This window comes from Triticum aestivum, chromosome 6B (assembly GCF_018294505.1).
Source record: "Triticum aestivum cultivar Chinese Spring chromosome 6B, IWGSC CS RefSeq v2.1, whole genome shotgun sequence".
In the NCBI taxonomy this organism is placed as follows: Eukaryota; Viridiplantae; Streptophyta; class Magnoliopsida; order Poales; family Poaceae; genus Triticum; species Triticum aestivum.
The window spans coordinates 556,844,998-556,917,086 of NC_057810.1; positions in this window are offsets into that span (position 1 = coordinate 556,844,998).

Consider the following 72,089-nt stretch of genomic DNA (forward strand, 5'->3'; position numbering starts at 1 on the left):
AGAGGGTGGTATTTCTCCCTCATTTTGTCCACGGGCTAGGGTTTCCCCTCCACCCATTTGTTCACGGCGTCATGTACTATTACGGGAGTGATTTCCATGATCTATCCCCAAATTCCTTTCTCAACATCTTGACATTCATAGTCGCGTGCGAGGCCTTTCTCCGCGTTCCGCCGCACTTCGGCTTATGGCTGAAGGTTTTTAATGTAAAGCCCAAGGTAGTGAGCGGCGAGCATGCCGAATGCGGAGGCGCCATGGTGAGCAAGATGCCCAATGTCACATGGCCGACAGGGACTTTCAATGATTCTGTCGAGGAGTGGCAGCAGCAGTGGTTCTACATCACCGAGCCGCATGGCAAGGAGTGGACCGCCATTCCGGAGTTTTGATCCGGTGCCCCCCTGCGACTTACGCCATGGCACGAGAAGGGCCTGAGTTGGGCTTCGTCTGACGAGCTATCAGAGCTTTAGACTCGCGTCCAAGACATGGAAGACAAGAGCGTCAAGCTCGTCAATGTAGTCCAGGTGATGTTGGTTCGCCCGATTCTTCCATGTCAACACCGAGCTTGCAGTCTATGGGAGTTCGATCCGGCCAAGCACCGGACCCTGTCAGAGCTCTTTGGCTATACACACAAGGACATCTGGAAGGTGCTTTTCAAGTCTAGCAAACCGTGGTCGGACTTCGCCGAGGAGCGCGGATACCAGCTGTCCCGCCCCGCAAGTTCGGTAAGCAACTAAATGTTTGATAATTCATGCATTCTGTCCGTACATACTCAGGGAGACACTTAACGTATTTCCCATCATTTTTCCTAGGGCTGGGCGAAGAAGGCGGGGCGGATCTACTGTCCTACCCCTCTGCCAGAAGAACCGGCCGGCCCACTCCTGACAAAGATGCTGGTCCCGGCGCCATATAAGGCGCCGAAGAAAAAGATCGAGAAAGCGGCCAAGAAGACCAAGGGCGGCCTTCGTCGCCGTGGTACCACGGACACAAAATCCGAAGACTCTAATGCCCATTCTTCCTCCGAAGAGGACAGGGAGGAGGACGACGAATCCCCCGTAGGGGGAAAGAAGAAAAGAACGGCCTCCAGCTCCTTGGAGGCCAATTCACCTAAGAGGGAAAAAACTCTTCTTCAAGAGGAGTCGACCGGCGCCACCGATAGCAGCCCAAAGTGGGATCCCAGGGCCGAGCCCCTGGTGAAGTCGTAAGCATAACCGAAAACACACATGCGTCCGGACTTGTCATGGCACCACATTCTAATCTAAGCCACGCTTTTCTTTTTCAGTCCAGCGAAGCCCCGCGCCGAGCAATCCTCGTCAGAGGATCTGCTGGGTTTGGACGCTATGGGGAGTGGGACACCCCTGAAGGCCTCTTCTTCCAAACGCAGGAACGAAATCGAGGTTTCGTCCCAGAAGGACCCAGGCGATGAAGGGGGGGAGAAGGTCGCGAAAGCGGCACCAGGAGGCCATACTTCTGGGGCCGGTTACACGGGAGAGAAAAATCCCATGGGTGTCGACGACGGAGGTCATCTTGAATCCGGACCCAAGCCGGACATGAATCTAGAGACCCATAAGGTCCACGAGTCCCATCCATCGGCCGCCTCTGTTCAACCAGGGGCGCCGGGTACTTTATTGGCGGCGCTGAAGGGTGCCTCCATCGTTGATGAACACTATGCCCTCATGGGTGTGGTGATTGAGAAGATTTAGTCCGCTGAGAGTGGACTGAACGAATCCTGTGTCAGCCTCATAAGAGGCTTTGAGGTATGTTTTATGAGTTCTTGGGAGAATGTCATGGTATAGATAGTAGCCCCTGATACATTGTTCGGTGAAGGAGAGAACCGGACAGGGGATCAAATTCATGTTCGCAGGAGACTCATTTGATGATATTTATCACTCTTTTTAATCAGCAGGTATCCGTAGCGACTGTGGCCTCTCAAGCTGAGGAAGTATCCGGCCTGAGGCATAGTCTGAAGCGGGCTGAAGGAGAACTTGGCCAAGGGAAGAGACAGCTGGAGGATAATCAAGGTATGTAGAAACCTTGTTTATGTAGCACGTAAGGATGAGTGTGCATAATAACAATCTTTTGGTAATGTGCTCTAGGGGCGTCGGCCAAAATTGAGACCTTGAAGAAGGCTTTGGCCGAAGCCGAGAGGAAAGCGGTCGCCGAGCAGGTGCTCCGTGAGAAGCACGAGGCCAGAGTTATTGAGGCTGATCGAGAGCTTCAAGAGGCCGTGCAGAAATGCGAGACCCTGGAGCAGAGTTTAGCAGGAAAAGAATCCGAACTCTCCCAGGCTCGCCAAGCCGCAAGTGATGCCCGGGGCGAAGCCCAAGGTGCCCTGAAGGAAATCTAGGAGGCGAGGAAGATTGTGGCTGGTAAGGCTTTTTCTGTAAAAAGCAAGTATAGGAAATGAGAAAATCAAATTTGACAATCTTGAGTTTGGATGTATACAGGGGTATTTGCGGAGCTACCTCGCAGCATATCTGATGCCGCCCAATTCTACCAAGTTGAAGGGGGGAATACTGCAGATAAGATCTTCTGGATGCGGTATCTGGCGCCGGATTATCCGGTGCCCTTCTCGGATCAGCTGAAGCAGCTGGTCGAGCTGCACAAGGCAGCCGGATTAGCCACGAAGGATTTAATTATCCGGCTGTGGCCTGCTGAGCCGATTCCAAGCAACTTCTTCGGGCTCGTGAAGTGGCTTGTAGGTGCCTTCCCTCGACTCGAAGTCATCAAGCGGTCGGTCTGCATAGAGGGTGCGTGAATGGCCTTCACCCGTGCCAAGGTGCATTGGGGGAAGATGGATGCGGAGAAGTTGATGACCGAGGGACCGCCGGAGGGGAAGGAGCACCGCAAGCCTGAACTGTATTATGAAGGTGTCTTAAAAGGAGCTAGCCTTGCAGCGGAGCAATGCACCAAGGACATTATATTTCCATGAATACGGTCGAGTTCGTCCGTTGTAATATTTTAACAAGAGCATTCTTATCATCTACTGCTTTGTCGTATGAATGTTTTTCATCCTGTGCGGTCGTTGTATATAATAATTCTAAGAGTCGGCCAGTCGTCGGCTTCCGCACCTACGTAGTGAGTACAAGAGTGTTCGGGATAAACCTGAGCACTGTTTATCCCAGTTTTGGGTCCCTGAAGGAGGTGTTCATCACAACAAACCAGGCAATCGAACTATAGGGCTTTATCACTCTCACTTAGCCATAGGAGTTGTTTCGAGGATGGTAGGCGCAGCCCCTAGTGTTCGGAAGTCTGCACGAGGGGCTCTATAAGCGCCTGATCGGAGAAGGCCGATCCATCGCACGTTGCATTGGTTATAGTATTATGCGTAAGAAATCCTTAAAGATTTTAGAACCTCTCGAACAGCTGACCAGCTCTCGCTACATCATGACAGTCAGTTTTCAGCTTTCTCTACTGAGGTGCTCGTCCGGAGGAACCGGGACACAATCGCAGTAGTTCTCCCAGTGCTACCTTAGCCGATATAGCGGAATGTAAGGTACCAAAACATAGGAGCCGGGCAAACCCAACTATTGACCCAAGACATGATTCGGAGCTGATGCATATAATGCTATAAGTTCGGGGTGCTGAACTACCATGAAGGTGTTCGGACTTTTTTACCATAATATGGGCGTGATGAAGCCCCTGGCTTATTGAGGCATATCGTGATGAGCAGCCGCCTTTTAACAAAGGAATTTTAAATAAGAAATAGGAATAGGTGAGCATCATATAAATCCACATGTTGTATTTGAGTAATTGAAAGCACAAGTGCTCCCTAGGTGGTTTTGGTAATTAATGTCAACATATCTCTTGTTGGACTAACACTTTTATCTAGCATGTTTCAGATAAGTTAAACAATGGAGTGGCATGGACAAAAGGATGTGGGAACTCCTTCAAGATGCTAAGGACAAAGGATTGGCTCAAGCTTCAAGCTCAAGACTCCTCATTTTACATTTTAGTGGTCCAAGATCACATTGAGTCTATAGGAAAAGCCAATACTATCAAGGAGGGATGAGGTGTTGCTTAATGAGCCTCTTGCTTCATGTGCTTAGTGATATGCTCCAAAACCCTCAGCTACTTTCCCACTTCCACAAATGACCTAAACCCAAAGCCAAAATCGGTCACACCGATTCTTCCTATCCGGCGCGACCGATTCCAAAAGTCATAACCACTACCAAAAACCCTAAGCAAATCGGTCCTACTGATAGGGATCTCGGTCTCACCGAGATGGGATTGTAATCTCTGTGTGTATGTCCATTATCAAAATAGGTCTTGCCGAGTTAGAGCAATTGGTACTACCGAGATTACAATGCAAACTCTCTGGATAACTCATTACCAAAATCGGTCTCACCGAGTTTGTGTAATCGGTCAAACCGAGTTTGCCTGACCAACTCTCTGGAAAGCTTATTACCAAAATCGGTCTCACCGAGTTTGTGTAATCGGTCTTACCGAGATTACGTTATGCCCTAACCCTAACCATATCGGTCTCACCGAGTTGCATTTCGGTCCCACCGAAAACCCTAACGGTCACATTATTTGCTAAATCGGTCTGACCGAGTTTAACGATTCGGTCCCACCGAGTTTGGTAGATTGTGTGTAACGGTTAGATTTTGTGTGGAGGCTATATATACCCCTCCACCTCCTCTTCATTTGTGGAGAGAGCCATCAGACTAAACCTACACTTCCAGCATACATTTTCTGAGAGAGAACTACCTACTCATGTGTTGAGGCCAAGATATTCCATTCCTACCATATGAATCTTGATCTCTAGCCTTCCCCAAGTTGCTTTCCACTCAAATCTTCTTTCCACCAGATCCAAAACCTATGAGAGAGAGTTGAGTGTTGGGGAGACTATCATTTGAAGCACAAGAGCAAGGAGTTCATCATCAACGCACCATTTGTTACTTCTTGGAGAGTGGTGTCTCCTAGATTGGCTAGGTGTCACTTGGGAGCCTCCGACAATATTGTGGAGTTGAACCAAGGAGTTTGTAAGGGCAAGGAGATCGCCTACTTCGTGAAGATCTACCGCTAGTGAGGCAAGTCCTTCGTGGGAGACAGCCATGGTGGAATAGACAAGGTTGCTTCTTCGTGGACCCTTCGTGGGTGGAGCCCTCCGTGGACTCGCGCAACCGTTACCCTTCGTGGGTTGAAGTCTCCATCAACGTGGATGTACGATAGCACCACCTATCGGAACCACACCAAAAACATCCGTGTCTCCAATTGCGTTTGAATCCTCCAAACCCTTCCCTTTACATTCTTGCAAGTTGCATGCTTTACTTTCCGCTGCTCATACACTCTTTGCATGCTTGCTTGATATGTATTGTGAATGTTAAACTTGTGCCTAAATTCCACTTAAACTTAAAGAATCTTAAAAACTGCAACTTTGGTACTTAGTGTCTAATCACCCCCCCTATAGACACCTCTTCTCAAGGTCCTACAATAATACGTCAATTCGTATTATTACAGGTGATGTGATAAAAAGGAATATGATTGCGGAACCTGCTGATACCAGGCCTGTGGGAGTTGTGTTCGGATCCGGGGTGTAGTCGGATGATTACAGGGGAATATCTAGAGATTCCCTAACGCGCTCGAGCTGTTCCCACGCCGTCCATCATAACCTGCATAGAGGTGAACCTGTAAAGAAAATGTAAGAAATGGTTTTGCGCCACCTGGCGGTTGAGCCGCAGCATGTGGCTTGTTCTACCCTTGTCCGGAGTGTTTTTAATTTATCTCCGGGCGGGCCGGGCTATCTTGCCGCGCAGTAGTTTGGATTCCTTTGGTGGTGTCCGGGAGCTTTGCCTTCCACTCGAGGTTCGACTTTAAGGTGCCGTTCCTTGTTCTTGCTATTAAAGTGGTGGTAGACTCTTCGGCCGGGAGGGGGAATTTGTTTCTGCCATTAACCGTGATGACGCCGCGTGGATCGGGCATCTTTAGTTTACGGTAGGCATAATGTGGCACCGCGTTGAACCGAGCGAATGCGGTTCGTCTGAGCAGTGCCTGATGGTCGCTGCAAAAGGGGATGATGTCGAAGACTAAGTCTTCTGTACGGTGATTGTTCGGAGATCCGAAGACCACTTCTAGTGTGATTGAGCCCGTGCAACAGGCCTCTGCACCTGGTATGATACCTTTAAAGGTGGTTTTTGTGGTCTTGATCCTTGAAGGGTTGATGCCCATTTTGCGCACTGTATCCTGGTAAAGCAGGTTCAGGCTGCTGCCTCCATCCATAAGGACTTGTGTGAGGTGGAATCGGGGTCAAGGACCAATGCGGCCGAACCGCCATGACGGATACTGGTAGGATGGTCCCTGCGATCAAAAATGATCGGACAAGAGGACCATGGGTTAAATTTTGGGGTGACTGGCTCCATCGCGTAGACGTCCCTTAGTGCATGCTTCCTTTCCCGCTTGGGGATATGGGTTGCGTATATCATATTCACTGTTTTCACCTCGGGAGGGAATATCATCTTTCCTCCTATATTCGGTGATCGGGGCTCTTCGTCGTCATTGTCGCTTTGAGACCCCTTCCCCTTGTTTTCAGCGTCTGACCTGTCGGCTTGTATGAAGACCCAGTATTCCCTATTGGTGTGGTTGGCTGGTTTTCCAGGGGTGCCATGAATTTGTCATCGACGGTCGAGTATGCGGTCAAGACTGGATGGGCCTGAATTGCTTTTGTTGAATGGTTTCTTCCGCTCACCGTCCTTGGAGCCGCTGAATCCGGCACTGACTGTCGTGTCTTCGCCATTGTCGTTGTTTTTGCGGCGCTTGTGTTTGTTGCGCCGTGATTTATTGTTGCTATCTTTAGCTTTCGATGTGCCTGGATTGCTTGCTGTATAGTTGCTACGGGCCAACCAGCTATCCTCGCCCACGCAAAAGCGAGTCATGAGTGTTGTGAGAGCTGCCATGGACTTTGGCTTTTCCTGACCGAGATGTCGGGCAAGCCATTCGTCATGGATGTTATGTTTAAAGGCTGCTAGGGCTTCGGCATCCGGACAGTCAACAATTTGGTTCTTTTTGGTTAGGAACCGGGTCCAAAATTTCCTGGCTGAATCTCCGGGCTGCTGGGTTATGTGACTTAGATCATCAGCATCCAGTGGGCGCACGTAGGTGCCCTGGAAGTTATCAAGGAATGCGTCTGCCAAGTTCTCCCAATTCCCGATGGAGTTTGCCGGCAAGCTATTCAGCCAATGCCGAGCCGGTCCCTTTAGTTTTAGTGGGAGGTACTTGATGGTGTGTAGATCATCTCCGCGGGCCATGTGAATGTGAAAAAAAAATCTTCTATCCATACCGTAGGGTCTGTGGTGCCATTGTATGATTCAATGTTCACGGGTTTAAATCCTTCCGGGAATTCATGATCCATTACTTCATCAGTCAAGCATAGGGGATGTGTGGCGCCTTTGTGCCAGGCTTCATTGTGTTCGGCCCGGCCTGATATGTTAGTGTATCCGGTGTGATGAATCTTGTCACGCGTTGGGGCGCATCCTCGTGATCCGTAGATCGATCTTGACTGTCCTGCTTTGTTTTCTAATACATCTCGCAGGTCCTTCGTATAGCCCCGGGCTTTAGGGTTATTGTTTGATTGGCCACGGGATGCGGTATGGACTTTGGGCTGGTACGCCGTTTTGTCACGGCCACGGGGTGGCCGGCCGGCCGCATCATGCGCTTGTAGTGTGGGCTTTAAAGCCTCCTCCTCAAGTTGAGGTAGCAGCCTACGCTTTGGGTAACTTTTTCTAGGGCGCTCGAGTCCGTATTCCTCGGCGGCCAGGACATTAGTCCATCTGTCAGTTAGCAGATCTTGATCAGCTTGAAGCTGTTGCTGCTTTTTCTTCAGGCTTTTTGCAGTGGCTATAAGCTAGTGTTTGAAGCGCTCCTGCTCGACGGGATCCTCCGGCACGATGAATTCTTCGTCGCCAAGGCTCACGTCATCTTCGGAGAGAGGCATGTAATTATCATCCTCTGATTCTCCATCAGTTGCATGTTCTTTAGGGCTAGCTTGCCCATCCTCTTGCTCGGCCATCTCGAGGCCTGGTTGGGCAGGATTGTCTTCATCTTCGGCACCATCCGGATTATTATCTCTTGTGTCGGTATCACTGTTTTTGCTGTGGCGGGGCTTGGAGCGGCGCCGATGACGCCGGTGTCTAGATTGCTTCCCCAAGGGGTAATCTTCCGTTGCCTCATCGCCATTGTTTTCTTTAGGGGTGTCCACCATATAAATATCGTATGATGAGGTGGCGATCCAACGCCCTGTAGGCGGTGGTTCCCGTTCTTCTCATTCAGCGTCGTCCATGCCATCGATGTCTTCGGAGTCGAAGTCAAGCACGTCGGTTAAATCATCGACAGTGGTTATAAAGTGGGTGGTGGGTGGGGGACGAATTTATTCATCGTTCGCTCCCCACTCGAGCCGGACATAGTTCGGCCAAGAGTCTCCTGACAAGGATAGAGACCTTAATGAGTTCAGCACATCACCCAAGGGTGAGTGGTGAAAAATATCCGCGGCGGTGAACTCCATGACCGGTGCCCAATATAATTTGATAGGCACGGACGCACACGGTTCGAATCCTGCAGTCGGAGGCGAGTCCGGGGGTCCGATAACGCCACTCTCACAGGAGGTGGGATCAGTGTTCGGCTCCGACGCCGATGAGTATGCGGCCTCCATGGCGGGGTCCATCCACCCATCCTCGCAAGGCACGATCTGCCCCGGATTGATTCCCGGTGCCAACGCGGGTGCGATCTCCCAAATACTGTCCAACGACAGATCAAAGTCATGTCCGTCATGATTGTTCGGCGCACCTGTCATGGGCTCAAATCCGTCGAAGATCAAGTCTCCCGGATGTCGGCAGTATAGTTTAAGCTTCCAAACCTAACCTGATGGCCAGGGGCGTAGCTGTCGATCTGCTCCAGATGGCCAAGCGAGTTGGCCCGCAGTATGAAGCCGTCGAATACGAAGGTCTGTCCGGGAAGGAAAACCTCCCCCTGAACCGCATCGTTGAAGATGATCGAGGGATCCATCAAGCCTTATCGCGACGACATAGTGGAACTCTCAATGAAAGCACCAATGTCGGTGTCAAAACCGGTGGATCTCGGGTAGGGGGTCCCGAACTGTGCGTCTAAGGCTAATGGTAACAGGAGGCAGGGGACACGATGTTTTACCCAGGTTCGGGCCCTCTCGATGGAGGTAATACCCTACTTCCTGCTTGATTGATCTTGATGATATGAGTATTACAAGAGTTGATCTACCACGAGATCATAGAGGCTAAACCCTAGAAGCTAGCCTATGATTATGATTGTTGTTGTCCTATGGACTAAACCCTCCGGTTTATATAGACACCGGAGGGGGCTAGGGTTACACAGAGTCGGTTATAGAGAAGGAAATCTACACATCCAAATATCCAAGCTTGCCTTCCATGCAAAGGAGAGTCCCATCCGGACACGGGACGAAGTCTTCAATCTTGTATCTTCATAGTCCAACAGTCCGTCCAAAGTATATAGTCCGGCTGTCCGAGGACCCCTTAATCCAGGACTCTCTCACTCATTCTTCAATTCTATGCGATGCTGCACATCACCGGCAATGTTAAAGATGTGAACTCATGGGTGTTGGACTGGATGACAGAGAACACACACTATAAGGCACCGGCCACTGAATTACTTCATGCCATGCCTGTCAGTCCTCCCCCAGATGGTGCGTGTCTCATCTACTCTGAATCTGAGCTGTCAGATCATTTCATGCAAGTGTTGATGAAGCCATTGAAGCCTGGACAAGCCTCAAGGACCAAATTCCTTGTGAAGGAATTGCAATATGTACCAAGGACAGTCTATCGCATTCTAACGAAGGCATTGAGTCCAATCAAAGGCCACGACTCGAATGATGAAGAAGTCATTGGCATCATGAAGAATCTGCTTTTCAACATCAGGCACGGTATTCCCGTGAACTATCATGATTTCTTCATGAGGACTTTGGCAAACGTTGCAATGTCCCCATTTGAGTTGAAGCCTTATGCTCCCTGGATTATGAGATTCCTCAGATCAAGGTCTTCACTCAACTACAAAGCTGATACACTCAACCATGGCAGCTACTTGCCCCCAATTGAAGTCCTCAAACGGACATTTTCCTCGGCGATGAAAAGGGCAAGGCCACTACTATTATTGATGAGGGTATTTGACCATTGGATGGATAGTTTCGCAAAGCTGCTTCATACTCCACCAATGATGACTCTGCTAGTCATGATTCTGCCGCAAATGCATCCAACCAAAGTCCCCAGGCAACAGCTCCAAGGGTGATTACTAATCATGAGCTTGTCCTCAGTCTTCATCAATAGGTGGATCGCAATCACAAATGGGTAAAACGTCAGTTTGGTTCAATTCTTCACAACATGACTGCCACATATAATTCAGTGAAGAAGAACTAGTACTACCTCAATGAAGTTTTTGATCGCACCTGGGCTATTTTGTCTCACCTTTACGGTGATGAGGATCTCAAGCCGATGGGCTTCAAGCAGGACTTCGGCTGGTCTAAGCCCCCACCGAAGAAATTCAAGAAAATTGCAAGTCCTCCTCTGGTGCCCAGCTCATATTCTTCATTCCGTGATACTGATGAAAATGAAGATCTGGACGACACTGCGGCAGGCCCTACTCCAACAAACGACCGCAACAACACTGACGCTCCTCCATCGACCTCGTGAAGAAAATCTTCAGGGGCATTAGTCCTCATTTTTCGTCCCTTTTGGTCATTTGGTGACAAAGGGGGAGAAATTTGAGTTAGTCTTCAAGCGGGTCTATATATATGGGCGTTTTTTTTGTTAAGTTGAAACTCTCGCTCTTCTGAAGCTTTTGTTGATTGAGTTGTAAACTTAAGTCCGATAGTGACTTGATACTTTCGCTCTGTTTTTCTGCATGCTATTTCCTCATTAATGCTATGCATGCATGCTGAATCACATCAGTCACCATATTTCATCATGCATTTCAAATTCTTCATTCTATATGTTAAATGCGTGTATGAATTACAAGATATAGGGGGAGATCTCCATGATTCTACTCTTCAAATGTGCATTGCTTCAAAAGCAAATTCCTCACTATGCACATCTTCAGGGGGAGTTCTTCTATATCTTGCAATCAAATTCCTCAATATTGAGTACTTTCAATTCATATGTTTGTCCCCATTGAAAACTTAACCTATAATGTCACCAATCACCAAAAAGGGGGAGATTGTAAGTGCATCTAGTGCCCCTTAGTAATTTTGGTGTATTGAAGACTTATAGGTAAAGGGACTAATATGTTTGTGAGTGTACACAGGCTCTATAAGTCAATGAGGAGTTTGATAGTTACAGTGAAAGTCGACCCCTAAAGATGAATGTCTTCGGCTGAAGACTTTGGTTCTCCTGAAGACTTTGAAAGTGAAGAAATTGGTTTGACCTTGAAGACTTTGATATTCATGCGAGGAATCTGAAGCGTGAAGACTTTTGTTTTTGTAGTTTCATTTTCTCTTTCTTGAGTCATAGGAAACACCGTACTGTTAAAGGGGGTCGAGGTAATACTAAGGAAACTAATTTCCAAGTGATGCTCATCTCAAAGTCCTACACATACCCAATCCTTCGAGTGAATCCATTGGAAATCTCATATCAGTTCAGTCAATTTCTTCAGTGACAGAGACGAAGATCTTCTGGTCTCTGAGGAATTTGTTCTAACTGAGGAGTTAGGAATTCGCCAGTGCGGATTGCCTACACAGTGAGGAACATGATAGCCTTGAGGAATTCGAACCTCAAATATCTGACCGTTGCTGAGCCGCGCGTCAGCTGTTCCAAAATATCCTACCACCTAACGGTCATATCAGCCAAGGGCATTTATGTCTTATCATGTCGGGCTGCTCCCTAGGCTATAAATAGCCGCCCCTACAACCACTAGCTGGTTGGCAAGAAACTGGCACTTGTCATTTGAGAGAATCCCATCCCCCGACGACTTTGCGGAAAATCATCAAGTGAGGAAAACCCAAATCCCAAACCCAAACCTACAAAACCCAAAGTGATTGAGCATCACTGAACAGATTGTTCCTATGTGGAACCAATGCTTGTTACCTTTGAGGACTGTGTATCCTCCAGACGGTTAGGTGTCATGGTCTGAGCATCCAAGAGGAATTGTGGATTGCCGAGTGACCATGTCTGTGAAGGTTTGGAAGTCACCTGTGAAGACTTACCACTACTGTTGGGCGAGGTCTGGGTGATCTTAGCTCAAGGATAATACGGTGAGGATTGTGTGTCCTCGAATTTAAATACTCAGCCGCTCCAACCAGATGTACAACTGTCACAGTAGTTGGAACTGGTCTACCAAATCATTGTCTTCACCTAGCCAAATGGTTCTATTTCCTCAACCCTTTCATTTCCTCAGTTATGTGTTGATGAACCTGATCATTACTGTTTGAAGACTTTGACTGAAGACTTTCTCTAATTCCTCAATCCTATTTCTTCAATCAGTTTGTCTTCGTCCTGCTTATCATGTGCTTACGCTTTTCTGTACTCTGTGTTTGTCCTTCATTTCATCATGATGACTATGTTGTTGCTCTGTTATTCTTATACCTGAGTACTTATTCTGCTGCAATTAGTTCTTCGCTAAGGAATTCCCTCACCCTGAAATTCCTTAGTGAAGAATTCTTAAAAATCGCCTATTCACCCCCCTCTAGTCGACGTAACGCACTTTCAACTTCCACATCTAGCACTAGTTCAAGGAGTCACAAACCCTCTTGTTGGTAAGACAAGGGACACGGTAACCTAATGCTTTCATGGACATCTACTTGTGTGTGCATCACTCTATGTCTATGGATATCCTTGTTTGTTCCTTGGGGGACTAACCCGTGTAGGTATTGAAAGTGCAAGTCACTCCAATGGACTGCTCCAAATAATCTACAACAACATTGAGCATCCACATCTTCAACACCTACATGAAGTCATCATCGACAAAACCCAAGGTTAGTCCATCCCTCTTAGGGGGGGATCTCACATCTAGGGGGAGCTTTACTCTAAAGAATTGAGCTAAAGCAACTCGAATGGTGTGAACACAACAATGCTTTATGTAAAAGTGGTAACCCGACTTGTGCTTAAACAATGAGTATGACCTATGATCAAATGTTCTCATTTGATTCCTAAGTCAATATACTCATATATAGATAACCTAGTCATCGCCAATAGGATGATAGATGCTAGAATTGGTTGTGCATGCTTTGTTACATATTTCATTTGCCATTTTCTTGTGTGAGCATGTCGTTTGCATATTTTACTCATTCGAGGACATCCACTTGTTGTTTTGTTTGTTTGGTTTCTTTTTCTCTTTTGCTAAGTGGATGGACAAGAATGCCTAAGAACCTTCTCTAGCTATCTATGCTTTTCTCATCTCAAACTCTATTCATGCTACATCACAAAGTTTGATCAAGTCAGATTCGAACCACTCTGTGTGAGGAGCACTCGGAGTCCCTGATTCGTCATAGACTTAAACTTCCAAAACCTCTTTGTGCATTTCGGTCTGACCGAGACATACATTTTGGTCAAACCGAGTTCACTAAGTTGATCTAGGTTTTCATCTCGGTGCAACCGATTTTGTAAGTGCATCTAGTGCCCCTTAGTGATTTTGGTGTATTGAAGACTTATAGGTTAAGGGACTAATATGTTTGTGAGTGTACACGAGCTCTGTAAGTCAATGAGGAGTTTGATATTTACAGTGAAAGTCGACCCCTAAAAATGAATGTCTTCCGCTGAAGACTTTGGTTCTCCTGAAGACTTTGAAAGTGAAGAAATTGGTGTGACCTTGAAGACTTTGATATTCATGCGAGGCATCTGAAGTGTGAAGACTTTTTCTTTCGTAGTTTCATTTTCTTCTTCTTGAGTCATAGGGAACACCATACTATTAAAGGGGGTCGAGGTAATACTAAGGAAACTGATTTCCATGTGATGCTCATCTCAAAATCCTACACCTACCCAATCCTTCGAGTGAAGCCATTGGAAATCTCATATTAGTCCAGTCAATTTCTTCAGTAACAGAGACGAAGATCTTCTGGTCTCTGAGGAATTTGTTCTGACTGAGGAGTTAGGAATTCGCCAGTGCGGATTGCCTACATAGTGAGGAACATGATAGCCCTGAGGAATTCGAACCTCAAATCCAACCGTTGTTGTGCCACGTGCCAGCTGTCCAAAATATCCTACCACCTAACGGTCATATCAGACAAGGGCATTTATGTCTTATCATGTTGGGCTGCTCCTAGGCTATAAATAGCCACCCCCTACAACCACTAGTTGGTTGGCTGCTCCGAGAGAAACTGACACCTATCATTTGAGAGCATCCCATCCTCCAAGGACTTTGAGCGAAAATCATCAAGTGAGGAAAACCCAAACCTACAAAACCCAAAGTGATTGAGCATCATTGAAGAGATTGTTCCTATGTGGAATTGACGCTTGTTACCTTTGAGGACTGTGTATCCTCCAGACGGTTAGGCGTCATGGTCTGAGCATCCAAGAGGAATTGTGGATTGCCGAGTGACCAAGTCTGTGAAGGTTTGGAAGTCACCTGTGAAGACTTACCTCTACTGTTGGGCGAGGTCTATGTGATCTCAGCTCAAGGAGAATACGGTGAGGACTGTGTGTCCTCGAGTTTAAATACTCAGCCGCTCCAACCAGACATACAACTGTCACAACAGTTGGAACTGGTCTACCAAATCATTGTCTTCACCAAGCTAACTGGTTCTATTTCCTCAACCCTTTCATTTCCTCAGTTATGTGTTGATGAACCTGATCATTACTGTTTGAAGACTTTGACTGAAGACTTTCTCTAATTCCTCAATCCTATTTCTTCAGTCTGTTTTGTCTTCATCCTGCTTATCCTATGTTTACACTTTCTGTACTCTGTGTTTGTCTTTCATTTCATCATGATGACTATGTTATTACTCTGTTTTGCTTATACCTGAGTACTTATTCCGCTGCAAGTAGTTCTTCGCTTAGGAATTTCCTCACCCTGAAATTCCTTAGTGAAGAATTCATAAAAATCGCCTATTCACCCCACCTCTAGCCGACGTAACGCGCTTTCAATTGGTATCAGAGCAAGGTACTCCCTTGTTCTGTGTGGTTTTGGTTTAACCGCCTGGAGTTTTAGTTATGTCGACTGCAGGTATGATCAAGGTCTCGGCTGAGTGTCCTACCTTTGATGGGACGGACTACCCCTACTGGAAGAACAAGATGCGTATGCATCTTGAGGCAATTGATAAGGATCTCTGCTACGTTGTGGAAAATGGCATTCCCTCAGTCACTCCGTCTCTGAATGCTACTAATGTGAAGAGATTCAAGCAACCAGATTCTCAAGCTAAGAATATCATATGTGGCCATCTGAGCAAAGGTCAGTACGACAGAGTGAGTGCACTAGAAACTGCTAAGCTGATTTGGGACAGGCTGTCCAAGGTCAACGAAGGAGTATCCACTCAATGTGACTCCCGAGTTGATGTTCTTCGCAATCTCTTCAACTGCTTCAAAAGACTCGACAACAAAAATGTTCAGCAAACCTTCGATCGCCTCACTGACATCTCAAATGAGCTTTAAGCACTTGGTGCCACTGATATCACTGATCATGAGGTGGTGAAGAAATTGCTGAGATCACTTGACACCTCATTTGATACACTCGCACTTGTGATTCAAGAACGAGTTGATTACAAGTCACTTGATCCCACTAATATCCTCGAGAGGCTAAATGCTCATGAGTTCCAGCTTGCTAAGAAGAGAGATCTCTATGGACCGAGCTACAGAAGATCACGTGCACTGAAGACCAAGGCCGTATCTGAGTCCGAAGCTTAGGATTCTGGTAGCAGCCTTGGTGATACTGAAGAATTGAGCCAGGAGCTAGCAATGCTCGTGAGGAAATTCCATAAGTTCTCTTGCCGCAGCCGTTTTGGAAAGTATTCAAGAAATGATGATTCCTCATCCCGTGACTACAAAATGAGAACTTGCCGTAAATGCAAGAAACCTGGTCTTACATGTATGATTGTCCTTTGTGGGAAAAGGAATCAAAGTAGAAGAAGTACAAAGATGACGATTCTGACGACTCAAAGAAGAAGAAGAAATCTGCAAAGTGTTCATCATGAAAATCTTCAAAGTCTTCATCTCACAAGAAGAGCAGTTCCAAGAAGGCCCATGCATTCTTTGGTAAGGAAATGGATTCTGAAGCTAAATCTGAGGAAAATGTGGAAGAGGAGGAATCTGACTCTGGTGTGGCTAGCCTAGCCCTTGCCACTACTTACGTCAGCAAGTCCATCTTCAACACTAAAGAAAACAACTTCCCCGACTCTGCTGACAAGAGCTTCGATGACTATGCTCCCACCTATTGCTTCATGGCAAAAAGTGCCAAGGTACTCAAGCATTCCCCCTCTGGCTCTAGTGAGGATGAATCTGATGACAATCTCAAGCCTAGCTATTCAAAACTTGCTAAAATTGCTGTTAAACAACAGAAGGCTTTAGAAAAGATCCAAAATCAACTAGACAGAAGCGATGACCTGTTGGGTGCGGAATTGAATCGAACTAAGACTCTGACAGATAATCTTCAGAGACTTCAAACTTGGTTTGACAACCTTCAAAATCATCATCACACTCTCTTAACTGATCATGAAAAGCTTGCTTATGAATTTCTTCAGAGAAAGCAAGATCTTGAGAAGTTAACAACGAGTTATGAAGATCTTCAGAAAGAAAACGATTCATTGCTTGCTCAATAGATCAGTTTCGCTCAGGAAGAATTTATACCACCATGTCTGAAATGCATTGAGCGTGAATCTGCTAATTCATCACCTGAATGTTCAAATGCTTCTATTGCTGCAAATTCTTCAACTGTCTCTGTGGTTACAAATTCCTCATCTGAGGATACCACATGTATCACTGACGATAATGCAGGGCTAAAGGAATTGCATGTGACAGGCATTTACAAAAGCCTCAAAGGGCATCAGACTCTATGTGATGTGCTCAAAAAGCAGATCTTGAACAGGAACCCTAGGAAAGAGGGTATTGCCTTTGAGAGGAAACTCAATGCTGATGGGACCTACTGGAAACCTGAGCAGTATCCCAAAACCTCATGGGTTGCTGCGAAAGGACCTCCTATAGATCCATGCACTTTATCTAGCTTTACCTCTGATTCTTCACAATCCTCTAATGAGTCATTTGACTCCAACTATAAATTGTTTAAGAATCAGAATGGTGAAGTATTTGCTCGATATGTTGGAACAAACTGTAGGAACGATCCCCCTATGAAGAAAATCTGGGTTCCTAAAAGATGCCTTGAAAATCTTCAGGTGAATGTCATAATGACTCCACCAATGAAGAATAGGAACCCTAGATCAAATTCTTCATATGGACCAAATTCTTCTTATGGATCCAAGTCCTCATATGGACCAAATTCTTCATATGGTTCAAATTCCTCACATGGATCAAAATCCTCATATGAACATCATCCTGCTAACACTTCTGTTTCGTAGGGAAAGTCTAAAGGCTATGAATATGTGCATTATTCTTCAAACCATTATGTTCATAAGTCCTCGAAGAATTTCTCTCCTTATTCATATGTTCATCCTAACCACTCTTCTGTGAAATTAAGTGCACTGGCTTCAATGACATCGTTTTCTTATGGAGCTCGCAGAATGATGAACTCTTTGCCACCCCTCCAAATGTGGGTGGTGAAGAAAAAGTACTAATCTCTTATGTAGGGTCAGGTCTCCAGACGAACTTACTCATCTGAAGAATTTGCTGGAGACCTAAATGTGCTTGAAAGTACGCAAGCTAATCATGAAGAAATGAATCATTCATTTACGTCCTCATAATGCTATATCTATTACTGTTGATGAAATTGATATCATATTCTTCACTGATGAAGTATATGGGTTCGTAAGTTGCACTAATTCATCTGCATGACGAACAACTCAAAGCTACTGAGTGGGTCCTCGACAGTGGATGTAAAAATCACAAGACTGGTGATCGGAGCTTGTTGATGGACACTGATTTGTCATCATCTCATCTGAAGCATATCACCTACGCTGACAAAGACAAAAGCAAGGTATTGGGTCTAGGTAAGGTTGCAATCTCAAGGGATAAACACATGGACAAGGTCATGATTGTTGAGTCCTTAGGATTCAATCTTATGTCTGTCTCAATGCTTTGTGATCTTGATATGGTTGTTGTCTTTGTCAAATTTTGTTGCCTTGTGCTAATGGAATCTGACAACTCCAAAGTCTTCGAAGGCTTTAGGAAAGGAGACTTGTATATTGTTGATTTCTCTGCAGGACCACAGCCCACCACATGTCTACTTGCAAAAGCTTCAGAATGTTGGTTATGGCATCGACGACTTGGTCATGCTGGGATGAGGAACTTGCATACACTCGCGAAGAAGAAGCACGTCATTGGCATCGAGGGTGTCAAATTCCTCAAAGATCATCTTTGTGGGGCTTGTGAGGCTGGAAAGATCACCAGAGCCAAGCATCCCTCGAAGACTATCATGACCACTTCTCGTCCCTTTGAATTACTTCATATGGATCTATTTGGCCCTACTCACTATGCCATGTTCTCTAGTTCTGCATCATTATATGGCTTTGTCATAGTTGATGACTATTCTCATTACACATGGGTGCATATCATCACTTACCAAAATGAAGTGCAGGAAGTCTTCAGACAATTTTCCTCAAGGGCTTCCACAAACTTCGGTGTGAAGATCAAGCATATCAGGAGTGATAATGGAACCGAGTTCAAGGACACTGGCCTCGATGAATATCTCGATATGGTTGGTATTACTCACGAATTGTCTTCTCCTTATACTCCTCAGCAGAATGGCATCGTGGAGCGCAAGAACAGGACTCTTGTTGAGATGGCTCGCACCATGCTTGATGAATACAAGACACCTCAGCGCTTTTGGCCTGAAGCAATTGATACTGCGTGCCACATCATCAACAGGGTATATCTTCACAAATTCTTCAAAAATACCTCATATGTACTCCTCACTGACAAGAAACCCAATGTAAGTTATTTCAAAGTCTTCTGTGCCAACTGTTGGATTAGAGATCCTCACCATCACTCTAAATTTGCACCGAAAGCACATGAGGGTTTTATGCTTGGTTACGGAAAGGACTCGCACACCTACAAAGTCTTCAATGTCAATCATCACAAGGTTGTTGAAACTGTAGATGTGCGATTCGATGAAACTAATGGCTCGCAAAGAGAGCACCTACCTCCTGTGTCAGATGAAATGTCACCTGAGGAATCCATCAAGTTCAAAGCTACTGAGGATGTCATCCCTACCAAAGAATTTGCTGAAGAAGTCATTCCTGATCGTGAAGAAAATCATGATGGTGCTGCTGAAGAAACTGGTCCTGAAGAAACTGCTGGGCCTAAGCAAAGTCGTCAACCCGCACATCCTCGCATTGCAAACAAAGTGCAAGTTGAGAAGATCATCGATGACATTGAAGCACTAGGTCCCTCACGCGCTCAAAAGCTTCACATTTATCTAACTTTTGTGGGCATTTTGCGTTTGTCTCTATCACAGAGCCCATTAAAGTTGATGAAGCATTCATGGAATCTGAGTGGATTCAAGCCATGCAAGATGAATTGCATCAATTCGAGCTCAACAATGTGTGGGAGATTGTCAAGCGACCAGACCCATGCAAGCACAACATCATCGGTACCAAATGGATCTACCGCAACAAACAGAACAAAAATGGCCTTATGGTGAGGAATAAGGCTCGTCTTGTAGCTCAAGGCTACACACTGGTTGAAGGAATTGATTTCGATGAAGCTTTTCCACCTGGTGCTAGACTTGAGGCTATTCACATATTGCTTGCTTACGCTAACCATCAAAATATCATCTTACAACAAATGGATGTGAAAAGTGCATTCCTCAATGGTAAGCTTGAGGAATATGTCGGATTTCGGGTTCTGGCAGACCCTTGAGGTTCGAACACTGGGGTGCACACGGAGATTTCGCCCTCTACCTACCTGCTCCTCGCCGAATTGCTAGGATCTAAACTACGAAGAGAACAACACAAGAGACACATGGTTTATACTGGTTCAGGCCACCATTGTGGTGTAATACCCTACTCCAGTGTGTGGTGTGGTGGATTGCCTCTTGGGCTGATGATGAACAATACAAGGAAGAACAGCCTCGCGAGGGTCTGTTCTTGGCTGGTGCGATGAACTGCTAGGAGGAGTTCAGTCTCTCACTCTCTCTCTCTATCCCAGATGTATGCCAGATGCTCGATCCAGCCTCTTGATACTCAATCCTTTGTCCTCTGGGGGTGGCTAGTCCTATTTATAGGCAAAGGCCCTGGGCCTCTCCCCAAATATTGAGCGGGAAGGGCGCAAACAATTGGCCATTTTGAAGGGGAACAGCGGGTACACTTACCCTGACTAAAGTTGGTCCTCGCCTGTCAAAGGCTCTGGTGGTGACGCCTGCTTGGGCTCCACAATGACTTCCTCCCTGCCGTTGGGCTGGTCTTGGTCTTGTTGCACCGAAATGGATGCCTTTGCTTGATGCTCTCGCCTGCGCTTGCTCCCTTTGCACCAAAGAGGAAAGGAGGACGCTGCGCGGGCTAGCACCCGACTGGCGCCCTTGGTCGTCACGGCTTGCGTCATGGGCACCTCGCGAGGTACCCCGCCTTGAACTCTCCGCCTCCTCGTGAGCCAGCCTGATGAGGCCATGCCTGAGGAAGCTCCTTGTCGTCCTCCCCGCGAGGCTTGGCCCCTCGCAAGGGTCTTGAGCTTGTGTTGATGAAGATGGGCCGCGCTGGGCCCCCTTTGAGCCACGCCGCAGGCCGCAGGCAGGCAAGTCTAGGGACCCCCGTTCCCAGAACACCGACAGTAGCCCCTGGGCCCGCGGCGCGCCCGGACTTGGCCGAGCAGAGAGGCGAAAGGGCAAGTGCGAAGCGTCGCGGGCCCTAACAGCCTGCGGCCTTGGGCGCTGCGTGGCGGTTGACTGGACGTGGGCGCCTTCGGTTCCCCATGACGCCTCGGTAACTGCACGGATTCGACAAGTCCCTGCATGCAAAGCGGGTCATGATTACCTGCGATCGTGGAGGTCGACGGTTGGCCTTCGCCGGCTATAAGTACGGAACGGCGCGCGCCCTCCAGTCTACCCTCTCTGCTTCTCCTTCTTATTCATGGCTCCGCCAAGGAAGTTCTTGGCCGCAAAGAAAGGAAAGGCTCGCCAGGTCGAGTCTGCCTCTCCCCCGCCCAAGCGCGGTCGAGGCCGCCCCCGCAAACACCTTGCGGCCTCCACGGTGGCCCCCTGCGGTCGCGGAGGTGGCTCTCTGCGCGGTGATGGGCGGCTGGCCGTGGCCGGGGGGCGTGCTCCGGCCGTGCGACCCCCCTGGCCGCGCTTCCATACTGCGGAGGTGCTGCCGGAGTTCATTGTGTGGGCGGCGGAGCCAACTAGCGCCCGGCTTCAGCTGCCTCGCTTCCTCCTAGGTGAGCTCCCAGCTAGCGCCCTGGGCGGCCTCTGGCTCCAGGCAGACGGCTGCTGCAGCCGGGCCTCGTGGGCTTCGCTAGAGGTCTCCGCAGCCGGGAGCCTGGCCTTGACCCGCGGCTGGCAGACGTTTGCCCGCGCGCGTGGCCTGAGCCGTCGGTGCACTCTACACTTCAAGTTCGCTGGCGATGCCACCCTCTACGTGAGGGTGTTTGGGGAAGATGGTCACCGTGCAGGGTGCTGCCCTGAAGACGACGACCGCGGCCGGGGGCCCAGCCCCGGCGAGGACGGAGAGGACAGCGCGCGCGTGGTTGGCGGCGCCCAGGGTTCCTCAAGCTTCACCGGTTCTTCTTCGGGCAGTGACTCTTCCAGCAGCGGCCGCGGTCAACCTCCACACCGGCATGCCTGCCTGGAGGGTGGTGGCGGGTCTGCCCGCCGTCTTGCCTCGGTGAAGCACGAGAGGGAGTCCGCCTGAGCTTCGGAGGCGGGTCGAGTCTTCCCTGAGGGCCGGCGCCGGGCGAGCTTCGCGAGATTTGCCCTTTTTCCTTTTTCCTGCACAGAAAGACAGTAGTGTGGTGCCCCGTTGGGGTGTGTTTGGGGTACCATTGTTAATCATCGTACTGTTCCCATTATTTTGGTATTGTTCTCTCCGGCTGCACGTTCGTGCGTAGGTAATCCCCTGCCTCAGCCGTGGGGGTAACCGACCCAGGCCCTGTATTCGTGTCGCGATGCCCATGAGGCACGGACTGGAGGTGTGCTCCTGTAGTGAGCCTGGGTTGAGAAGCCTTGAACAATAGGGGCGGAGAAACACTCGCGAGGGAGTCCTGGCTGCTCCCTCGTGAGACCTCGCGTGAGAGAAATCGAGGTAGGTGAACGAAAAGTCGAAGAGCCACAACTCGAAGGCAACAACTTCAATAAAACTTCAAATAAGAGCGAACAAGCCAACTGCAGAAAGCAAATGAGAAAGCCGCGTCCGGCACCTAATCTAGTCTTTGACGTCTTCTCACCAGCACGGAGCTAAGTGCTGCCACTGGGCGTGGGAGGGAGCCCCAGGGCCTGAGGCCGGCGCTCCTGAGACTCCAGGGCGTGTACAGCCCCAACTCATTATTACGTGAGAGTGTCACGAGCGGCGAGCTTCATAGGCATTGGCCTTCTTCACAGGCTCCGGGCCTTTCTTGGGGGAGACAAGCTTCACGGGCATTGGCCCTCTTCACAGGCTCCGGGACTTTTCCAAAACGCATTAGCTTCACAGGCGCTCACCTTCTTCACAGGCTCTGGGCCTTTCCAAAAAGATGAGCTTCACAGGCATTCGCCTTCTTCACAGGCTCTGGGCCTTTTCCAAAAAGATGAGCTTCACAAGCGTTCGCCTTCTTCACAGGCTCTGGGCCTTTTCCAAAAAGATTAGCTTCACAGGCATTCGCCTTCTTCACAGGCTCTGGGCCTTTTTAGGGGTAAAACCTCCTAAGGTGATGGATGTTCCATGCGTTCTGGACAGGTACCCCCTCCTGAGTCTCCAAGCGCGCGGAGCCGGGCCTGGAAACATGAACAACCTTGAACGGGCCCTCCCACATGGGAGAGAGCTTATGTAGTCCCTCCCTGAAGAGAACCCGCTGGAGCACGAGGTCCCCTACCTCAAGAGTTCTGGGGCGGATGTTGCGGCAGTGGCATCTCCGCAGTGCTTGTTGGTACCTTGCCGCTCGCAGCGCAGCTTCTCGACGACGCTCCTCCCCCAGCACGAGGTCCATCCCCCGCATGGCATCCTACTGCGTCTCATCGAACGCCAGGACCCGTGCGGAACGACGCCTGACCTCGTGAGGGAGGACTGCTTCGGCTCCATAGACCAGGAAGAAGGGGGTCTCCCCAGTCGGCTTGGTCGCGGTTGTGCGGATGGACCACAACACGGACTGAAGCTCATCGTACCAACCTCTGCCGCAGGCCTCCAGTTTCTTCTTGAATGTTCTGGTCTTGAGGCCCCTCAGGACTTCTGCGTTGGCCCGCTCGGCTTGGCCGTTGCTTCGGGGGTGCGCCACCGAAGCGTAGCATATCTGTGTTCCAAGGTTAGCACAGTATGTTTTGAAGAGGTTACTGGTGAACTGCGAACCGTTGTCAGTGATGATGCGGTTCGGCACCCCGAATCAGCTCATGATGCCTTTGATGAACTTGACCGCAGAACCAGAAGGGATGGTGCGGACGGCCTCGACTTCAGCCCACTTGGTGAACTTGTCCACGGCGACGTAGAGGTAGCGATAGCCCCCTGGCGCCCGAGGAAACGGGCCCAGGATATCAAGCCCCCACACTGCGAACGGCCACGTGAGGGGTATGGTTTGCAGACCTCCTGCCGGCTGATGGATCTGCTTGGCATGGAATTGGCAAGCCTCGCAAGCCTTCACTAGTTCGACAGCGTCGTTGAGTGCAGTAGGCCAATAGAAACCGCTGTGGAACGCCTTGCCGACGAGGGTCCGTGACGACGAATGATTTCCACAGTCTCCGCCGTGTATATCTGCCAGTAGCTCCTTCCCTTGCTCTCTGGTGATGCAGCGCAAGGACACATCGTTTGGTCATTTCCAGTAGAGCTCTCCATCCCTGATGCAGTACGCTGTAGCTTGCCACGCCACACACTCTGCTTCCTCCTCCTTCTCCATCAGGGTCCCTTGTGTTAATTAGCTCCGGAGCTCTGTGATCCAGCACCCCTCCTGAGGCTCCATCGTCAGGAGCAGGCGTGCTCCTGAGGCTGGGCCACAGGCTGGGGCTCCCGAGGCAGGTGGCTGGGGAAGCTCCACCCGAGGCTGTGCTATGTTCGATAATGATGGCATGGCCGAGGGCTTGAAGAGTCATTCCTCGAAGACGCCCGGCTCCTGGGGCAACTGCCTGGAGGCTCGTTTGGCGATGTCGTCGGCCTCTTGATTAGTGCCGCGGGGCACATGCTGTAGCTCCAACCCCCAGAACTGCTTCTCCATCCTACAGACCTCCGCAAGATAGGCTTCCATGTGCTCATCTCTTGGCTCGTATACCTTGTTGGAGAAATTGACGAGGAGCTGCGAATTGCCCTTGATAGTAAGGCGCTTCACCCCTAGGGCAGCGGCGGCCTTCAAGCCCGCTATCAGTCCTTCGTACTCCGCTATATTGTTGGAGACCTTTTCACCCTGCTGGAAACAGAGCTGCACGGCGTAGTAAAGCTTGTCCTGAGTGGGAGATATGAGCACCGCCCCGGCCCCAGCGCCATGCCTGGAGAACGCCCTGTCGAAGTACACGACCCAGCCTTCTGGTGCCTCGCTTCCCGGGGAGAGGGATCGATCCTCGTCGGCCTTGAGGTCCGGTGCCTCCGTCCATTCGGACACAAAATCTGCTAGCGCGGCTCCCTTGATGACCCTGGTCGTGCTGAATTCGAGCTGAAACGCTTGCAGTTCAATGTTCCACTCGGCGACCGTTCCGGTCGAGTTAGGGCTCCTGAGCACCCTTTCCAAGGGGTATGCTGAGACGACCTTGATCGGGTGAACCTGGAAGTAGTGCCACAGCTTGCGCGAGGCCACCAGTAGTGCGAGGAGGAGCTTCTGTGGCATGGGGTACCGTGCCCTCGCATCCCGCAACACCGTGCTGACGAAGTACACCGGGTGCTCGACGAGGCTTGGAGCGTCGGTGCTGGTGGCGTCCTCCAGAGGCCGTGGCGCCTGCTGAGGCGATGGGGCCTCCGGAAGCTGGTTGCCCCGGGGAGGGGCCTCCTCCGTTCCCGGCGCGCTCCCCTGCGGCGGCTGATCCTCCTCAGCTTTAGTAGCGATCTCTGTGAGTCCTTCCTGGTCCTTCTTTGCCTTGACACGGGTAGCTGTCATGGCTTTGGTCCGACGCTCCTCCCTAACTGCCACCAGAGCCGCGTTGGCGGAGTAAGGAGTGGCGGCGAGGTAGAGTACCAAGGGCTCTTAAGGGCGTGGGGCCACCATCAGCGGAGGGCTGGCTAGGTATCTCTTGAGATCTTGGAACGCCTTGTCGGCCTCTTCAGTCCATTCAAAGGGCCCCTTTTTCTTCATCAGCTGGAAGAAAGGCAGCGCTCGCTCCCCTAACCTGGAGATGAAGCGCCCCAGCACAGTCACGTGCCCCGTGAGCTTCTGCATTTCTCTGAGGGTCTTTGGTGGGCTCATGTCCTCGACTGCCTTGACCTTTTCTAGGTTGGCCTCGATGCCTCGGTAGGACATGAGGAAGCCCAAGAGCTTGCCCGAGGGGACTCCAAACACACACTTCTCCGGGTTGAGCCGCAGGCTCACTGTGTTGAGGCTTGCGAAGGTTTCCTCCAGGTCTTGTATCAGGGTTTTGGCCTCGCAGGACTTCACTACGATGTTGTCGACGTAAGCCTCCACATTCTTCCCGAGTTGCGGGCCCAAGGTGATGTGCATGAGCCGCTGAAAGGTTGCCCCCGTGTTGCGCAGTCCGAACGGCGTGCATGTATAGCAATACACCCCACACGGGGTCAGGAAGGTCGTCTTCTCCACGTCTTCCACCGCCATCTTGATCTGCTGATACCTGGAGAAGGCATCCAAGAAGCATAACAGGTCACACTCAGCGGTGGAATCGACGATCTGATCGATGCGAGGGGGCGAGAACAGACCTTCCGGGCATGCTTTGTTGAGGTTGGTGAAGTCAACACACATGCGCTCCTTCCCTCCCTTCTTTGGCACAAGCACAGGGTTGGCTAGCCAATCTGGATATCGGACCTCGCGAATAACCCCCGCGGCTTCTAGCTTGCGGGTCTCCTGGACGATGAAGGCCTGCTTTTCAGTGGACTGCCGCCTCGCCTTCTGCTTCACGGGGCGCACGTTGGGGCATACGTTGAGGTGGTGCTCAATTACGCCCCGTGGGATCCCTTCCAACTGATCGGGCTCCCAGGCGAACACCTTCTTGTTTGCACGCAGGAACTTGACCAGGGATTCCTCCTGCTCGGGCCCAAGGTTGGCGCCTATGGTGAATGTGGCGTTAGTGGATCCGTCCTCGTCGACAGGTATCTGCTTGGTCTCTGCCTTGTCTTGGGTGAACAACTGTTTCTTCTTGGTTGGCGCAGCCCCCTTGGGCTTGGGGGTTTCTGCGTCGGCGGGCCGTGCTGCCGCCGCCGTCTTGAGGGCGAGCTTGAGTACTCGCAGCGCATCTTCGGTGTCCCCGGGCACGGTGAGGACACCGTTGCTCCCGGGCATCTTCAGGAGGTTGTACGCCGGGTGAGTCGCGGCCATGAATTGGGCCAGTGCTGGATAGCCGAGGATGGTGTTGTAGGGGAGGCCGATGGGGGCGATATCGAAATTGACCAGCTCTGTGCGGAAATTGTCGTAGGTGCCGAAGGTTACCGGGAGCTGGATCTGTCCCAAGGAGCTGGACAACCCGCCTCCGACGCCCGAGAAGGGCCGGCTGGGTTGCAGCCGTTCTCGGGGTATGCAGAGAAGGTTGAAGGCCTCAACTGAGAGCACGCTGAGGCCCGCGCCGCCGTCGATGAGAGTCCTGGTGACAGCCACCTGGCAGATGGTGGGCGTGCAGAGAGCATGGGGAGCGCACCCGAGCAGGCCGAGTTGGAGGGGTGGTCCTCTGAGCTGAAGGCCAGCCTGGCCGACGGCTTCGACCGGCCCGTAGGAGCCCCCTGCCGCGTGGAGGCGGCGCCGACCCGGCGGACGAATGGCTTGACGTGGTGGCTGGAGGGCGGCGCCTGCGAGTCGCCCAGGAGGGCCGCGACGACCGAGGGAGCCGGCGCGACGTGGTGGGTGAGGAAGAGGCCGCGTGGCTCTTCCCAAGAGGCCACAGAGGGATGCTGGAACGATGCTCGCTGCCTTTTCCCCACCCAGCCGGTGGCGGCGTTGACGGCAGGTGACGGGGAACGACGAGGGCGCCCACCGACGGGAGCCGTCTGGGTGACACGGGAAGCGAGGGCGGCTCGGCGCTCGGCGCGGGCCCGACGAGCATCAGACATGGATGCAATGGTCGGAGAAGAACAGGGCGACGGAAGACGAATTCCGGCGCACCCCTACCTGGCGCGCCAAATGTCAGATTTTGGGTTCCGACAGACCCTTGAGGTTCGAACACTGGGCTGCGCGCGGATATTTCGCCCTCTACCTACCTGCTCCTCGCCGAATCGCTAGGATCTAAACTACGAACAGAACAACACAAGAGACACATGGTTTATACTGGTTCAGGCCACCATTGTGGTGTAATACCCTACTCCAGTGTGTGGTGTGGTGGATTGCCTCTTGGGCTGATCATGAACAATACAAGGAAGAACAGCCTCGCGAGGGTCTGTTCTTGGCTGGTGCGATGAACTGCTAGGAGGAGTTCAGTCTCTCTCTCTCTCTCTCTCTCTCTCTCTCTCTATCCCAGAGGTATGCCAGATGCTCGATCCAGCCTCTTGATACTCGATCCTCTCTCCTTTGGGGTGTCTAGTCTTATTTATAGGCAAAGGCCCTAGGCCTCTCCCCAAATATTGAGCGGGAAGGGCGCCAACAATTGGTCATTTTGAAGGGGAACAGCGGGTACACTTATCCTGACTAAAGTTGGTCCTCGCCTGTCAAAGGCTCTGGTGGTGACGCCTGCTTGGGCTCCACAATGACTTCCTCCCTGCCGTTGGGCTGGTCTTGGTCTTGTTGCACCGAGATGGATGCCTTTGCTTGATGCTCTCGCCTGCGCTTGCTCCCTTTGCACCAAAGAGGAAAGGAGGACGCTGCGCGGGCTGGCGCCCGACTGGCGCCCTTGGTCGTCACGGCTTGCGTCATCGGCACCTCGCGAGGTACCCCGCCTTGAACTCTCCGCCTCCTCGTGAGCCAGCCTGATGAGGCCGTGCCTGAGGAAGCTCCTTGTCGTCCGCCTCGTGAGGCTTGGCCCCTCGCGAGGGTCTTGAGCTTGTGTTGATGAAGATGGCCCGCGTTGGGCCCCCTTTGAGCCACGCCGCAGGCCGCAGGCAGGCAAGTCTGGGGACCCCCGTTCCCAGAACGCCGACAGAAGAAGTATATGTTGCTCAACCACCAGGTTTTGAGGATCCAAAATTTCCACATCACGTCTACAGACTCAACAAGGCCCTCTATGGCCTCAAGCAGGAACCTCAGGTGTGGTATGACACACTGAAGGAATTCCTCATGAAGAAAGGCTTCAAACCCGATTCACTTGACCCAACTCTTTTCACCAAAGCATATGATGATGAATTATTCGTGTGCCAAATATATGTTGATGATATTATCTTTGGCTGTACTAACCAATGTTACAGTGATGAATTTGCCTATATGATGAGTGAAGAATATCAAATGTCTATGATGGGAGAATTGAAATATTTTTAGGTCTTCAGATTCATCAACAATACATGGCATATTCATATCTCAGGAGAAATACCTCAAGGATGTGTTGAGGAAATTCGGCATGCAAAATTGCAAAGGCGTCAAAATTCCTATGCCCACAAATGGCCATCTATGCATTGATGAAAATGGTAAAGTCTTTGATCAAAAGGTATACTGCTCCATGATTGCCACTTTATTGTACCTATGTGCATCTAGGCCGGATATTATGCTTAGTGTTTGCATGTGTGCCCGATTTCAAGCTACACCGAAGGAATCACACCATAAGGCTGTGAAACATATTCTTCGATATCTAGCTCCCACAACAACACTTGGATTATGGTATCCCAAGGGATCTTCCTTTGACCTCAATGGATATTCAGACTCTTACTATGCTGGTGCTCGGGTGGACCGCAAGTTAATGTCAGGCACATGTCATTTCCTCGGACGATCCTTGGTATGGTGGTCCTCGAAAAAACAGAACTGTGTATCACTCTCCACTGCAGAAGCTGAGTATATTGCTGCTGGATCTTGCTGTGCTCAATTACTATGGATGAAGCAAACACTCAAGGACTATGGCATCATCATGAAGAATGTGCCACTCTACTGCGACAATGAGAGGCTATCAAGATTGCTCACAACCCAGTTCAGCACTCGAAGCCAAAGCACATCCAGATTCCTCATCATTTTGTTCATGACCATGTGTTGAAGGGCGACTTCTACATCGACCACGCAAGTACCGAAGACCAGCTGGCCGATATCTTCACTAAGCCCTTGGATGAGAAGAGATTTAGCTAGTTACAGTGTGAACTAAATATCCTAGAATCTTCGAATGTTCTTTGAAAAGGACACACATCCTAACACTTATGCTGACTTGATGACTTAGATGTGCAACACACGAAGTAACGTTTTTCTTCAATCAATGAAGACTAACCCTCTAAGTGTGAAGAAATTAATGAAGAAATTGATTCTCAGAACCCAACGAGAGTTGTACGCGGTGTCTGAAATCAGCTTTCTTATACGGTGGGTTACGCCACCAACCAAAGTTGAAAATCTTCAATTTGCGTTTTTCTTCATTTTTGAAATTCCTCGGTTTATCAAATTCTTCAACTTTGCATTGTCTTCATTCTCTCTATCGTTGTTCTTCATTTGACTATATATATATATGAGTTTATGTCCTCAACAACATTCACTTATTGCTAATTCTTCAAGTTGTTTTTTTTGCTAAGTGAATGTGATCGGACCCTAATCGCCCTCTATGCTAAACTCAACCCAGTCTGTTCACAAATTCTTCGTGTGCATTCTATTTGAAACTCGTTCAAATTCTTCACTGTGTCCTTGTCAGCTGAAGAAACTGCGAACGACTCTTTAAAATATTCTTATCTGAATTTTCGGCTTTTGGCCGCTCAAACTGTTACACATTCCACGATATACTTATCTATTCACCCACGATCTCACACGATCTCCACCTCTCAGTACGTGGGTGACACATGTCACGCGAATGAGAAGGGTTAGGGGCACGTTCGTCCAATTTCCTCGGGCGAACAGTTTTTCACCTCAGCTATAAATACCCCTCCCCTCCTCACTTTGTTTTTACTCCGCTCGACCTCACTCCCTCGCTCGAGCTTCTCAAAACCTAGCACCGCCACTACTTCCATTGTCTCCAGTGAGGAATAGCTTCACTGCCTTGACCTCATCGTCCACGTACTCGCGCCGGCCGCGGAAATCTACCCTCCGCCGCCGCCGTAGACGTCTTCCTCCGCCAAGTTAGGGCGTGGAAGAGCCGAGCCGACGAACTTCCAAATCTACTCTTCCAGTTCGTCGTGTTCTTTTTCAAGGGTAATTAAAAGTTACTTTTACTGCATTTATTCTACTGATGATTTTCATCAAATCTTCAGAAGGTGTTTATTCTTCAACCTCCACACTCTAAACACCTAGCAAAAATCTTCAGCTCTTGATCTGTTTCTCTAAGTGACGTTTTCTTCATGATTCCTCAATTGTGTAAATCTAACAATCAACACAACTCTGGAACCTAAGTCAAAGAACACTTAGTGAAATTCTTCAAGACACATCTGGTCAATTTCCTCAAACTTGTTCAATTTGCAAAAACTTCTGAAAACGCATCTGACCTATCCAAATTCTTCGCACCTATACTCTGTTCACAGGTACACATGTCTGCTGCTGAATCACTAGGTTCTCATCAACTTAACTAATTTGCAGCGTTCCTCGAAGAAAAGGTGCATACTTCTTCAAAGAACTCAATTGTGCAAATTCCTCAGCAGAAGAAAATGGCAGATGGTAAAAGGCCTCAGAAAGGAGGAAAGAAGCTTGAAGTCAACAATTCCTTTGAGATCCCTACGGACATCTATGCAGGGTACTACATGAGGGAGTCTTGGATTAAGTGATCCTCGGACAGCCGGACTATATACTTTGGCCGGACTGTTGGACTATGAAGATACAAGATTGAAGACTCCGTCCCGTGTCCAGATGGGACTCTCCTTTGCGTGGAAGGCAAGCTTGGATATTCAGATGTGTAGATTTCCTTCTCTGTAACCGACTCTATGTAACCCTAGCCCCCTCCGGTGTCTATATAAACCGGGGGGTTCAGTCCGTAGGACAACAACAATCATAATCATAGGCTAGCTTCTAGGGTTTAGCCTCTACGATCTCGTGGTAGATCAACTCTTGTAATACTCACATCATCAAGATCAATCAAGCAGGAAGTAGGGTATTACCTCCATCGAGAGGGCCCGAACCTGGGTAAAACATCGTGTCCCCTGCCTCCTGTTACCATTAGCCTTAGACGCACAGTTCGGGACCCCCTACCCGAGATCCGCCGGTCTTGACACCGACATTGGTGCTTTCATTGAGAGTTCCACTGTGTCATCGCGATAAGGCTTGATAGCTCCCTCGATCATATTCAACGATGCGGTCCAGGGGGAGGTTTTCCTTCCCAGACAGATCTTCGTATTCGGCGGCTTCGTACTGCGGGCCAACTCGCTTGGCCATCTGGAGCAGATCGACAGCTACGCCCCTGGCCATCAGGTTAGGTTTGGAAGCTTAAACTATACTGCCGACATCCGCGGAGACTTGATCTTCGACGGATTCGAGCCCATGACAGGTGCATCGAACAGTCACGACGGGCATGACTTTGATCTGCCGTCAGACAGTATTCAGGAGATCGCACCCGCGTTGGCATCGGGAATCAATCCGGAGCAGATCGTGCCTTCCGAGGACGGGTGGATGGAGCCCGCCACGGAGGCCGCACACCCATCGGCGTCGGAGTCGAACACTGATCCCACCTCCTGTGAGGTTGGTGACATCGGACCCCCCAAACTCTTCCGCGGTTGCAGGATCCGAACCGCGTGCATCCGTGCCTATCGAATCAGATTGGGCACCCATCATGGAGTTCACCGCCGTGAATATTTTTCACCACTCACCCTTGGGTGATGTGATGAACTCATTAAGGTCTCTGTCCTTGTTAGAAGATTCTTGGCCGAACTATGTCCGGCTCGAGTGGGAAGCGGACAGCGAAGAAATTCGTTGCCCACCCACCACCCACTTCATAGTCACTGTCGATGACTTAACTGACACGCTCGATTTCGACTCAGAAGACATCAACGCTATTTACGACGAAACAGGAGAAGAACAGGAACCACCGCCCACTGGGTGCTGGACTGCCACCTCATTATACGATATATACATGGTGGACACACCAAAAGAAGGCAATGGTGATGATACAACGAGAGATAATCCCCTCGATAAACCACCAAAGCGGCGCCGTAGACGCCACTCTAAAATCCTGCCACAATAAAAACAGCGACAACAGCGCAAAAAATAATAATACCCCGGTTGATTCCAAAGGAAACGACGACCCCATGGACCCAGCGATGGAGCAGGATGAGCCAGGAGATGGTGAAAACGGTCCGGAGCCGACGTCAGACAATGTCTATCCCGAGGGTAAAATTCAACAACCTATCTCCGGAGAGGAGAACAGCCCGGACGATGATGCACTCATCATCCCAGAAAAACCCTTGGAACAAGAGAACCTCCATAGAAGGGTTATCGCCATCACGAGAAGCCTAAAGAAGCAGAAGCAAAGGCTTAAGGCCGAGCAGGATACACTCAACCGCAGGAGGAGCAAAGTGCTCGGCACTGGAGAAAAATACGGCGACGATCGCCACACAAAGAGCTATCCGAAGCGCAAGCTGCTGCCTGAATTCGACGACGAGGCCGTAGAGCCCACCCAGCCGAAAACGATCGATCAGCCAGACCGACCGCCCCGTTGCCATGACAAGATGGCTAATGATGCCACCCACAAGTCAGCACACGATTTACATGAGCTCCTAGACAGAAAGTCCGGTATGGCCAGATCCATCTACGGATCTAGGAAGCGCGCTCCAGCACAGGATCAGAACTACCAAAACGATCACATCGATCGAATACCAGCTTGGAATCAGAACCGAACACAACAACCATCGATATCATGCCATGACACAACCAGATACAGGGGTGCCGCGCACCCCCTGTGCTTCACCGATGAGGTACTGGATCATGAATTTCCGGAAGGATTTAAGCCTGTGAATATAGAGGTGTACGACGGAACTACAGACCCTGGGGTATGGATCAAGGACTTTATCTCATATTCATATGGCTCGCAGAGATGATCTCCACGCCATCAAATATCTACCCCACAAATTAAAGGGACTAGCTCGGCACTGGTTGAAAAGCCTTCCCGAAAACTCAATTGGAAGTTGGGAAGAGCTCGAGGATGCTTTCAGGGCCAATTTTCAAGGGACTTATGTCCGACCACCGGACGCTGATGACCTAAGTCATATAATTCAACAGCCCGGAGAGTCAGCCCGAAAGCTCTGGAACAGGTTTCTTACTAAGAAACATCAAATAGTCGACTGCCCAGACGCTGAGGCTTTAGCGGCCTTCAAACACAGTATCCGGGACGAATGGCTTGCCAGACACCTCGGCCAAGAAAAACCGAGGACGATGGCAGCCTTAACAAGCCTAATGACTCGCTTTTGCGTGGGCGAGAACAGCTGGCTGTCCCGTAGCAGCACCAGCGACCCAAGCACATCCGAAGTCAGGGATGGCAACAGGAAGCCCGACGCAACAAAAACAAGCGTCGAAACAATAATGATAGCCCAGAGAATACGATAGTCAATGCCGGATTCAGGGGCTCTCGACCTGGTCAACAGAAGAAGCCATTTAAAGGCAGTAGTAATGGACCGTCTAGCCAAAACAAGATTTTAGACAAATTGTGTCAGATTCACGGCACCCCCGAAAAGCCTGCAAACCACACCCACAAAGAGTGTTGGGTTTTCAAACAGGCCGGCAAGTTGAACGCTGAACAGAAGGGGAGGGAGATGCCAAGTGAGGACGAGGATGAGCCTCGTCAGCTGAACACTGGAGGACAGAAAAAAATTCCCACCAGAAGTCAAAACAGTAAATATGATTTACGCAACTCACATTGCAAAGAGAGAGCGCAAACACGCACTCAGAGACGTATACGCTGTTGAGCCCGTTGCCCCCAAATTTAATCCCTGGTTGGCCTGCCCGATCACCTTCCATTGTAGGGACCATCCGACTAGTGTCCGGCACGGAGGATCGGCTGCCTTGGTACTCGACCCAATAATTGACGGATACCATCTCACACGAGTCCTCATGGACGGCGGCAGTAGTCTAAACCTAATATATCAGGACACTGTCCGCAAAATGGGGATAGACCCTTCAAGGATCAGCCTAAGTAACACTACCTTTAAAGGAGTAATACCAGGCGTGGAGGCCCACTGTACGGGCTCTCTAGTACTAGAGGTTGTATTTGGTTCCCCCGACAACTCCAGAAGCAAGGAATTAACCTTCGAAATCGCTCCATTCCGGAGTGGCTATCATGCACTACTCGGACGAACGGCCTTCGCTCATTTTAACGCAGTACCGCATTACGCCTACCTCAAACTTAAGATGCTCGGTCCACGCGGCGTCATCACAGTTAGCGGAAACACGGAGCGTTCCTTATGCGTGGAAGAATATGTGGCGGCTCTAGCAGCCGAACACTGAGTGCCCCCTCCAACTAGGACTAATGGCCAGTCGTCAAGACCATAGACACGGTTAGACGAGTCCGGCGCTCCACCTAACATAACGGCCCAGTTGGGATTTCCCCACAAAAGATGCTAGGGGCTGCTTGCAAAAAGAGCCGGTAGTTCGGCCCGACCCTATCAATAAAAATAGCATATTGCATTTTCATGATTTATTCAGACTAACGAACACCTCGCATGAATTCTTTCACCTGGGTTTCTTCTTTTACAGACGACCATCGTGCTACATCCTTCCAGGATATGGCACAACGAAGATAAAGGTGCAAACGTGCAGCAGTGACCCGCACAAAGGTTTCTTTTTAGATTAAGACCCTGCGTAAACCTATTTAACATCTCTTGTTGCTTCTTCCCCTCCGGAAACTTCATACAACCGGGAGGGATACTGGTGTTTTCGGCACTTTTGTCACACCAGACTACTGCTCATACCTGGAAAATCAGGGCCTATTGTTAAGGGTGTTATTCAACCCATTACACATTATAAAGTCTGAATACCTTAGGGAGTGTTCGGCGTCGCGAGTTTGGCCTTATATGAATCAGCTCTGAATCATGTCTTTGGTCAAATGTTGGGTTTGCCCGGCTCCCGTGTTTTGCTACCTTACGTTCCGTTCCGTCGGCTAAGTCGGCACCGGGAGAACTACTACGATTGTGCCCCGGTTCACCTGGACGAGCACCTCAATAGAGAAAGCCGAAAACTGACTGTCATGATACATCGCGAGACTAGTCAACCACTCGATGACCCAGTGGAATCTTCGTGATTCCTCCGCACTAACGAAGGACCGGTTTCCCGGTCACGTACATACGCACACCATATCCGGCTAAACGCGGAAGTACCAAGGGCTATGTAGTAGCCCCACCATCAAACTCCTATGGCTAAGTGAAAGTGTTAAAGCTATATAGTCCGATTGCATGGTTCACCGCGCTATCACCTCCTTAACGGACTGATACATCTCCAACGTACCTATAATTTTTGATTGTTCCATGCTATTATATTACCCCTTTTGGATGTTTATGGGCTTTATTTTACATATTTATATCATTTTTGGGACTAACCTACTAACCAGAGGCCCAGCCCATAATGCTGTTTTATTGCCTGTTTTAGTATTTCGAAGAAAAGGAATATCAAACGGAGTCCAAACGGAATGAAACCTTCGACATCGTGATTTTTTGGAACAATATCATCCTGGAGGCTTGGAGATCAAGTCAGAAGACCCTCGAGGAGCCCAGAAGATAGGGGGCGCCCCCCCCCCTACAGGGTGCGGCCCCCTGTCTCGTGGACCCCTCGAGCACCTCCCGACCGACTTCTTTCGCGTATATAGGCCTACGTACCCCAAAACCATCAGAAATCAGGATAGATCGGGAGTTTCGCCGCCGCAGGCCTCTGTAACCACCAAAAACCTCTTAGGAGCCCGTTCCGGCACCCTGCCGGAGGGGGAATCCATCACCGGTGGCCATCTTCATCATCTCGGCGCTCTCCATGATGAGGAGGGAGTAGTTCACCCTCGGGGCTGAGGGTATGTACCAGTAGCTATGTGTTTGATATCTCTCTCTCTCTCTCTCTCGTGTTCTCGACTTCACAGGATCTTGATGTATCGCGAGCTTTGCTATTATAGTTGGATCTTATGATGTTTCTCCCCCTCTACTCTCTTGTGATGAATTGAGTTTCCCCTTTGAAGTTATCTTATCGGATTGAGTCTTTTATGAGAACACTTGATGTATGTCTTGCCGTGCTTATCTGTGGTGACATTGGGATATCATGTGCTACTTGATGTATGTTTTGGTGACCAACTTGCGGGTTCCGCCCATGAACCTATGCATCGGGGTTGGCACACGTTCTTGACTCTCCGGTAGAAACTTTGGGGCACTCTTTGAAGTACTTTGTGTTGGTTGAATAGATGAATCTGAGATTGTGTGATGCATATCGTATAATCATGCCCACGGATACTTGAAGTGACAATGGAGTATCTAGGTGACATTAGGGTTTTGGTTGATTTGTGTCTTAAGGTGTTATTCTAGTACAAACTCTTTAATAGATCGATCCGAAAGAATAACTTTGAGGTGGTTTCGTACCCTACCATAATCTCTTCGTTTGTTCTCCGCCATTAGTGGCTTTGGAGTGACTCTTTGTTGCATGTTGAGGGCTTGTTATATGATCTATCTATGTTATTATTGTTGAGAGAACTTGCACTAGTGAAAGTATGAACCCTATGCCTTGTTTCGTATCATTGCAATACCGTTTGTGCTCACTTTTATCATTAGTTACCTTGCTGTTTTTATATTTTCAGATTACAAAAACCTATATCTACCATCCATATTGCACTTGTATCACCATCTCTTCGCCGAACTAGTGCACCTATACAATTTACCATTGTATTGGGTGTGTTGGGGACACAAGAGACTCTTTGTTATTTGGTTGCAGGGTTGTTTGAGAGAGACCATCTTCATCCTAGGCCTCCTATGGATTGATAAACCTTAGGTCATCCACTTGAGGGAAATTTGCTACTGTCCTACAAACCTGTGCACTTGCAGGCCCAACAACGTCTACAAGAAGAAGGTTGTGTAGTAGACATCAAGCTCTTTTCTGGCGCCGTTGCCAGGGAGGCTAGGTAAAGGGCACTCACTCACACCCCGTCAACTAAGCTCTTTTCTGGCACCGTTGCCGGGGAGGTGAGTGCTTGAAGGTATATCTTTAGATCTTGCAATCGAATCTTTTTGTTTCTTGTTTTATCACTAGTTTAGTTTATAAAAGAAAACTACAAAAAAATGGAGTTAAGTTTGTCTCATACGCTTCATCTTTTTAATATCTTTCGTCAGTTTGATTAAAAGGAAAATTGTGCTCAAGTGCTAGAAGAAGAGTGCATTAAAATGCTTGGTACTAAATCTTTGAATGATGAGCATGATTGCAATGTTGTTAGTACAAACTCCTTGAATATCCATGATGCTAATGATATGCAAAGCCACAAGCTTGGAGAAGCTATGTTTGATGAATATGATTTTTTTTGTCCCCCAAGTTTTGATGAGCAAATTTATTATGATGAAAGCATGCCTCCTATTTATGATGATTATATTGATGAAAGTGGGTTTGGAAGAGTGTCAACTTTAGGAAGTAGTGATCCCACTATTTTGGAGGATGTTGAATCTTTTTGTGATGAACATGAAAGTGGATTTGGAAGAGTGTCAACTTTATTTAGTGATGATTCCACTATTTCGGAAGAGGTTCCAATTGATTATGAGAACAAAGTTGCTATCTATGATGATTATTGTGATGACTTGTATGCTATTAGGAATAATGATAACCATGAAACTTGTCATCATGATTTTAGTTTTCAATTGGATTATGCCTCACATGATAATTATTTTGTTGAGTTTGCTCCCACTATTATTCATGAGAAGAATTTCGCTTATGTGGAGAGTAGTAAATTTTCTATGCAAGTAGATCATGAAAAGAATGCTTTAGGTGCTGGTTATATTGTTGAATTCATTCATGATGCTACTGAATAGTATTATGAGGGAGGAATATATGCTTGTAGGAATTGCAATAACGTCAAGTTTCCTCTCTATGTGCTTAAAATCTTGAAGCTATGCTTGTTTTACCTTCCTATGCTAGTTGATTATTGTTCCCATAAGTTGTTTGCTCATAAAATCCCTATGCATAGGAAGTGGGTTAGACTTAAATGTGCTAGTCATATGCTTCATGATGCTCCCGTTATGTTTCAATTCTTATCTTTTATGTGAGCATCATTGCCATCATCATGCCTAGCTAGAAAGGCATTAAAGAAAAGCGATTGTTGGGAGACAACCCAACCTTTATCCTTACTGTTTTTTTGTGTTCACATGATTATGCTACTGCAGTAGTCATGTTTTATAGCTTTTGTTTCAATAAAGTGCCAAGTAAAACCTTTAGGATAGCTTACGGTGATAGTTGTGTTGATCCTGCTGAAAATTAGAAACTTTTGCACCCAGTAATTTAGTTTTGTTAATTCACAGAAACGTGCTTCTGATCTGATTCTTTTTACTATGGATTGGTACACGAATTGCTTAGGACTTCCTAATTTGGTAGGATTTTTGGAGTTCCAGAAGTATACGTTTGATACATATTACTACAGACTGTTCTGTTTTTGACAGATTCTGTTTTCTTTGTGTTGTTTGCTTATTTTGATGTATCTATGAGTAGTATCAGAGGGTATGAACCATAGATAAGTTGGAATACAGTAGATATTACACCAATATGAATTTAGAATGAGTTCATTACAGTACCTAAGTGGTGGTTTTATTTTCTTATACTAACGGAGCTTACGAGTTTTCTGTTGAGTTTTGTGTTGTGGAGTTTTCAAGTTTTGGGTAAAGATTCGATGGGCTATGGAATAAGGAGTGGCAAGAGCCTAAGCTTGGGGATGCCCAAGGCACCCCAATGTAATATTCAAGAATAGCCAAAAGCCTAAGCTTGGGGATGCCCCGGATGGCATCCCCTCTTTCGTCTTCGTTCATCGGTAACTTTACTTGGAGCTATATTTTTATTCACCACATGATATGTGTTTTGCTTGGAGCGTAATTTTCTTTTGTTAGTATTTTCTGTTGTTTAGATTAATGTTTTGCATCTTTAGTTTCAATAAAAAAAAGTCAAGGATAGCCTTTGCCATGCTTATTTTGCTAGCATACATGTTGCTGTTTGAAAACAGAAAGTTTACCGCTGTTGCAAAAATCCCCTAGAAAAGTCAGAGCATGATATAATGTTGAAACTTTTTGCATATTGAGCTCTGATAAATTTACTATAGTGGGTCATAATATTCGGAGTTAGGGAAGTATGATGAATCATGCATTCTTTATAGACTGTACTGTTTTGACAGATTGCTGTTATGGTTGCACTGTTTGCATATGTTTGCTTGTTTAATGATTCTATTTGAGGACAGGAGTATTAATATGTAGAGGCATTTAGTATGCAATGTTGAATAATAATTTTATTGATTTGTTACAGTAGAAAATTATAAGGTTTTGCATTGGTTTATACTAACCTACCTCACGAGTTCTTGTTGAGTTTGGTGTGGATGAAGCTTTTGATAAAAAGAAAACCATGATATGAGAGGAATTAAGGAGACACAAAAGTTCAAGCTTGGGGATGCCCAAGGCACCCCAAGATAATATTTCAATAAGTCTCAAGCATCTAAGCTTGGGGATGCCCCGGTAGGCATCCCACCTTTCTTCTTCAACAATTATCGATTAGTATCGATTGAGCCTAAGTTTTTGCTTCTTCACATGAGTTGTGCTATCCTTGCAATGTCATTTCATTTTGCTTTTCATGCTGTTTGAATACAATACCAAGATTTGAAATTCTTTAATGTTAGTGAGTCTTCACATAGTTGCACAATTATTCGACTACTCATTGATCTTTACTTATATCTTTCAGAGTAGTTTGTCATTTGCTCTAGTGCATCACTTATATCTTTTAGAGCACGGCGGTGGTTATATTTTGTAGAAATTGCTAGTCTCTCATGATTCACTTATATTATTTTGAGAGTCTTTTAGAACAGCATGGTATTTGCTATGATCTTAAAAGTTGGTCCTAGAATGATGAGCATCCAAGTTGGATATAATAAAAACTATCATAGAAAGTGAATTGGATGCTATGATCAACTTGATGCTTGATAATTGTTTTGAGATATGGAGGTAGTGATATTAAAGTCATGCTAGTTGGGTGATTATGAATTTAAAGAATGCTTCTGTTGAAGTTTGTGATTCCCGTAACATGCACGTATGGTGAACCGCTTTGTGATGAAGTTGGAGCACAATTTTATTTATTGATTGTCTTCCTTCTGAGTGGCGGTCGGGGACGAGCGATGGTCTTTTCCTACCAATCTATCCCCCTAGGAGCATGCGCGTAGTGCTTTGATTTTTGATGACTTCTAAATTTTTGCAACAAGTATATGAGTTCTTTTGATTAATGTTGAGTCCATGTATTATACGCACTCCTTCACCCTTCCACCATTGCTAGCCTCTCTTGTACCGTGCAACTTTCGCCGGTACCATACACCCACCATACTCCTTCCTCAAAACAGCCACCATACCTACCTATTATGGCATTTCCATAGCCATTCCGAGATATATTTCCATGCAACTTTCCATCGTTCCGTTCATGTGACACGCATTACTTTTGTCATATTGCTCTTTGCATGATCATGTAGTTGACATTGTATTTGTGGCAAGGCCACCTTCATAATTTTCATACATGTCGCTCTTGATTCATTGCATATCCCGGTACACCGCCAGAGGCATTCATATAGAGTCATATCTTGTTCTAGCTTTGAGTTGTAAATCCATAAAAGTGTGATGATCTTCATTATTAGAGCATTGTCCTAGTGAGGAAAGGATGATGAAGACTATGATTCCCCCACAAGTCGGGATGAGACTTCGGACTTTACAAAAAGAAAAAAAAGAAAAAAAAGAGAAAGGCCAAAAGAAAAAGAAAAAAAGAGAAGGCCAAAGAAAAAAAAAAAAAAAAAGAAGAAAAGAAAAAAATGAGAGAAAAGAGAGAAGGACAATGCTACTATCTCTTTTTCCACACTTGTGCTTCAAAATAGCACCATGATCTTCATGTTAGAGAGTCTCATATGTTGTCACTTTCATATACTAGTGGGAATTTTTCATTATAGAACTTGGCTTGTATATTCCAATGATGGGCTTCCTCAAAAGTGCCCTAGGTCTTCGTGAGCAAGCAAGTTGGATGCACCCCACTTAGTTTCTTTTGTTGAGCTTTCATATATTTATAGCTCTAGTGCATCCGTTGCATGGCAATCCCTACTCACTCACATTGATATCTATTAATGGGCATCCCAATAGCCCGTTGATACGCCTAGTTGATGTGAGACTATCTTCTCCTTTTTGTCTTCTCCACAACCACCATTCTATTCCACATATAGTGCTATGTCCATGGCTCACGCTCATGTATTGCGTGAAAGTTGAAAAGGTTTGAGATTATTAAAGTATGAAACAATTGCTTGGCTTGTCATCGGGGTTGTGCATGATTAAATACTTTGTGTGATGAAGATAGAGCAACAGCCAGACTATATGATTTTGTAGGGATAACTTTCTTTAGCCATGTTATTTTGAGAAGACATGATTACTTTCATTAATATGCTTGAAATATCACCATTTTCATGTTAATATGAACTTTTATTTTGTATCATTTGGATCTGAACATTCATGCCACAATAAATAAAATTACATTGAGAATTATGCTAGGTAGCATTCCACATCAAAAATTTCTTTTTTATCATTTACCTACTCGAGGACGAGTAGGAATTAAGCTTGGGGATGCTTGATACGTCTCCAACGTATCTATAATTTTTGATTGTTCCATGCTATTATATTACCCCTTTTGGATGTTTATGGGCTTTATTTTACATATTTATATCATTTTTGGGACTAACCTACTAACCGGAGGCCCAGCCCATATTGCTTCTTTATTGCCTGTTTCAGTATTTCGAAGAAAAGGAATATCAAACGGAGTCCAAACGGAATGAAACCTTCGGCATCGTGATTTTTTGGAAGAATATCATCCTGGAGGCTTGGAGGTCAAGTCAGAAGACCCTCGAGGAGCCCAGAAGATAGGGGGCGCCCCCCCCCCCTACAGGGTGCGGCCCCCTGTCTCGTGGACCCCTCGAGCACCTCCCGACCGACTTCTTTCGCGTATATAAGCCTACGTACCCCAAAACCATCAGAAATCAGGATAGATCGGGAGTTTCGCCGCCGCAGGCCTCTGTAACCACCAAAAACCTCTTAGGAGCCCGTTCCGGCACCCTGCCGGAGGGGGAATCCATCACCGGTGGCCATCTTCATCATCTCGGCGCTCTCCATGATGAGGAGGGAGTAGTTCACCCTCGGGGCTGAGGGTATGTACCAGTAGCTATGTGTTTGATCTCTCTCTCTCTCTCTCGTGTTCTCGACTTCACAGGATCTTGATGTATCGCGAGCTTTGCTATTATAGTTGGATCTTATGATGTTTCTCCCCCTCTACTCTCTTGTGATGAATTGAGTTTCCCCTTTGAAGTTATCTTATCGGATTGAGTCTTTTATGAGAACACTTGATGTATGTCTTGCCGTGCTTATCTGTGGTGACAATGGGATATCATGTGCTACTTGATGTATGTTTTGGTGACCAACTTGCGGGTTCCGCCCATGAACCTATGCATAGGGGTTGGCACACGTTCTTGACTCTCCGGTAGAAACTTTGGGGCACTCTTTGAAGTACTTTGTGTTGGTTGAATAGATGAATCTGAGATTGTGTGATGCATATCGTATAATCATGCCCACGGATACTTGAAGTGACAATGGAGTATCTAGGTGACATTAGGGTTTTGGTTGATTTGTGTCTTAAGGTGTTATTCTAGTACGAACTCTTTAATAGATCGATCCGAAAGAATAACTTTGAGGTAGTTTCGTACCCTACCAAAATGTCTTCGTTTGTTCTCCGCTATTAGTGGCTTTGGAGTGACTCTTTGTTGCATGTTGAGGGCTTGTTATATGATCTATCTATGTTATTATTGTTGAGAGAACTTGCACTAGTGAAAGTATGAACCCTATGCCTTGTTTCCTATCATTGCAATACCGTTTACGCTCACTTTTATCATTAGTTACCTTGCTGTTTTTATATTTTCAGATTACAAAAACCTATATCTACCATCCATATTGCACCTGTATCACCATCTCTTCACCGAACTAGTGCACCTATACAATTTACCATTGTATTGGGTGTGTTGGGGACACAAAAGACTCTTTGTTATTTGGTTGCAGGGTTGTTTGAGAGAGACCATCTTCATCCTAGGCCTCCTATGGATTGATAAACCTTAGGTCATCCACTTGAGGGAAATTTGCTACTGTCCTACAAACCTGTGCACTTGCAGGCCCAACAACGTCTACAAGAAGAAGGTTGTGTAGTAGACATCACAGACCAAGATGTTGGATCAAGTGTGACTACGCGTTTTTTCGAACACCCCCGCATTATGTGCGTGGGGACTGAAGCCGACGACTGCAAACTTTCAGGGTATATATATACATAAACGGCCGCATAGGAGGCATTATAATACTTTCGGGCAAAAGTATAAAAATAGCCTTTATAATAAAAATAGCATTGTCTTTACAATCGCGATACATGTCATTCAAACATGGCACTCTTCGAGCACTGAGCCTCTATTAAACGGGCGCCTTCTAAGACTTCTTCGAAATAGTGCTTGGCTGGGTCCTGGCAGTCCGCCGCGCTCCGGGTTGCAATAGCGGTGGCTTCCACCCTAGCCCAGTATGTTTTGACACAGGCAAGAGGCATCCGCGCACCCTCTATGCACACCGACCTCTTCACAGTGTGGATATGCGACACAGCACCAAGGAATTGTTGCACTAATCCAAAATAGTTGTCCGGCCTTGGCCCTTGTGGCCAAAGATGATCCACGACAGACCTCATAGCAAGCCTAGACAACCTGTGGAGTTTGGCCCATGCGGCCATCTTTTCATTTAATGGCAGCGGACGCGTCGGAGCACTGAACTGCGACCAGAATAACCTCTCAGCCTTATGGTCCCTCCGATCTTTGTAAAACTTGGATGCATCAGCAGCACTCTTTGCCAGGTCCGCATATGTGTCTGCCGCACTCCACAACTGATCCAAAGGGGCATACTTTGGATCTTCGAATTTCATCCGCAACAGATAGGGCTTTCCAGCCACGATATCTCCGGCTTCACGAAGCTCCTCCCTCATCCCCCTCATTTCAGAGCGGGTTTCCTTGGCTGCCTCTAGGGCCTTCTTCAGGTCAACTGCTTTTGCTTGATTTTCCTTTTCAAGGAGCTCGCGGCGGTTGGCGGCATCTTCTAGCTCGGTACCCATCTGAGCTATCTATTCTTCGCTCCGGCGACGAGCAGCCTGTTCGGCTTTTAACTCCTTGACCGCCCTCAGAACGGCCGAATCACTTATCCGGGCTTGCTCCTTGGCTCGGGCAACCTCCGCCCGAAGGGTCTCCACGGCAGCAGCTCCATGTGCAGTAACAGCATATTATAAGCATGCTCCTCTTAAAGGATTTGCTGACAGGACGAATATACATACCCTGGGCCTTGTCAAGCCACTTGTTAACATGCGTGATGTCGGCATCGGCCACGTCTAGCTGCCGCTTTAGTTCGGCAAAATCAGCAGATCGGTCGGCTGTCGAACCCTCAGCCACCTGCACATAAAGCAGCGCAGTTATTAATAGAGATTATGATCCTCTGTCCGCCACGTTGATGGCAACCAGAATCTCAGGGGCTACTATCTATATAGAGCACACTTAGCATGTGCTGAAACATAAAAAATACACTTTTTGCGTACCTCAAAGCCTCTCAGTAGACTTGTAAAAGCTTCATTCCAACCGCTTTTCGCGGATGAAATCCTCTCAACTACCGTGCCCATTAGAGCACGATGCGTCTCGGAGACGGTCGCTCGCTCCAGAAGGCCCATTAGTGTGTCCGGTTGTGCTCCGGACAATCCCGAACTCCTCCTGGAGCTTTCCTTGGGAGCCAGATACTTCAGACTCCGGGCAGCCGAAGTGTCAACTTCTGGCCTTGGTGGATCCGGAGAAATCCTCTGTGACTACACTTCGGGGTCGTCCGCCCTATGTGACAGGGAGGCAGGGGGAGGCGACTCGCTCTCCATCATCTCTGGAGGAAGATCCCCCGAGGACGAATTCTATGAAGAAGGGCTACGAGCCGGACTGCAACGAATATGTTTTGGTCATTATTCTCATAGACAAAACAGGATATGCTTATCAAAGTACTCTTTCACTTACAGTTTTATGGAGGACCGGCCCCCTTGCGAGGTTTTCTTCCCTCATTTAGAAGCTTCCGTTTCCAAATCCTCGGAGGCGCCCCTTTTCTTACCTTGGGGAGAGGGGATTTTAGATTCCCCTCCCCGATTATCCTCCTTCGCGGAGGCACCTACTCCTCCAATCTGGATGTGTAAAAAATGAGGCCCGTCTGTGGCTTCTCTATTCCTTCCCTCGTCTTCGCCTGATGGCACCTGATACGGCGCGCGGTCAAGCATCCTGGTCAACAAAGGATTCAGCGAGCCTTCGGGAAGAGGGGCCAGACACCTAATACTCTCCGCCTTCTTCAACCAGTCCTGGCAGAGAACATTTTTTAGAATGTGTTATAATAGATATAAAGGATGATGTGTTCGGCAGCAGAAGTATTTACCGGGGTATCCGGGCGGTTACAATTGAGACCCACGTCCTCGGTGGTGTCCGGACACTTTATTCGTGATCTGAAGAAAAACTCATACATCTCTTTGAGCATCATGCCAAAGAATCGTTGAATGGTTCGCGGTCCTTCTGGGTTGAACTCCCACATACGGAGAGGACGACGTTGGCAGGGCAGGACTCAACGAACCAGCATCACTTGCATTACCCTGGCAAGACTAATATCCCTCTTGAGAAGGTCTCGGATGCAGCTCTGTAACATCGGCACGTCATTTGCCGGCCCCCAGTCCAGCCCTTTGTTGACCCATGATGCTAGTTGTGGTGGAGGGCCCGGGCGAAACGCTGGAGCAGCCACCCACTTTGTACCTCGGGGAGCGGTGATGTAAAACCACTCCCGCTGCCATAAATCAGAAGTATCCACAAAAGAGCCCTTTGGCCATGGGGCGTCGGCGCCTTTGCTTATTATAGCGCATCTGCACTCCGCGTGACGCCCGTCGATCACCCTCGGCCTCACATTGAAGGTCTTGAGCCATAGGCCGAAGTGGGGGTGATGCCGAGGAAGGCTTCGCACACGACGATAAACGACGAGATGTGAAGAACGGAATCCGGAGCTAGAACATGGAAATCTAGCCCGTAATACAACATGAGCCCTCTTACGAAGGGATCACCGCTAAAACCTAGCCCTCGGAGAAAGTGGGAGATAAAGACAACGCTCTCGTTGAGCTCAGGGGTGGGCACGAACTGCCCTGGAGCAGGTAGCCTATGCGGAATCTTGGCGGTGACATACCTGGCCTCCCTAAGCTTCCGGATGTCCTCCTCTATGACGGAGGAGGCCATCCACCAGCCTTGATTGGATCCGAACATGGTCGAAAGACCGAGGTTCTTTAGCTTGAGCCTTGGGTGTTGGAACTCGAGGTGCGGGAGGGGAAGGATCGAGCGTGGAAAGAAAAGGATAGGCCTTGGCCCCCTTTATAAAGAGGACAAATATCAAGCGTCCCCCGCGTGACCATTTGGGACTTGCCTAAAATCGAGGAGTCATATTAAACAAACACGGTTGGGTTACCCACACAATCCCGTGATAAGGGGGGACACGATGTCTGCTTCGACAAGACGTGCCAGTAAAACCGCCTCGCAGCGCGTGTAGTGGCTGGTTATGGAAACGGTTCGAATAAAGATCGAACCATGGCGTGATGTCATGCTATAAAAAGCTATCAACAGATTAGATTTGTGGAATATTATACTCTCTACAGTGGTATGTGGAATTTGTTTTGCAGAGCCGGACACGATCCTTGTGTTCTAAATCTCTCATGGAGTATTCGGAGAAGGAACCCGCCTTGCAATTCCGAAGACAATATGCGCGCCGGACTCATCGTCATTGAAGCCTGGTTTAGGGGCTACTGAGGGAGTCCTGGATTAAGGGGTCCTCGGACAACCGGACTATATACTTTGGCCGGACTGTTGGACTATGAAGATACAAGATTGAAGACTTCGTCCCGTGTCCGGATGGGACTCTCCTTTGCGTGGAAGGCAAGCTTGGATATTCGGATGTGTAGATTTCCTTCTCTATAACCGACTCTGTGTAACCCTAGCCCCCTCTGGTGTCTATATAAACCGGGGGGTTTAGTCCATAGGACAACAACAATCATAATCATAGGCTTAGACGCACAATTCGGTACCACCTACTCGAGATCTGCCGGTCTTGACACCGACACTGCACGCTTGATGAGGCAACTCATGGCAAGGAGACGAAGAATGAGTGCAAAGTGCGCATACAGAGGATAGAAAGAAGATGGGCAAGAGAAGGGAGGGAGTACAGATATGTCACTCCCAAGTACATGAAGAAATTCGCTCTTAACCCTCCATGCTCAAGACCTCCTCTGGCACCTGGTGAGGATTATGCTGCTATCGCTGCCGCTGCTGAGGATTATGCTGATGAATGGGCCAGGCGACAAGCTAAATTGGCAAAGCAAGCCAAAGAAGCAGTGAAGAAATTTAATGAGGATTCTGCTGATGCCGCTGCCGCTGCTGAGGCTTCTTCAAGCAAGAAGGCTATGCCAAAGAAGCTAGCCAAGAAACTAACTTCCTCATTAATGCCCTCACGGCCAAGTTCTTCTTTAATGCCCTCATGGCCAATCTCCTCAGTGCCACCAAGGCAATTTCCTCAAGCTGCCCTAGTTCCTCAAGCTGCACAAATTCCTCGGGTTTCAAAACCCTCAGCTCCTCCGACAAAGTCCTCAGCACATGTGCATCTCGTCACGTGCCAAAGGACCACTGGCATATCAATTGCCTCAGGAGCTTCAGCAAGTTCTTCAGCTCATCCTTCATCAACCGGTCCCACACTAATGAAGACCAAGACCATGCTGGACGAGGCACTAGACCAAGTCCTCACAAGAAGCAAGTGGTCTTTCAAACTCCATCTGATGATGAGGCTGATGATGATGAATTAGCTGATATCATCAAGGACAGACAGCAGCGGGCCACTAGAACCAAAGGGAGTGATGTGCCCCTTCTACTAGATCCAAAGAAGTCCTGGATTTCATCGATCTCTGGCACAAAGATCCCAATGCTCCAATGCCAGAGTTGGGCCTCACTCCTGGACAGAGTCACATGGTGACGGTGTTCATCGCTGAAGAAAAGTGGAAGTATGACCAAGCCAGAGTGGCTAAGAAAGCACAGTACAAGAAGCAGCACTACCTAAAGGACAATGTCCTCAGTCTTTCACCTGAGCAGCTCATTGCACTGCAAACTGATATTAAAAAGCTCAGCGAAGAATTTGACGGCTACAAGGCAGAATGGCAGGGTGCCAAAGTCAGATTCGTCAAGCTGACGAAGAAATTCACTTCAAGTGCTGCTGCTCCTATGCACATTGAAGTCATTCCGGTTGAAGCATCTGCACAAGCCACTGAAGGAAATACCAGCACCGCTGATGAAAATCAGCCTGCTAATGAAACTGCAAGTACCAGGGCTGCTGACGAAATTCCAGCCTCTAAAGAGACCGCCAGGGAAACCACTAGTGTTGCGCCTGAAGAATCAGCCAGGCCAGCTGAAGCATCTGTTGCTGCGCCTGAAGAAATTGCTCAAGACAGGCCAACTGCATCAGTTGTGCCTGAAGAAATTGATCCTACTCCCACGGCTCCGCCTGCACCAACACCAAGCCCAATTCTTCCTTCTGCTCTGGAAGTCAAGAAAACCAAAGCAGCGGAGCGAGCTGCTCTGAAGAAGAGGAAAGCATCAGCTGCCTCAGAATCTTCGGCCCCCAAGAAGGCGATGATTTTGACAAGTTCAATTGACAATCCCATTGATGTTGTTCCTCTTGCAAGCATGCCATCTAAGGAACTTGTTCTTTATGGTGAAGAATATCATATTCCTGAAGAATCTGCTGAAGAAGATCCCTCTGCTGCTTCCACAAAGCAAATGGATGAAGAAATTGAAGTTGAGACTTTCACTTCAACTCCTCAAGTATCATCGCCAACGCCTCAGTTTACTGCTGAAAAGGTCGGTGTTGAAGAAATGGAAGTGGATGAGGATGTGGACATTGGCTGCACCACTCCAGTGATGAATGATGATTTTTGGGATAGTCAACACCCCAACTCTCCTCTGTTCACACCACTACAGCAAATTCCCCAGTCCCCAGCACCAACAGAATTTCAGATGGGCTCTGAAGAAATACACACTGCCCCTTCCATTCATGAAGAAATTCCAGCCACTAGTGCTGATGAAAATGCTACTGAAGAAATGGAGGCCCAGGCTGCAAATGAAGCAGAAATTGAAATTCATCAGCCTGCAGCTCCAGAAATTGACATTCCATAGGTTATTCTTCAGATCACTGACACTCCTCAACCACAGCCGAAGAATCCAATCTCCAAAACTCCGAAGTTCAAGGCCGATGCCTTCTTCAATGAGCATGTATTCTTCACTGATTACAATCCCTGTGATTCTGCTCGTCTGAGGAGCAAGCGCTTCTGGACAGCCAGTCAAGCAAATTTCTATTCTTCAGTGCTATTCAACAAGGACAAAGTCTTCGACCATGAGCATATTCCTCACTTGGATATGGAATCACTGTCGTGCTTCACGCCAGTCCTCATTGCCATTCATGATGCTGGCCTGCTCAATTTCTGCACTAACATTTGCGATTGGAATGAAGAACTCATTCTTCAATTCTATGCAACGCTGCACATCACCGGCAATGTTGAAGATGTGAACTCATGGGTGTTGGACTGGATGACAGAGAACACACACTATAAGGAACCAGCCACTGAATTGCTTCGTGCCATGCCAGTCAGTCCTTCCCCAGAAGGTGCAGGTCTCATCTATTCTGAAACTGAGCTGTGAGATCATTTCATGCAAGTGTTGATGAAGCCGCTAAAGCCTGGTCAAGCCTCAATGACAAAATTCCTTGTGAAGGAATTGCAATATGTGCCAAGGACTGTCTACCGCATCCTGACAAAGACATTGAGTCCTATCAAAGGCCACGACTCGAATGATGAAGAAGTCATTGGCATCATGAAGAATCTGCTTTTCAATATCATGCACGGTATTCCTGTGAACTACCATGATTTCTTCATGAGGACTTTGGCAAACATTGCAATGTCCCCATTTGAGTTGAAGCCTTACGCTCCATGGATCATGAGATTCCTTAGATCAAGGTATTCACTCAACTACAAAGCTGATACACTCAACCATGGCGGCTACTTGCCCCCAATTGAAGTCGTCAAGCGGACATTTTCCTCAGCTGATGAAAAGGGCAAGGACACTGCTATTATTGATGAGGGCATTCGACCATTGGATGGACAGTTTCACAAAGTTGCTTCATATTCCACCAATGATGACTCTGCTACTCATGATTCTGCCGCTAATGCCTCAAAGCACAGTCCTCAGGCAACAGCTCCAAGGGTGATGACTGATCGTGAGCTTCTCCTCGGTCTTCATCAAAAGGTGGATCGCAATCACAAATGGGTAAAACGTCAGTTTGGTTCAATTCTTCACAACATGACTGCCACATATAATTCAGTGAAGAAGAACCATTACTACCTCAATGAAGTTTTTGATCGCACCTGGGCTATACTGTCTCACCTTTATGGTGATGAGGATCTCAAGCAGATGGTCTTCAAGCAGGACTTCGGCTAGTTTAATCCCCCACCAAAGAAATTCAAGAAAGTTACAGTTCCTTCTCTAGTGCCCAGTTCATATTCCTCATCCCATGATACTGATGAAAACGAAGATCTGGACGACACTGCGGCAGGCCCTACTCCAACAAATGACCCCAACAACGCTGACGCTCCTCCTTCGACTTCGTGAAGAAATTCTTCAGGGGCGTTAGTCCTCACTTTTCATACCTTTTGGTCATTTGATGAAAAAGGGGGAGAAATTTGAGTTAGTCTTCAAGCGGATCTATTTATATGGGCAGTTTTTTGTTAAGTTGCAGCTCTCGCTCTTCTGAGGTGTTTGTTGATTGAGTTGTAAACTTAAGTCTGATGGTGACCTGATACTTTTGCTCTATTTTTCTGCATGTTATTTCCTCATAAATGTTATGCACGCATGCTGAATTACACCAGTCACCATATTTCATCATGCATTTCAAATTCTTCATTCCATATGTTAAATGCGTGTATGAATTACAAGATATAGGGGGAGTTCTCCATGATTCTAGTCTTCAAATGTGCATTGCTTCAAAAGCGAAATCCTCACTATGCACATCCTCAGGGGGAGTTCTTCTATATCTTGCAATCAAATTCCTCAAATATTGAGTACTTTCAATTCTTATGTTTGTCCCCATTGAAAACTTAACATATATTGTCATCAATCACCAAAAGGGGGGAGATCGTAAGTGCATCTAGTGCCCCTTAGTGATTTTGGTGTATTGAAGACTTATAGGTTAAGGGACTAATATGTTTGTGAGTGTACACAGGCTCTAGAAGTTAATGAGGAGTTTGATATCTACAGTGAAAGTCGACCCCTAAAAATGAATGTCTTCGGCTGAAGACTTTGGTTCGCCTGAAGACTTTGAAAGTGAAGAAATTGGTGTGACCTTGAAGACTTCAATATTCATCCGAGGAATCTGAAGCGTGAAGACTTTTATTTTCGTAGTTTCATTTTCTTCTTCTTGAGTCATAGGAAACACCGTACTATTAAAGGGGGTCGAGGTAATACTAAGGAAACTGATTTCCAAGTGATGCTCGTCTCAAAATCCTACACCTACCCAATCCTTCAAGTGAAGCCATTGGAAATCTCGTATCAATTCAATCAATTTCTTCAGTAACAGAGATGAAGATCTTCTGGTCTCTGAGGAATTTTTTCTGACTGAGGAGTTAGGAATTCTCTAGTGCGGATTGCCTACACAGTGAGGAACATGATAGCCCTGAGGAATTTGAAACTCAAATACGACCGTTGCTGTGCCACGCCAGCTGTCCAAAATATCCTACCACCTAACAGTCATATCAGACAAGGGCATTTATGTCTTATCATGTCGGGCTGCTCCCTGGGCTATAAATAGCCGCCCCCTACAACCACTAGTGATACCTCCATTTTGCATCATGCTTTTATATCAATATTTATTGCATTATGGGCTGTTATTACACATTATATCTCAATACTTATGGCTATTCTCTCTTATTTTACAAGGTTTACCGTGAAGAGGGGTAATGCCGGCAGCTGGAATTCTGGCTAGAAAAGCAGCAAACATTGGTAACCTATTCTGCACAGCTCCAAAAATCCTAAAACTCCACAAAACATGTTTTTGGAATTAATAAGAATTATTGAGCGAAAAAATACATCGGGGGGCCCACACCCTGGCCAAGAGGTTGGGGGGCGTGCCCACCCCTACTGGGTGCGCCCCCTATCTCCTGGGCCCCCTGGTGGCCCCCCGGTGTCCATCTTCGGCTATATGAGGGCTTTTACCCTGGAAATAATCGTGGGCAAACTTATGGGACGAAACTCCGCCGCCACAAGGCGGAACCTTGGCGGAACCAATCTAGAGCTCCGGTAGAGCTGTTCTGCCAGGGACACTTCCCTCCGGGAGGGGGAAATCATCACCAACGTCATCACCAACGATCCTCTCATCGGGAGGGGGTCAATCTCCATCAACATCTTCACCATCACCATCTCCTCTCAAAACCCTAGTTCATCTCTTGTATCCAATCTTGTATCAAAACCACAAATTGGTAAATGTGGGTTGCTAGTAGTGTTGATTACTCCTTGTAGTTGATGCTAATTGGTTTACTTGGTGGAAGATCATATGTTCAGATCCTTAATGCATATTATTACTCCTATGATTATGAACCTGAGTATGCTTTGTGAGTAGTTATGTTTGTTCCTCGGGACATGGGTGAAGTCTTGCTATTAGTAGTCATGTGAATTTGGTATTCGTTCGATATTTTGATGAGATTTATGTTGTCTTTTCCTCTAGTGGTGTTATGTGAACGTCGACTACATGACACTTCACCATTATTTGGTCCTAGAGGAAGGCATAGGGAAGTAATAAGTAGATGATGGGTTGCTAGAGTGACAGAAGCTTAAACCCTAGTTTATGTGTTGCTTCTTTAGGGGCTGATTTGGATCCATATGTTTAATGCTGTGGTTAGGTTTACCTTAATACTTATTTTGTAGTTGTGGACGCTTGCAATAGGGGTTAATCATAAGTGGGATGCTTGTCCAAGTAAGGGCATTACCCAAGCACTGGTCCACCCACATATCAAATTTTCAAAGTACCGAACACGAATCATATGAGCGTGATGAAAACTAGCTTGACGATAATTCCCATGTGTCCTCGGGAGCTCCTTTCTCATTATTAGAAATTGTCCAGCCTTATCCTTTGCTACATAAAGGATTGGGCCACCTTGTTGCACTTTATTTACTTGTTACTCATTACAATTTATCTTATCGCAAAACTATCTATCACCTACAATTTCAGTGCTTGCAGAGAAAACCTTACTGAAAACCGCTTATCATTTCCTTCTGCTCCTCGTTGGGTTCGACACTCTTACTTATCAAAAGGACTACGATAGATCCCCTACACTTGTGGGACATCAAGACTCTTTTCTGGCGCCATTGCCGGGGAGTGTAGCGCTTTTGGTGAGTGGAACTTGGTAAGGAAACATTTATATAGTGTGCTGCAATTTTCTGTTACTTGTCACTATGGAAACTAATCCTTTGAGGGGCTTGTTCGGGGTATCTTCACCCCGGCCAGAAGAGCAAAGAGTTGCTTCTCAACCTACTGAACTTTTTGAAAATATTTACTTTGAGATTCCTTCGGGTATGATAGAGAAACTGCTAGCTAATCCATTTGCAGGAGATGGAACATTGCATCCTGATCTACACCTTATCTTTGTGGATGAAGTTTGTGGATTATTTAAGCTTGCAGGTATTCCCGATGATGTTGTCAAAAGGAAGGTCTTCCCTTTATCTTTGAAGGGAGATGCATTGACATGGTGTAAGCTATGTGATGATACGAGATCTTGGAATTATAAACGATTGAAGTTGGAATTTCACCAGAGGTTCTATCCTATGCATCTTGTTCATCATGATCGTAATTACATATATAATTTCTGGCCTCGCGAAGGAGAAAGCATCGTTCAAGCTTGGGGGAGGCCTAAGTCAATGTTATATTCATGCCCCAATCACGAGCTCTCCCGGGAAATGATTATTCAAAAAAATTATGCTTGGCTTTCTCTTAATGATCGCAACCTGCTCGATACTTCCTGTGATGGTTCTTATATGCTGAAGAATATTGATTTCAAATGGGACTTATTGGAAAGAATTAAACACAACTCTGAAGATAGGGGTTCCGAGGATGGTAAGGAGTCAGGTATGACACCTAAGTTCGATTGTGTTAAATCTTTTATGGATACCGATGCTTTTCGTGGATTTAGCGCTTAGTATGGATTTGACTCTGAGATAGTAGCTTCTTTCTTTGAATCTTTTGCTACTCACATTGATCTCCCTAAAGAGAAGTGGTTTAAATATAATCCTCCCGCTGAAGTAAAAGTAGTTGCACCTATTACAGTTAAAAAAAGACTAACACCTATAGTGATCCTATTGTTCCCACTACTTATGTTGAGAAACCTCCTTTTCCTGTTAGGATAAAGGATCATGCTAAAACTTCGACTGTTGTTCATAAGAGTAATACTAGGACTTATACACCTCCTGAGCAAATCAAAGTCGAACCTAGTATTGCTATGGTTAAAGATCTCTTGGATGATGATTTACATGGGCATGTTATTTATTTCTGTGGTGAGACTGCTAATATTGCTAGACCAGATGCTAGGATACATAGACATGTGGTAGGCACACCTGTTATTTCCGTTAAGATAGGAGATCATTGTTATCATGGCTTATGTGATATGGGTGCTAGTGCTAGTGCAATACCCTATGATTTATATAAAGAAATTATGCACGAAATTGCACCCGTTGAATTAGAAGACATTGATGTTACTAATAAGCTTGCTAATAGGGATACCATTAAACCACTTGGGATAGTTAGAGATGTTGAAGTCTTGTGTGGGAAGGTTAAATAGCCTGCTGATTTTCTTGTTCTTGGTTCCCCACAAGATGATTTTTGTCCCATTATTTTCGGTAGACCCTTCTTGAAAATGGTCAAGGCTAGGATTGATTGTGAAAAGGATACTGTTACAATTGGCTTAGAGGATATGTCTCATGAGTTTAATTTTGCTAAGTTTCATAGACAACCTCGTGATAGAGAATCACCTAGTAAGGATGAGATTATTGGTCTTGCTTCCATTGCCGTACCCCCTACTGATCCGTTAGAACAATATTTTCTAGACCATGAAAACGAAATGTTTATGAAGGAAAGAAGGGAAATAGATGAAGTGTTCCTTAAACAGGAACCTGTGCTGAAACATAACCTTCCCGTTGAAATTCTTGGGGATCCCCCTCCACCCAAGGGTGATCCCGTGTTTGAACTCAAACCATCACCTGATAATCTTAGTATGCTTATCTTGATGAAAAGAAAATATATCATGTTATTATTAGTGCTAACCTTTCAGAGCAAGAAGAAGAAAGATTATTGAAAACTCTGAAGAAGCACCGGGCTGCTATTGGATATACTCTGGATGATCTTAAGGGCATTAGTCCCACGTTATGCCAACACAAAATTACAGTGGAGAAAGATGCCAAACCAGTTAGAGATCCTCAATGACGACTGAATCCCAAGATGAAAGAAGTGGTAAGAAAGGAGATACTAAAGCTCCTTGAGGCACGTATAATTTATCCCGTTGCTGATAGTGATTGGGTAAGCCCTGTCCATTCTGTTCCTAAAAAGGGAGGTATTACCGTTGTTCCTAATGATAAAGATGAATTGATCCCGCAAAGAATTATTACAGGTTATAGGATGGTAATTGATTTCCGTAAATTAAATAAAGCTACTAAGAAAGATCATTACCCTTTACCTTTTATAGATCAAATGCTACAAAGACTATCTAAACAGACACATTTATGCTTTCTAGATGGTTATTCTCGCTTCTCTCAAATACCCGTGTCAGCGGGGGATCAATCTAAAACTACTTTTACTTGCCCTTTCGGCACTTTTGCTTATAGACGTATGCCTTTTGGTTTATGTAATGCACCTGCTACCTTTCAAAGATGCATGATGGCTATATTCTCTAATTTTTGTGAAAAGATTTGTGAGGTATTCATGGATGACTTCTCCGTTTATGGATCCTCTTTTGATGATTGTTTGAGCAACCTTGATCGAGTTTTGCAGAGATGCAAAGACACTAGTCTCGTCCTGAATTGGGAAAAGTGTCACTTTATGGTTAATGAAGGCATTGTCATGGGGAATAAGATTTCCGAGAGAGGTATTGAAGTTGACAAAGTCAAAGTTGATGCTATTGAAAAGATGCCATGTTCTAAGAACATAAAAGGTATAAGAAGTTTCCTTGGTCATGCCGGTTTTTATAGGAGGTTCATTAAGGACTTTTCTAAGATCTCTAGGCCTCTGACTAACTTATTGCAAAAAGATATTCCTTTTGTCTTTGATGATGATTGTGTAGAAGCATTTGAAATACTTAAGAAAGCTTTGATCACTGCACCTGTTGTTCAGCCACCTGATTGGAATTTACCTTTTGAAATTATGTGTGATGCTAGTGATTATGTTGTAGGTGTTGTTCTAGGGCAAAGAGTTGATAAGAAATTGAATGTTATCCAGTATGCTAGTAAGACTCATGATATTGCCCATAGAAATTATGCTACTACTAAAAAAGAATTCTTAGCAGTTGTGTTTGCATTGATTCCAAAGTTACTATTCACACTGATCATGCTGCTATTAAATATCTCATGGAAAAGAAAGACGCTAAGCCTAGACTCATTAGATGGGTTCTCCTGCTCCAAGAATTTGATTTGCATATTATTGATAGAAAGGGAGCTGAGAACCTCGTTGCAGACAACTTGTCTAGGTTAGAGAATGTTTTTGATGACCCACTTCCTATTGATGATAGCTTTCCTGATGAACAATTAGCGGTCGTTAATGCTTCTCGTACTGCTCCCTGGTATGCTGATTATGCTAATTACATTGTTGCTAAATTTATACCTCCTAGTTTCACATACCAGCAAAAGAAAAAGTTCTTTTATGATTTAAGACATTACTTTTGGGATGACCCACACCTTTATAAAGGAGTAGATGGTGTTATTAGACGTTGTGTACCTGAGCATGAACAGGAACAGATCCTACGCAAGTGTCACTCTGAATCCTATGGAGGACACCACGCTGGAGATAGGACTGCACACAAGGTACTGCAATCTAGTTTTTATTGGCCTACTCTCTTCAAAGATGCTCGTAAGTTTGTCTTATCTTGTGATGAATGTCAAAGAATAGGTAATATTAGTAGAAGTCAAGAAATGCCTATGAATTATTCTCTTGTTATTGAACCGTTTGATGTTTGGGGCTTTGATTATATGGGACCTTTTCCTGCCTCTAATGGTTATACACATATTTTAGTTGTTGTTGATTACGTTACTAAGTGGGTAGAAGCTATTCCAACTAGTAGTGCTGATCATATCACCTCTATCAAAATGCTTAAAGAAGTTATTTTTCCGAGGTTTGGAGTCCCTAGATATCTTATGACTGATGGTGGTTCACATTTTATTCATGGTGCTTTCCATAAGATGCTTGCTAAGTATGATGTTAATCATAGAATCGCATCTCCTTATCATCCGCAGTCTAGTGGTCAAGTAGAGTTGAGCAATAGAGAGCTCAAATTAATTTTGCAAAAGACTGTGAATAGATCTTGAAAGAATTGGTCCAAAAAACTTGATGATGCATTATGGGCCTATAGAACTGCATACAAAAATCCTATGGGTATGTCTCCATATAAGATGGTTTATGGGAAAGCTTGTCATTTACCTCTTGAACTTGAACATAAAGCGTATTGGGCTATTAAAGAGCTCAACTATGACTTCAAACTTGCCGGTGAGAAGAGGTTGTTTGACATTAGCTCACTTGATGAATGGAGAACCCAAGCATACGAGAATGCCAAGCTATTTAAAGAAAAAGTCAAACGCTGGCATGATAAAAGGATACAAAAGCGTGAGTTTAACGTAGGAGATTATGTGTTATTATTCAACTCTCGTTTAAGATTTTTTTCAGTAAAACTTCTCTCTAAATGGGAAGGCCCTTACGTTATCGAGGAGGTTTATCGTTCTGGTGCCATAAAAATCAACAACTTCGAAGGCACAAGTCCGAGGGTGGTGAATGGTCAAAGAATTAAACATTATATTTCGTGTGCCTCCCTGTCTCGTGGACACCTCGTGTGCCTCCCGGACTCCATTTTCTTTGCACGTTACATATTTTGGTTGGTAAAAATTCATTATATATACTCCCCGAAGGTTTTGACCACCATATCACGCAAATATCCTCTATTTTTGTTTCGAGCTGTTTCTATTACAGATTTAGAGCAATATGTCATCTTAGGATTCAGAAGGGGAAAGCTATGTGGCTGATTTTCTTGCAGACCCTAGGGTCTATGGGGACTTGGAACATGGTGGCTGGACCACTGAGGAGGAGGAAGACCATGAGCCTAAGGGAAAGGAGGAAATTAGTTCAGACGAAGACGAAGCCCCATTATCTCAACCTGGGGACATGCATGTGGAGTTTAAAAAGTCAAGCCTCCCTAATAGAGCAAAGAAGTCAAAGATCGAGTTTATTCCTTTTCGTCTCTTGCAGGAGAATAGACAGGAATTGTGCAAAAGAGTATTGAGCCTTGAGCGGGAGATCGAGGACCTAATAGAGCAAAATACTATGCTCAAGCGTAAATTGAGGAACAAGCCTACATCATCAACAACTCCTACTTCACCACCTCCAAGGACATAATCACATTGGTATGGGCACTCCCCTTGGCAACTGCCAAGCTTGGGGGAGGTGCCCCGGTATCGTATCACCATCACACTCCTATCTTTACCGTTTTATTTAGTTCGATCCTTTTAGTAGTATCTTGATCTAGTAGATTGAAGTTTTAGTATCATTTAGTTTTGAGTTTTGCTTTGTGATCTCTTTATGTAATCGAGTCCGTGAGCTATCTATAATAAAGATTAGTGTTGAGTCAAGGGCTTTGCTATGTTGCTATGATCTTGAGAAAGTAGAAAGAATAAAAGAGTTCATGATGATCTTACGGTTAGTGATGACTTCACACATAGAAAGTATGAGGCATAAAAGTTGTTGAGAGTTGACATACGTAGTTTTGGTCATCGTTGCAATTAATAGTAAGTGATAAGGAAAGAGAGGTTCACATATAAATATATTATCATGGACATATTTTATGATTGGGAGCACTCATTAATTATGACATGCTAAAAGAGTTGACGTTGGACAAGGAAGACAACGTAATGGTTTGTGTTTTCTCATATCTCAGTTAAAGTATATTGTCATTGACCTTCCAAACATGTTGAGCTTGCCTTTCCCCCTCATGCTAGCCAAACTCCTTGCACCAAGTAGAGATACTACTTGTGCTTCCAAATATCCTTAAACCCAGTTTTGCCATGAGAGTCCACCATACCTACCTATGGATTGAGTAAGATCCTTCAAGTAAGTTGTCATGTTGCAGGCAATAAAAATTGCTATCTAAATATGTATGACTTATTAGTGCAGAGAAAATAAGCTTTATACGATCTTGTTGTGGAAGTAATAAAAGCGACGGACTGCATAATAAAGGTCCACATACAAGGGGACGTTCTTTTGCATTAAGATTTTGTGCATCCAACCCTAAACGCACATGACAACCTCTGCTTCCCTCTGCGAAGGGCCTATCTTTTACTTTATGTTTTTACTTTATGCTTAAGTCAAGGTGATCTTCACCTTTCCCTTTTTCATTTTATCCTTTGGCAAGCTCTTCGTGTTTGAAAGATCATGATATATACATATCCAATTGGATGTAAGTTAGCATGGGCTATTATTGTTGACATCACCTAAAGGTGAATACATTGGGAGGCAACACAATAAGCCCCTATCTTTCTCAGTGTCCGGCTGAAACTCCATAACCACAAGTATTGCGTGAGTGTTAGCAATTGTAGAAGACTACATGATAGTTGAGTATGTGGATTTGCTGAAAAGCTCTATTGTTGACTCTTTCTGAAGTTATGATAAATTACAATTGCTTCAATGACTAAGATTATAGTTTGTTAGTTCTCAATGAAGTTTTTGAACCATACTTGACATTGTGAATTGATTGTTACTTAAGTATAAGAAATCATATGATAAAATCTATATGTGTTGCTGTTACAAGAATGATCATGATGCCCTTATGTCCGTATTTTATTTTTATCGACACCTCTATCTCTAAAACATGTGGACATATTCTTCGATATCGGCTTCCGCTTGAGGACAAGCGAGGTCTAAGCTTGGGGGAGTTGATACGTCCATTTTGCATCATGCTTCTATATCAATATTTATTGCATTATGGGCTGTTATTACACATTATATCTCAATACTTATGGCTATTCTCTCTTATTTTACAAGTTTTACCATGAAGAGGGGGAATGCCGGCAGCTGGAATTCTGGCTGGAAAAGGAGCAAACATTGGAAACCTATTCTGCACTGCTCCAAAAATCCTGAAACTCCATGAAACATGTTTTTGGAATTAATAAGAATTATTGAGCGAAAGAAATACATCATGGGGCCCACACCCTGGCCAGGAGGGTGGGGGGCGCGCCCCCTGTCTCCTGGGCTCCCTGGTGGCCCCTCGATGTCCATCTTCGGCTATATGAGGGCTTTTACCCTGGAAAAAATCATGGGCAAGCTTACAGGACAAAACTCTGCCGCCACGAGGCGGAACCTTGGCGGAACCAATCTAGAGCTCCGGCAGAGCTGTTCTGCCGGGGACACTTCCCTCCGGGAGGGGGAAATCATCACCAATGTCATCACCAACGATCCTCTCATCGGGAGGGAGTCAATATCCATCAACATCTTCACCATCACGATCTCCTCTCAAAACCCTAGTTCATCTCTTGTATGCAATCTTGTATCAAAACCACAAATTGGTACATGTGGGTTGCTAGTAGTGTTGATTACTCCTTGTAGTTGATGCTAATTGGTTTATTTGGTGGAAGATCATATGTTCAGATCCTTAATGCATATTATTACTCATCTGATTATGAACATGAATATGCTTTGTGAGTAGTTACGTTTGTCCTGAGGACATGGGTGAAGTCTTGCTATTAGTAGTCATGTGAATTTGGTATTCGTTCGATATTTTGATGAGATGTATGTTGTCTTTTCCTCTAGTGGTGTTATGTGAACATCTACTACATGACACTTCACCATTATTTGGGCCTAGAGGAAGGAATATGGAAGTAATAAGTACATGATGGGTTGCTAGAGTGACAGAAGCTTAAACCCTAGTTTATGTGTTGCTTCGTTAGGGGCTGATTTGGATCCATATGTTTAATGTTGTGGTTAGGTTTACCTTAATACTTCTTTTGTAGTTGTGGACGCTTGCAATTGGGGTTAATCATAAGTGGGATGCTTGTCCAAGTAAGGGCAGTACCCAAGCACCGGTCCACCCACATATCAAATTATCAAAGTACCGAACGTGAATCATATGAGCGTGATGAAAACTAGCTTGACGATAATTCCCATGTGTCCTCGGGAGCTCCTTTTTCATTATTAGAAATTGTCCAGGCTTATCCTTTGCTACATAAAGGATTGGGCCACCTTGCTGCACTTTATTTACTTTATTTACTTGTTACTCGTTACAATTTATCTTATCGCAAAACTATCTATCACCTACAATTTCAGTGCTTGCAGAGAAAACCTTACTGAAAACCGCTTATCATTTCCTTCTGCTCCTCGTTGGGTTCGACACTCTTACTTATCGAAAGGACAGCGATAGATCCCCTACACTTGTGAGTCATCACTAGCTGGTTGGCTACTCCGAGAGAAATTGACACTTGTCATTTGAGAGCATCCCATCCTCCGAGGACTTTGAGCGAAAATCATCAAGTGAGGAAAACCCAAATCCCAAACCCAAACCTACAAAACCCAAAGTGATTGAGCATCACTGAAGAGATTGTTCCTGTGTGGAACCGACGCTTGTTACCTTTGAGGACTGTGTATCCTCCAGACGGTTAGGCGTCTTGGTTTGAGCATCCAAGAGGAATTGTGGATTGCCGAGTGACCAAGTCTGTGAAGGTTTGGAAGTCACCTGTGAAGACTTACCTCTACTGTTGGGCGAGGTCTGTGTGATCTTAGCTCAAGGAGAATACGGTGAGGACTGTGTGTCTGGGACTGTGTGTCCTCGAGTTTAAATACTCAGCCGCTCCAACCAGACGTACAACTGTCACAGCAGTTGGAACTGGTCTACCAAATCATTGTCCTCACCAAGCCAACTGGTTCTATTTCCTCAAGCCTTTCATTTTCTCAGTTATGTGTTGATGAACCTGATCATTACTGTTTGAAGACTTCGACTGAAGACTTTCTCTAATTCCTCAATCCTATTTCTTCAGTTTGTTTTGTCTTCATCCTGCTTATCCTGTGTTTATGCTTTCTGTACTTTGTGTTTGTCTTTCATTTCATCATGATGACTATGTTGTTACTCTTTTTTGCTTATACCTGAGTACTTATCCCGCTGCAAGTAGTTCTTTGCTTAGGAATTTCCTCACCCAGAAATTCCTCAGTGAAGAATTCATAAAAATTGCCTATTCACCCCCCCCTCTAGTCGATGTAAGACACTTTCAGATTTGAACACTTTGGTCACACCGAGTTGCAGCAACCACTTGCGATTCTGCAATCTCGGTGCCACCGAGTTGTTCCACTCGGTCACACCGACAGGGTCGGGATATAAATACCCACGGGTGAGATTTTGGAAATTACTTCAAATCCCCTCAGCCCGCGCATGTCCTGCTCTGCCTCCTCGGGTCTCCGGATCATCTCCTTGCCGCCAGCGACCTCTCGCCATTGCATTCTACTGCCATCGATGGATTCTGCTCCGCCGTTGCTGCCGTAGAGAACACCCGCCATTCTAGGGTACGTGTTCGACCCCTTGTGCTGTCTTTTTAACTCCGATTCCTAGCACAAGGACAATGCTATGATTCTTGCCACTAATGAGATTGATCTATCCAGCTAAATCTTCCTTAGGCCTAGTTTGATTCGAAAATTTTAGGGTTAGCTCTCCGCAGAACTCATCTCGGACCGACTGAAATGTAGAAATCGGTCTCACCGATTCGTCTTAGGCCATTGCACATGTGCTTTTCGGTCTGACCGAAAATTGCAAATCGGTGTGACCGAGTTCAAGATTATGTGAAACTCTAGCAATCTCGGTGTCACCAAACTGTGACTCGGTCTGACCGAGTTCACTAGTTTAGGTTCCAAGTATTGCTTCGGTATCACTGAGTTTGTCAATTCGGTAGCTCCGAGATCATTTCTATAGAGAACCAAAACTAAGTTTTTGACTCAATTTGTTTTGCAAAACCTCTGTACTTTGTGATGCTCACCTACTCTACCTCATCTACAACCTATTCATAGGGTCTGCTAACAGTTTGCCTGCAAGATGTCTGACGAAAGTGACAGCTAGAACAGATCTGAACAGCAAGAGCGGTTGAGTGAGGGCACTAGTCCCTCCAGCAGCTATGATGAGGGCAGCAGGAGCACACCTAGTAACTTGCCCAAGGTAGCTACTAGAGCAAGAAATAAGAGAACTTCAGATTCAGAAGATGAAGATTATGTTGCAGCTGAGGATGAGGCCACTTCAAAGAAGAAGGTGGTGAAGAAGGAGTTTGGCACTGCTGCATCCACTAAGCCAGGCATGAACAAAAAGGCACCAGCAAGGAGACTGCCTACATCCAAACCAAGGAAAGTTTCCACAGGAGAAACCATGAAGTTCACAATTGAATCTGAAAGAAGAGGCGGCTGTGATGAGAAGAAGAAGAAGAAGAGGGCAAGAACCACTACAGCAAAAGTTCTTGGAAAGTCTACTATGGTGAGAGACCCATCTGATGATGAAGCAGAAGAAGATGCTGCTCTAGCACCTAAGGCACAAAAGCTAATGGGATATGCAATTAAGTCAGGGGCTGCTGCTAAGCCCAAACCTGCTCCCAAAGCTGCTGCTCCAGCCACCAAGTCTGCACCTAAGAGGAGTACAAGAAACATTCCTGCTGAGGAGAAGAACAAGGCCCCAGTGCCTGAAGTTGAAGAAGAAGAAGCTGAAGCCCAAGTGCTAAGGAAGCTCAAACCAAAGATTCCAGACCACAATGATACACATCCTGTGGCAGAGGACATGAGAATCGGGAAGGATGCAGGTCTGATACTTTGGAGGAAAAATGACCCATATTCTGTAAGGAGAATTGATGTGGATTATAGGTTCCACACTAAGGAACAACAAGATTTCTATGAGACTATTCTGCTTGACAAGAAGCCAATAGTATGTGACATGAGATGGGTTGACTGCACATACATTAGAGAAAATGAAGATCACTTCCCAGGTGTCTATGATAGCTTCAAGGCTTGTGAAGCGGACAAGTTTGTTGGCCAGAAGCTCACTAAGTGGAATGATGAGTTGATCATGCAATTTTACTCCACTACTCACTTCTATCCTGATGGCAGAATTGTATGGATGTCAGAAGGTACTAGGTACCAGTCCACTGTTAATGAATGGGCTAGATTGATAAATGCCCCAAAAGCTCATGAGGATGACTTGGATGTGTATGCTAAGAAGAAGAAAGACCATAACTCAATGGCAAGTATGTACAAGGAAATTCCTGATGCAGACCTGGAAACTCACAAGTTTGGTTCAGTGAAGCACTTATTGTCAGGCCTGCCTACAATCAATACCATCCTGAGGCACACCCTTTTTCCCAAGTCTGGAGATCACAGAATGATAAGAGGACATTCCATCAACTTGCTGCACATATTTGATGTTCCTCAGAAGTTCAAAGTGATGAGTCTGATTGTGGAAACAATCAAGAGGACAACTGCAGATCAGAAGAGGTCTTGTGGGTATGCTCCACAAATTTAGGTGCTCATCAACTCCAAGATGGGCACAGGCACTTATTTGTTGGACAAGGAGCATTTACCTCTCAAGCCAGATTTTGAGGATAACACTGTTGTTATGGATGAGAAAGATCCTTCCTCAGTGAAAGCACATGAGCAGAGAGAGAAGGCAAGGGCAGAGAAAGCTGCAAAGATGCCAAGTGCTGAAGAGGCATCTCAGTTGTTCTTAAAGAGTAAACAAGATCAACTTGGATATCTGATCCAATCCACCTCGAGGACTAAGAAGGGCTTGGCCACCCTGACTAAAAATCAGGAGAGTTTGGAGAGGATCATTGAACAGAAATTATATGATCTTGATGTCAAAGTAACTGAGATTCAGTCAGTAGTTGAGCAACTCCAGGAGGAAGTAGAGGAGAAGGAAGGCAAGGCTACTATAGATGCTTTCACAAGAGTGCCAAGAGGTCAGAGGTCTGCTGCAGTTCTTGTTCCTGATACAAGAGCCACTACATCTGCACCAGCATCCACAGCTTCAGTGCCACCTCCAGCAGCCACTCCACCAGCTCCAGCTACTTCAACCGAAGCCTTTGTCCTTGGATTCATCTCTACACCTCCTCATGAAGACCAAGCCTGAGAGATGCATAGCACTATGCATATTTTTAACTTTTTGGTAACTTGTTGCCAAAGGTGGAGAAATATGTATAGATCATAGTCTTCGAGAGAGAGAGAGAGAGTGTGTGTGTGTGTGTGTCTTGTTTTTATCTCTCTTTGCACTCTATTTGCTTGATACTTTATTGTGTGTTTGCTTGATACACTATGTCTTTTGTGAGATACTTGGATAATCATGTGTTTGATCATATGCTACCATAATGTGTGCTTGAATGATATTATCCCTTATATCCATTTATGATCATTCACTTTGCTTTGTGATGAGTGCATGTTTTCAATTGTTATCATTTTGAGCGCTCCCCCAAGATGTATGTGACATGGAAGAGTGACCCATGATCCAAATACATTGTGCATTTGCAGTCCAATGCAAATTTTAAACAATGCACAAATTTAGGGGGAGCTCTTGCTTATCACATACTTCTCAAAGCGACGATGTATTTCAATCTTATTATCATTTGTTGAAGCTTTGATCTATATGTTGTCATCAATTACCAGAAAGGGGGAGATTGAAAGTGCAACTATCCTGGGTAGTTTTGGTAATGATTAACAACATATAGCTCATTGAACTAATGCCATTTCAAGATAAATATTTCAGGAAAGTTCAATGTTTGGCATGGCATGGATTAGGATTGTGGATCCCTCAAAACGCTAAGGACAAAAGATTGGCCCAAGCTCTAAAGACCAAGACTCTACATTTTCTATTTTAGTGATCCAAGATCACATTGAGTCTATAGGAAAGCCAATACTATTAAAAGGGGATGAGGTGTTGCTTAATGGCTTGCTTGCTCAAAATGCTTAGTGATATGCTCCAAAGCCCTCAACCACTTTCTCATATCCACATTTCTCCCAAACCAAAAGTCAAACTCGGCCCCACCGATTTGATCCATCCGGCGCCACCGAGTTCATTTGACATAGCCATTGCCAGAAAACCCTAGTCACTTCAGTCTCACCGATAGGGATCTCGGTCTCACCGAGATGGGATTGCAAACTCTTTGTTCCCTTCGTAACGTTTCGGTCTAACCGAGATGAGCGATCGGTCCCACCGAGTCTGCAATGCAAACTCTCTATTTCCTTTTCGTAACGCTTCGGTCCCACCAAGACGAGCGAGTCGGTCCCACCGAGTTTGCCTGACCAACTCTCTGGTTAGCTTATTACCAAAGTCGGTCCAACCGATTTTGTGTAATCAGTCAAACCGAGATTACGTTATGCCCTAAACCTAATGATATCAGTCCCACCGAGTTGACATGTCGGTCCCAACGAATTTGTCTAACGGTCACATTATGTACTAAATCAGTCCGACTGAGTTTTCTGATTCAGTCCCACCGAGTTTGGTATATTGTGTGTAACGGTTAGATTCTGTGTGGAGGCTATATATATATCCCTCCACCCTCTCCTCATTCGTGAGGGAAGCCATCAGAACGTGCCTACACTTCCACTACTCATTTTCTGAGAGAGAGCCACCTACTCATGTGTTGAGACCAAGATATTCCAATCCAACCATACGAATCTTGATCTCTAGCCTTCCCCATGTTGCTTTCCACTCAAACCATCTTTCCACCAAATCCAATCCTATGAGAGTGAGTTGAGTGTTGGGGAGACTATCATTTGAAGCACAAGAGCAAGGGGTTCATCATCAACACACCATCTATTACCTTTTGGAGAGTGGTGTCTCCTAGATTGGTTACGTGTCACTTGGGAGCCTCCGACAAGATTGTGGAGTTGAACCAAGGAGTTTGTAAGGGCAAGGAGATCGCCTACTTCGTGAATCTACCCTAGTGAGGCAAGTCCTTTGTGGGCGATGGCCATGGTGGGATAGACAAGGTTGCTTCTTCGTGGACCCTTCGTGGGTGGAGCCCTCCGTGGACTCGCACAGTCGTTACCCTTCGTGGGTTGAAGTCTCCATCAACGTGGATGTACGATAGCACCACCTATCGGAACCACGCCAAAAACATCCATGTCTCCAATTGCGTTTGCACACTCCAATCCCTTCCCTTTACATTCTTGCAAGTTTCATGCTTTACTTTTCGCTGCTTATATACTCTTTGCATGCTTGCATGAATTGTGTTAAGATTGCTTGACTTGTGCTAAGTTGATAAAATCTATCAAGACCTAAAATTGGGAAAAGGTTAAGTTTTTATTTGGTTAAGTAGTCTAATCACCCCCCCCCCCTCTAGACATACTTTAGATCCTACAATTGGTATCAGAGCTATGGTCTCCATTAGCCTTGATTTCCATAGCTTTTGGTGATCATAGCCTTGGTTTCACAACCTAGGAGAGTATGGCGTCTAGCAAGGGAAATTACCACCGTAGAGGTCCTTACTTTGATGGTACAAATTTTGCTAGTTGGAAGCATAAGATGAAAATGCATATTCTTGGACATAACCCCGTCGTTTGGGCTATTGTGTGTATTGGCTTGCAAGGTGAATTCTTCGATGGGAGAGAATCGAACGGTGAAGCTACGCAAAAGAAATGAAGATGCTGCAATACAACGCTCAAGCTTGTGATATCCTCTTCAACGGATTGTGCTCCGAAGAATTCAATAAAATCAGCCCCCTTGAGAATGCAAAGGAAATTTGGGATACTTTGATTGATATGCATGAAGGTACCGACTCCGTCAAGGAATCCAAATTGGATGTGCTTCAAAGTCAACTTGACAAGTTCAAAATGAAGGATGGTGAAGGTGTCGCTGAAATGTACTCTAGGATTGCTCTCATCACAAATGAGATTGCCGGCTTAGGAAGTGAAGAGATGACCGACAAATTCATCATCAAGAAGATCCTAAGAGCCTTGGATGGAAAATATGATACCGTGTGCACATTGATCCTAATTATGCCCAATTACAAAGATCTCAAGCCAACGGAAGTCATTGGAAGAATTGTTGCTCATGATATGTCACTCAAGGATAAGGAAGATCTTCACAGCAAGTCAAGTGGTTCTTACAAAGCCTCATGTGATGATCCTACATCATCAAGTGAGAAACAAACCTTCAATGAGGAATTGAGCCTAATGGTGAAAAACTTCAACAAGTTCTACAAGAGTAGAAGCAAGGAAAGAAGTTCCAAGTCAAGGTCCTACAATGACAAAAGATCTTTGAGTCGTGAACGTAATTGCTACAACTGTGGAAGACCTGGACACTACTCCAATGAGTGTATGGCTCCTTACAAAAGGAGAGAAGATTCACCTAAAAGAAGAAGTAGAATAGAAGAATCACCACCAAGAGAGAGGAGGAGTAGAGATGATCGTTATGAACGAATAACCTCTTGGAGAAGCAAGGATTCAAAAAGGAAGGACAAATCATCAAAGAGCTACACAAAGCGAATACATCAAGCTCATGTTGGTGAATGGGTATCTGGCTCCAACTCCGACCATCACTCCGAGAGAAGCTATCACTCCAACTCCGAATACACTCAAGATGAAGGTGTTGCCGGTCTAGCACTTGTGAACCAACTCCTACAACATATTTGATTCACCAAATGAAGGAATTGGAAGATGCTTCATGGCTAAAGGCCCAAAGGTATCACACCCCGAGTATGTTGATTTCAATAGTGATGAAGATGACTTGTTAGGTGATGATGATTTACTTGTTGACAACTCTAGTGATGAATACTATGATGAAACGTCAATTAATCATGCTAATCAAGATAAAACGAATGACAATGATAAGGAGAAGATTGAGCGTCTAACTAAAGAACTAAACACTCTTAAGTTAGCTCATGAAACTACCTTGGAAGATCATCGAGAACTTTTAAACACTCATGATAAGTTACGCTTTCAAAAGCTCAACCTTGAGCAAGAGCATGAGTTTTTAAAGGCAATCAATGATGATCTTTGCAAGAACAGTTCTTCTTACATTGCCAAGCGTTTACTCTTATCTACTTACATGCCACAAGTAAAATCTAGCAACAAGAGTAAGAAAGATTCTTCTTCTAGTAGTAACAATAATCATGCTAAATCCAATATATGTTGTTGCTTCTAGTAGTTCTCTTGATTCTACTAATGATTCTCTTAGCCAAGTTACACTTGAGCAAGAAAATAGCTTATTGAAGGGCATTATAGAGAAAGGTGTCTACAAGAGCCTTGCCGGAAGTAAGCAATTTGAGGAAATTGTACGCAAGCAAGGAAGGCACTGGAAGAATCAAGGTGTTGGTTTTGAACGAAAGTTCAATGCCAATGGAGTTGAGTGGGAAGAAGATCAATACCCCAAGACGAAGTTTGTTCCCCAACAAGACAAGTATGATCCTACTTCTTTCCAAGGGACACAAGCTCAAGATGATCTTCCACCACAAGACCACAAGCAAAAAGGCAAGGACAATCTTCAAGAGGAGATTGATGCATTTGAAGAAGCTCCCAAGGCCTTGGTCAAGTGGGTTCCCAAGAATAAATCAAGTTCTACTTCATCAAGTTCCAGTACAACCCCAAGGATTCCCATCAAGATGATGTGGATCCCAAATAAGAAGGACTAGAGAGTTCTTGAGGGTGACTCCGCCAATATACTTCACTCATATCATTTTGGCAAGGACAAGTGCAATCTACTTCCACATCTAGCACTAGTTCAAGGAGTCACAAACCCTCTTGTTGGTAAGACAAGGGACAAGGTAACCTAATACTTCCATGGACATCATCTTGTGTGTGCATCACTCTATGTCTATGGATATCCTTGTCTGTTCCTTGTGGGACTAACTCGTGTAGGTATTGAAAGTGCAACTCACTCCAATGGACTGCTGATAACCCGCAAGTATACAGGATAGTTGTAGCCTCTTTCGATAAGTAAGAGTGTTGAACCCAACGAGGAGCTAAAGGTAGAACAAATACTCTCTCAAGTCCTATCGGCCACTGATACGACTCTACGCACGCTTGACGTTTGCTTTACCTAGAACAAGTATGAAACTAGAAGTACTTTGTAGGTGTGATAGGATAGGAGATAATAAAGAACACGTAAATAAAAGCTAGGGGCTTTTTAGATAAAGATGCAAATAAAGTAAATATAGTGAGTGTGTAAAAGTGGTGGTAGGAGTTGTGAAATTGTCCCTAAGCAACTGACTACGTTACTAGACCGATAATCACTATTGCAATTCTATTTGAGGGAGAGGCATAAGCTAGCATACTGTCTCTTCTTCGATCATATGCACCTATGATTGGAACTCTAGCAAGCATCCGCAAATACTAAAGATTCATTAAGGTAAAACCCAACCATAGCATTAAAGTATCAAGTCCCCTTTATCCCATACGCAACAATCTACTTACTCGGGTTTGTGTTTCAGTCACTCACGCAACCCACTATAAGCGAATCATGAACGCATTGCAACACCCTACAGTGGGAGTCCCTCACGCTTGAGCGACACGGAGGGCACCATAGGACAGCACCAATAATAAAACATGCAACTCAAACCAATCATAGCAATTCATCAATCACCGATAGGACAATAAAAATCTACTCAGACATCATAGGACGACAACACATCATTGGATAATAATATGAAGCATAAAGCATGATGTTCAAGTAGAGGGTACAGCGGGTTGCGGGAGAGTGTACCGCTGGATTTATATGGGGGAAGGTGATGGAGATGTTGGTGAAGATGGTGGAGGTGTTGGTGAAGATCGCGGTGATGATGATGGCCCCCGGCGGCGTTCCGGCGCCACCGAAAGCAAGGGGGAGAGAGCCCCCCTTCTTCTTCTTCTTCTTCCTTGACCTTCTCCCTAGATGGGAGAAGGGTTTCCCATCTGGTCCTTGGCTCCCATGGCGTGGGAGGGGCGAGAGCCCCTCTGAGATTGGATCTATCTCTCTGTTTTTGCGTTCTCAGATTCTACCCCTTCACTGTTTCCTTTATATCTGGAGATCCGTAACTCCGATTGGGGTGAATCTTTCGCCGAGATCTTTCTCATAAAATTATCTTTCTTGCGCCAAAAGAAGAGCGTCAACCACCTTACGGGTGGCCCACGAGAGCCCAGGATGCGCCCGGGG